General features: G+C 36.3%; 3 protein-coding genes across 3 annotated transcripts; 2 read left to right on the top strand and 1 right to left on the bottom strand.

The window, feature by feature from the left end:
* Positions 1-21,644: 21,644 nt before the first annotated feature.
* LOC140779212 (protein-tyrosine-phosphatase MKP1-like) lies at positions 21,645-28,255 on the top strand. Its single transcript, XM_073124208.1, has 2 exons — positions 21,645-23,530; positions 27,902-28,255. The coding sequence occupies exons 1-2, from the start codon at positions 21,761-21,763 to the stop codon at positions 27,959-27,961; spliced, it is 1,830 nt and encodes a 609-aa protein (XP_072980309.1). The 5' UTR covers positions 21,645-21,760; the 3' UTR covers positions 27,962-28,255.
* Positions 28,256-41,395: 13,140 nt separating this feature from the next.
* On the top strand, positions 41,396-51,527 carry LOC140758183 (quinolinate synthase, chloroplastic-like). Its single transcript, XM_073094269.1, has 7 exons — positions 41,396-42,317; positions 45,449-45,733; positions 46,893-47,111; positions 47,319-47,498; positions 49,385-49,897; positions 50,460-50,621; positions 51,030-51,527. Exons 1-7 carry the CDS (start codon positions 41,550-41,552, stop codon positions 51,096-51,098), a joined length of 2,196 nt encoding a protein of 731 aa, XP_072950370.1. The 5' UTR covers positions 41,396-41,549; the 3' UTR covers positions 51,099-51,527.
* Positions 51,528-56,904: 5,377 nt separating this feature from the next.
* LOC140758491 (cytochrome b5-like) lies at positions 56,905-59,832 on the bottom strand. Its single transcript, XM_073094676.1, has 3 exons — positions 59,670-59,832; positions 57,494-57,560; positions 56,905-57,409 (listed from the first exon to the last, which is right to left on the bottom strand). The coding sequence occupies exons 1-3, from the start codon at positions 59,748-59,750 to the stop codon at positions 57,159-57,161; spliced, it is 399 nt and encodes a 132-aa protein (XP_072950777.1). The 5' UTR covers positions 59,751-59,832; the 3' UTR covers positions 56,905-57,158.
* Between the last annotated feature and the right edge of the window lie 12,257 nt (positions 59,833-72,089).

The following is a 72,089-nucleotide window of genomic DNA, read 5'->3' as shown; positions in this document are numbered from 1 at the left end:
TGGCTGCTTTTCTTTCGCGCTTGTTGCCTTTTTCATCAAAGGTCACCAGCACAAGACTCTACAACCACTATGTCCCCAATATAGCATCCACGTCATAGAGTGCAATCGGATACAAGTCCATGACAAAGATGTGGCCCTAAACTCGAACCTGAATTGCACTGCATATGTCATCAGTTCTGAGCATTGTACTATCTCCAATGGTGACGTCGACCCCACCGTCGACTCAAAAGTGAGTCCAGTTTTTCTAACTAGCCACTTATCAAGGAAATTGTGCGTGCTCTCCATGTCAATAAGGATACGCACTATATGCTTCCTTATCAAATCGTCCATGCGAAGGGTATTTGGAGGTGTTGCAAATCTAGAGTAGACGTGGAGAGAAATGACTGCTCTAATCTCCTCAACCTTAGTCTCCTCCACCTCGATCTGCTATTGCTCATCTATCATGTCCTTCACAACACTCTCATTATCAATCAGATCGTCCTCCTTAGCCTCCCCATCTATAAGTATCAATGAACCGGTCTGTCATGCACAGCGATGTCCTAGCATCTAAAACACAACCACTTGGCCCTTCTCTTCTCCACTTGCGTAAGTGTGAGAATCCATATCTTCACATCTGAAGAACTGCAAAAAGTAGGTCAGGTCCAGTTGTACCCAAGAGGGTCCTTGGTGGGTAAACTAAGCTACTGGGGCCGCCCGATTTTATCTGGTGCTTGTTAACCCATGAGTGCTTCATATGCTCTCTGAGTGCTTGATGTTTGTCTTCCATAAGCAAGGCATCCTCCACTGCTTGCCCTAGATTTAAAGATCGCAAGGCACGTACATCAGCCTAAATTTTTTTCCTTAATCTGACACTAAAAGTGGCTTTGAGTTGTCGGTCCATCCAAGGTGGTACACAACGACTAGACACCCATTTGAACTATTCTTCGTAAACCCTCACCATTGTTTTCTAAACCGTCTTTGTCAACAAAGCATCAAAATCCTCGTACCTTGACAATCCAAACCATTTTAGATCAAATGGTAGAACTCCGCCTAAGTTGCTATTCCTTTATGCATCATCGCGGAGCAATACCACCGCAATGCCGCATCATCCAAATGAAAAGATTCAAGGAGCACTTTTTGATCTTCTTTGATGCCATGGAAGTTAAAAAATTGCTTGACACAATAAACCTAATCTAGCAGATCACCTCCCTTAAATTTAGGAAATTCTAATTCCATCGTTCGCCCATGGATGCCGATATCATGGTTTGGATTAAAGTGGGCTCCAGCCCTAACCAAAGAAGGATCTCCTTAGGCCATGCCATCTCTCTATGGCATTCTCTTGTTGCAGCCATGATGTTATTTTTTTCTTCTTCTTTCTTAGTCTAGGGATCATCATCCTTTTCGTCGACAAATTGCGCTTTTCAGCGAGGCTCATCTTTCCTCAGTTTGGGTGTGGTCTCCCTTCATGGTCCTTAGTCGACCAATGGAACCATCATGGGGGTTTTGGTGGTGGAAGACTTGGGTACTTCTGGTCCTCGACTTGACCTTTCTCAGATCGCCTACAATAATCTGGCATTTTGTTGCGCCATCGTTTGACTCAAGGTTTCAATAGTTTGGGCAAGGATGGTGGAGAAAGTTTGTCCCAATGCTTCCATGGACCTTAATAGCATCTCTATGTTTAGGTTGATGATAGAAGATGGAGGAGGGAACATTGTATGCACGTGCTCCTCTTGCCCTTCGTTGCCCGATGATAGAGTTGTAGAATTCCGCTCTCCCGTGCGCGTGGATGTCTCCCCTTCTTTTTCTCTTCTTTGAGCCACTATGGATCTAGTGGTTGCCATCATTGCAGATGCATGCCAAGGAAGGCTGGCTCTGATACCACTTATTACGATTTCTATCCAATTTGATAATCTGGTTAGAATTTAGCATGAAACTTGTGAAGATAACTAGAATCGATCTAGTTGTTAGAACAATATGAAATTTGGATATGTTGTTCCTCTGTGAGTTAAAAATCTAATGAAATTGGAATCTCATTAATCGGGTTAGTAGATCCTTAGTTATGTATGAAACAATTACTAAAAGTCAAGAGGTAGCGGGATGGATGTGGAATATATGGTTAGGGTCATAGGAGATGATTATGGTATGATGGATGTATTAGTGCTTTGAACTAGATGAGGTGAAAAAAAGGAACTTTCAAGTATGGCTAGTCCCTAGAGGGAGGAGGGAGAAACAACGGAGGATTAACCTCGGCCGTAGACAAGAACTCAGGTTGGATTTCGAGGGGGGAAGGAAGAGGGAGAAGATGGCTCAAGCCTAGATGAAAATAAGTTTCAATAGTTAATAATCTAAAAGGCTACTTTTCCACATGTTTGGAGGCTAGCCAATCATCCAAAAACCCTAAATAAATCCTATTACAACTCAATTTACTCGTTGCACGACAACCTGATTTCGTTCGAATGGCCACAACTCGTTCTTTATATGTGTGAATGCAAAATTAGGCATTCGAACGGCCGAAACCCATTCTCTGCATGTATGAACGCAGAATTAGTCACCCACTCTAACTTCTCTTGAAATGGCCCAACGGTCATCTTTTGAATGGTCTTCGAGAGAAGAGCATCGAAGTCCTTGTATGTCGATGTACCGAAGAGTCTCATGAGTTCGGTGCAAAAATCTTCCCACCATTTGAGTTCGCCTTGGGCATTAGTCGATCAGAACCAACACAAGGCCAATCCCTTTGGAACATTCAAAAAAAAAGAAAAAAAAAATGGCGCGCACGTGCCTGGCATTTGCACTAAACTTAAGGGCGCACACGTGTAGGGCATGTGTGTTTCATTATGCTTGTTGTGCTGTATAATATCATGTCACTTGCACACATACACGACCATAAAAGGGTGACTATTACATCTTGATAGTACCCGACATATTCCCAACCAAGGTTAGAGACAAGGGATATTTTTATATTTATATATATTAGGATCCACATCTAAGGTCTTAGTCTATTAATCGCAAACAATCAAATAGTCGTTTCACCGAGTGATGGGTGATTTACTATCGTTTGAGAGAGTTATACCCTTTAGGGTATTTAAGATAGAGAGAGAGAAAAGTAGGATCACGTAGACCTAGTGGTACCCGATGACATAGGGTGAGGGCGTCCATGGTGCGATGATATGGAGCTGAGGGCTCAAATGGTAGCATCAATGTGTGATACTAACCTTTGTGATGGCTTACGATCGAGGTCCTTAGTCTACGGTGGTAGACAATCGGTCATGTTGTTTACCGGGTAATGGGCTAGTGATTCTACTGCCAAGGTTCATGCGTGAGGATTGATATGGCCTACGGACGTAGCTCTATAAGAGTCTATGTTACAAACTTGGTAATTTGAGATTGTGCATATTATGTGGTGTGGAATTGACATGGCCTCTATTTGGAGCTCAATATGAGCTTGAGTTTCACGATTTGATAGTCTAGACTGATGCATTGATTTGATCATGATGAGTATAATTTATATTTAGTTATTGTTGCATCATTCATTGCATTAATTTTAAACTATAGAAGTAGAAACTTGTTGGGCTCTATGCTCACCATCTTTTAGTGGAAATATTTTTAGATTAGTAGATGAGCTAGAGTTCATAGCAGATCTAGCGAAAACTGGCTTGAGTCTTCTTATTCTTATTATTTTTATTTATGTAAATTAAGCTAAATGGCTTGTAGCTCCTACGTGGGTTTTATCTTATTTTTGTTATGGGCTTCTTTGTCTATATTATTTATGAAAATGTGGGCTTTTTACTTATATATTATGTTAAAATATTGACCAGCAGGTCACGTGGTAATCACATGGATTCTATCTAAGTTGGGGGCACGTGTTTGGTGGCAATTGTTACAACAAGATATCAGAGCCCAGGTTTCACCAAATAATCCAACAAGCTTTTCAAAATACTATCCATACGGATGATGTGTGGGAAAAAAAACTTAGAGACTGCGTATGCGTTTGACATTAGCAACATCTAGGTTTTTATTTCAAATATATATATATATATACTAATTGATTGAATAAGAACTTGGAAAATTGTGGTTGGTAATTCCTTAAGGTGTAGCTACACATTCACATCGAGTATTTTGCATGCTAATTATTTTTAGTATTATGGAAGCAGATGTCTATACGGGCTAGAAAGTAAGAGGTTAGTAATTTGCCTTTCTTCCTTCACGTGTGCTGACTCATGTAGAAAATGACGTAAACAAATTCATACTGAGGTTTAATTGTTGTTAAAAGGAATTAACAATGTTGTAGTTACTAAACTTTATTTGTGTCATTATTAGGGATTTCTTGTTAGGGTGTAGACCCTATTCTGTTTTCATTCTATTCTTCTAGCTAAGCAGATCGAAATTACCTTGTGTTAATATAGTGTGCATTATGGTTAAATGAGTAGCTTTAGTGCTCAGATTCTTGAGTTTTGATGATAGAGATGTTAGTTGTCCTGGCCAGCTTTGGTAATTGACCCTTATTACACCTTAATGTGTTTAGCTCTTTATTTGGAAGTTTAGTGAGTATCTTATTTGTAGAGCTGTGCAAGTCATCCGTTGTAAGCCGAGTTGGTCGGAGCGAAAATTGGGGGATAGACTGATTGTCGGCATAAAAATATTTAACCTCATGGCTCTCAATCCTCATCTCCACCTCTGGTCTCTTCTTCACCACCACCGATAACCCCATTGTTCTCACAGCCTCACATCCACCTCTGATCTCCTCTCCGCATTCGAACAGCAAAACAATTTGGTCCCTTCTTCCCTCAATGCTGACAGCGATCTGGAGCAAATTGGAGATGAGCGATCTTGAGATGAGCTGGGGGTGAGCCATGAAAATATGGAATGAAGATTGTAGATGAGGAATCTCTAGAGACTGGAAGTGAGCAGTGGAGGAGGCCAAGGGTGATCTCTGGAATGAAGAAGAGGAGGCTAGCCATGGAAACCTTTTTCTTCTCTTCTATATTTTTTTCCTTTTATTTTTTTGTTGTCCTTGTACTAATATGGTTGTAAATGGAAAGATGGGTGAGCTAGCAGGTGGGCTTCCGAGCAAGCTAGGCGGGCTTTCGAGCTAGCCTGTGTCGCCTATTAACAACTCGGGCTCGGGTCATGGGCATGAGCGGGTTGCTCCATATGATCACCTCTATCCCTTAATCATAGGATTGGATCCTCTTTCATCTTACTCTTTCTATCCCAACATTATTTGGGCTTATCTGGACTTGAGCAGATCAAGTCGAGCTCGGCTCGTTTACATCCAGTGCCAGCTCAACCATTAGCTCATTTACACAGCCGCTTAGGCTCCTGACCCGACTAACTATAACCATAAATTTTGGGCTCCAAAGTCTAATTTTCTCAAGCCTCAAGCTAAATTTATAAGACCCAAGAAAGTTAATCCTAACATCAAACTAATGCATGCAGCAGAATTAGTCTTGATTTCTCTTCCATAACATGAATTAGTTACCTATTAAACTTATTAATTATCTTTTTGAGACTATAACAAATTAGCTGATTACCACCATAATATGATTTAATTGCGCATTAAAAATCTCACACGTAGGATGTTAAATATATTCTACCTTGAACTTTATTTCTTGGGCCTTTTTCCTTTAGATAGTGTCTATCGTTCATCAACTTCCCAAGTACAATACACCAATAAAGTCAGTCCAAGTTAACATTATTTGTGGGACCCAATTGCTAGACTAGCGAGCGAGCATATATATCATATAATGCATTATGATATTATGGGACAAATTGACCCACTTGTTAACTCCAATATTACGGGTTTCGCCTTCCACTCTGCTAGTTAAGTTGTCGCCCAAAACGACCTACAGGATCATTGTTGAATTAGTAGAGAATCAAAAACACTAGTTTTTTGCTACGTACCTTCTGAACAGCTCTACCATGTCATGCAGGACAACCTGCTCATCCCAGTTAAAAATTAGTGTTAAACTTGCTTATTATTTTATTCTACTATTTTATCTAACTAATTAGTATGTCACTGTTAAGATCATTTTGGTAGTCCTCACACTTATTAATTAGGGATAGTTTGGTAATAGCATTTATGGGTCTTCAAAATGACTCAAATATGTTAGAGCCTCTAGGTCATTTTCTTTATTTAGTATCATCTTAGAGAACAATCGAAGGAAGATGATTTATCTTAAAGGTTTGCTAGATAGAAAATAAGTGACCTTGTATTCTACCTCTACCTCTCTTGTGAGCTTTTTTAGATTATTCCTAACCCCAGTTCAAAATAGGATTAGGGATGACATACAAAAGCTCAAAAGAGATAATATTCTACCCCCACCTTTTACGCACGATACAAGCTTAAAACTTTTATTACCTCATAGTGCATAATTATTTTTTCGCATTGTATGGTTGGTTACTTAACATAGAGTGTGACGTTTCTCCGTAGTGCAGGCTTAAACCCCACAATGCATGGTTATTTGACATAGAGTGGGAGTAGAGGATTATTTTTCCATAGTGTGTGCTTATAACTCTGCATTATCCTACGATACATGATAAAAACTCACTATTTTCATCAATTAATACAAATTAAAAGGAGTCCAAGATACCACAAGCCGCAACAAGCCTCAAAATACATATATGTATACCTTATTAAAATATATGCTTACCTAAAGGCTACAGCCCATCTAACTTGTTTGCAATAAAATAAAAATAAAGAAATTATAAGATCTTCGCCAACTCCACAAACTTGTAGTCATCTACTAATCTAAAAAATATTTCCATCAAATAGTGGTAAGCATAAAGACCAACAAGTAAACACATCCATAGTTTAAAAATAGCGTAAAAAATGATGTTACATACTACATATTTATGCTAACATGATAATAATAATACGTTTAGACAACATGCTCATAATTATATCTCACATGTATTAATAAAAGAACACATAATTTATATCATTTAAACCATCAAATCATTTATATTAACTAGCTCACACAAAGCCATAGCCATAAATTATCATCACATTCTCCAAAAGCTATTCATCGCATAATAAACATTGACTCATGCATTATCTCAAACACTAAGAAGGAATAGACATCTAGCCATAATGTCACCCATACATGTCTGATGACAGTGTATATGATTGTCTGTAGCTATCAGACTTAGGATCTCAGTCCTAAGTCATATCTCAACTCTCACATCACTACTATAGTAAATCATCGCACATAACATAATTATTCTTTGCACTAGAACCATCAACAAGCAAAATCATCGCACATAGTTAATAGATGCCCTAACATTGCGCCATCAAGTATCACTAGGATTACGACCCCTACCTCCCAATCATAATTTCAGATCACCTAATGTCTAGTCTCCATACTATACAGTATTATGCCTGCTCAAATTGGCGCACACGGTGCTTGATAGTCCCCCTTCTGACCTTACGATCTGAGACATTAGTCGATATAAATATAAATTATATATAAACACTCTATCCCTTGACCCTAGGCTAAGTAGGTAAATGAGCATTGCGGAGATGAGACTTAACTATAGGGCAACTAACATAGTAGTCATCATCATATATCATAGGTCATGCACATCAAAGATATCATACTCAAAAATGCACTAATAATCTATGAATAATTATGAAATAATAAAATTAATATAATTATGCTAAATAGTAAATAAACATCTATGATAAATTAAAACTCAATTCAATATTATACTATTCATAAACTATGGAGGATTCACCTGCATGACTTTACTATTTCGTTAAATGATTTCTCTTATCTCTAAAGATCGTCATCTACTAATGAGATGAATGCAATCACCAAAATGAATAGCAACCTACTTTATAGCTTAGGAAATAAATTTAATTACATGCCAATACTAAAGTTTTTCAAGCCGGTTTATTTATCTATATTTTCATGCTTTGATAAGACAAAACGCTGGCCCAAACCTCTTGACAGGAAGACATTAATTTATAGTTTCATAAACAACTAAAATTTAAATGATCAACATTAAGAAAAAATAAATTTAGAAGAAAATGAAAATGAAAATAACAATAATAAATAAAACCTTTATCATATTCTAGCTTCACATATATATCTGAACTAAAATACTAATACTACTACCGAAACATTAGTAAGCAAATTCTAACAGTTCATTTATGGCCCCAAGTCAATATCTAAATTCTATTTCTCTATAATTATTTAAAATAAGAAAAATTAAGAATAATAATACCAATCGAGGAACTATCTGAAAAAGAAAAGTTTATTCATAACATTTACACTAGCTAGTGAGAACTCAAAATAACTAACAAAACTAATGATGCATGGTTTAACAAAAGTAAACTCCTTTACCTAAATGATTTACTTTTAAAAAAAATAAGATTACCACTAATGTAATATTCGTGATTAATAATAGTAGTACCAATGGTATTAATGAAACAACTAAGATAACCTAGACACTCCAAAAGAAAGGATAAATTGACTTAATGCTACTTAGTTCTTTTTATTAATTATAATAATCAACAATTAGATAAGAATTACAAAGTCAACTCTATACTATAATACTGACATAATAGTAATTGCATATTAAAACCTACTAACATAAGTAAATGGGCTGCAATAGAACCAAAACCCATATGGTTTGTTAGGCCACCAAATATGGCCAAACTCACTAGCATTACGGAACGAAGTGAATAAATAATCACAATGGGCGAAGAAGAATATAAAGGAAAAAGAAAAGAGGAACTCATCGGCTAAAGAAGGTGCTCATTGCAAGTCTCACATGGGGTATTGCTCTAGAGGGTAGACGAAGAGGTGACAAGGGAGAGAAGGTGGCGGCGTCACGGCATGGTCGATGATGACACTCAATGATGAAGCCAAGAATCGGTAAAGAAACTGAATCCAATTATGATCTCGATAAGGTCACTCGATGCTTCTGGCGAAGTATACTTGTCAACAAAATGTTTAGTAGCAGAAGGGGGTGGGAGCATATGGAGAAATGAAAAGTGGGGATTTCTTCTCTGTAGAAAGATAGAGAGACAAGAGCAAATGGAGAAATTAAAGGGAGAGAGAGAGAGAGAGAGAGAGAGAGAGAGAGAGAGAGAGAGAGAGAGAGAGAGAGAGAGAGAGAGAGAGAGAGAGAGAGAGAGAGAGAGAGAGAGAGAGAGAGAGAGAGGAGTAGAAAATGAGGGGTTGGGGGGCTGTGTCTAGAAATTCTCTTTTTTCTTTTAATGCAAGATGTTATCTCTTTTTTTTTCAATGCAAGATGTTACAATATTTCCACCAAAAAAAAAATTTGTCCTCAAAATTAGAAAAGCTAAGGATGGAAGACAATTCAAGAATAATATCTTACGTGCTAACATTCTAAACTATAGCTCATAAAAATTACACAAAGACAAGGGAAAGCCAACTTTTATGGCAAATATTATTTGCACCTCGAACTTAACTCTCTCCACTATAGATAACTACATAGCTATCACTAAAATTAAAACTCTTTAAAATTAGGACCTAAAATTGAATTGTTCTCATAATTGCTCATTTTAATAGGCGTCGTAGCTTGAAATACTACCCAACAAGTATTAAATAAAACTTTAGTTATAAGGTCCAGCTCGACACTAATGACAAGCATCATCACCCAAGGAAAGATAGCTAAGGACGAGATATCAAACGGACTAGTCGCGACAAAGAACTGCAGTCACTCATTATCATCCAAAACTAATAGTTAGACATCTCATCCTAATAGTTAGACATCTCATCCTAATAGATCCAACTATACATTTCTCTCCGAGTTTCAAGTGATCTAACAATTTGCAAACCTTGTTTTCCACTTTCCTAACTTACTTCTATCCGTCCATCTAACAACAATATTAATTTACTAATATTATGTACTCAATAATTTAAATCTTCTAATTAACGGTCTAAAATTTCCACAAAAGGAAAATTCATACTACTTACAAATAAATTAAAGAAAGAGGACACACACTAATTATAATATGATGACCTTACATTGTGACATAAATAGACAACAAACACTTAGCTCAAAGAGATTTCATTTCTCCCAAGATGAAGACTTTCACATAATATCACTTATATCTATCCTCGATATCTTATTTTTCACATGAATATACTCTAGTAATCTAAGCATCCTTAAAATTAGCTGTCTATTAGTATTAATTCTTTATTATGATCTCTGTGCCTACTTCTACAAGTCATTCTTATCAATGTAAGAAATCATAAGGTAATTTTATCGCCATAAACAAAAGAAAAAATTCACTAGCAACTACATATCTCCCAGGTAATTAAGTCTCTAAGTGAAATATCAAACTTATAATATCATGTTTCATTCATCTTCACGAGTACTCAATTAAATTACACAATTTTTTTCAGTGTTTAAATATTCAATCCAATCATGACTAGTTGCAATCATTCACCAATTGAATTTCAGAGGTTATTAATGGATGAGTTTCTTATTTATGATTTATCACATCTATAAGCATAAGAAAGATATAACAAACTTCACTTCAAACACCAATTCCCATTTAATTACCCAACAAAGGAGGTTATGATATGGTCTACGATACCAAATTGATAGGCTCTGATACCAATGATAAGACTACGGAGCAATTCCTTCAAAATCTGGATTTATTACTGGAAGCAGTCCGCGCAGCCAAAAAAAACTATTCACAAAATATTATTCCATAGTCAGAAAATTACGAAACTAAGTGGACTCAATCTGTAACTCCTTGATCTACTTTTTTTTATATTTATGTCCTTCGTAGATTCGAACTACAACTAGGACGAAAATATGATATATTGTGGATGATAGTGGTGGTGATGAGTAGAGTGGATGTTAGGGTTATGGATAATAATGGAGATGAGATTGGCTGGGTGATGTTGTTTAGGTGATTAAGACGAAGGGAAAGAAGTGGTCGAGATCCCAAAGAAGAGGAAGGACTGATACGATCTCCCATTTTGGCTAAGGTTCGATCTCTTTCAATTCTCAGATATTGACAGCTTTTGGCACGGAACTTTGTAATAAGATCCCGAAAGATGCTGCCGTCGGATCGAGGTGAAATTTGGATATGTTGTAGCCTCAGAAAAGATATTTCCAAAAAAGCAAGTTTTAGGCGAATCGTATATGGAAATCTTGAGATATCGTCCGATTAGTGGACGAACATTAGGGTGGTCTGATCATGATCCATGGATGGAGGCACGAGATCCTAAATTATGGTGGTTGGTGGAGGACCGGCGTTAATGGGGTGGCACCGGTAAAAAGTGGTGGTGGAAGGATTATGGTTGATGAAAGGGTTAGGGCAAGTGTTGGATAGATTGGAAGAAAGGGGAGGAGAGGGCCACCCCTAAGGGTGCATGGTGATTGGCCGGTCGAGGGTGGTTAGAAGCGGCGTCGCTGGGGATTGAGAGAACGAGAGCGAAGAAGACGAAGGAGGCAAGGTAAAACTCAATTTTTCAATAATGACTCTCTGGGTGCCATCCACATCCTTTAAAGAGTAACCAAATAATTCAAAATTAGCCTTAAACAATACATTTTCATCGACTGCGTTCGAACCTACCTGACCGCGCGATCGAACGCGCCTGTTTTCCGCTTCTTTGGATTTGCGAACGCGATGCAAGCGTTCACAACACGTTCGAACGCATAATGCATACTCTCACAACCACGTTCGAACGCAATTCACCTGTGCTTGAACGCGACTTACAAAAAACTTATTTTCTTAGGAATTAAACAAGAAACAAAGACACTCCTAAAGTATATCCATGCTCGAGACAACATCAGTGAAGTCTGAATCGTATCAAGGACTCGATAGACGAGGGAGATTAGAAGTTAGGAGAGACCTTGCCAACAGTAGAGGTGGTAGGTTGGTGAAGAGGGAGGATGGAGATTAGGGTAGAGAGAATAGAGAGAAAATAGGAGGCAAGAAACTAATAATCTAATAGCATAATGATTTTAGCTACCATCCATACCTTTATTGAGGCTAGCCAACAAGCTAAAATATAATTATTAACCCTAATTCTAGAAGATTCTCTTCGATCGCGTTCGAATGCATAAAAGACGTTCTCTGTACGTGCAAACGCGATGCAGGCATTCAAATACGCCTGAACGCGTTCGAACGCACATTTTGTGTTCTTTGTTTTTGCGAACCTAATGTAGGCGTTCGCAAGGGCGTTCGAACGCGACCCCCTCCACGTTCGAACGCAACCTATAGAAATTTTATTTTAATAAAAATAAATAACTAATATAATAAGAATAAATTTTTTTTAAAAGAGAAAATAAAATAAAATAAAACTAAATGAACTCTATGATAAATGAAAGCAACACCAAAACAAATATGGTGCACCATCTAAACTACTAGACAAGTAACAATAGTGCCAGCAATCAGCCATCACCAAATTTTTCACTTGTACCAACTCATCTCACCAAAAGAATAATTTCAAATAACTCAATAATTGATATACTCACTACACCTCCAATCAAAACACCAAAGACACATAAATATAATAATAAACTGATCAATGCAATATTGGCTGTCATCAAAACTCAAGAATTTGATTGCTAATTAAGTCATCGAAGCGTAACCACTCATCACACTAACACGAGTAATTTAGAAACCTTACTAAAGAAATCTAAAATGCAACACATAGGAAGATTGGGGAAAGAAATCATCATCAATTCACTTTTCTTGACTAATAATACAATCTCAACATATAGCTTCACATCATTTTCTACATGAATCATCATATGAAGGACAAAAATGCACATTATTCAACTTTTATTCTCTAATTCAGTTAAATATTTGATATCCTGATGCTAAAGATAATTAACAAATAAATTATCTGATCTAAAGGAGTAGCGACACATTATTTATTGACCAACAATAATTTCCAAATTCATATTCAATCAATTTATAAATTTCAAGTAAACTTAGATGTCACTAATGTCAAACACATCTAGTTATATACGGTCCCTAAATTTTTGTGCATATTAATCGTATGTATAGTATTTTAGAAAGTCTACCGGATTTGGTTAAAACTGGTTTCTAATACCATGTTGAACAACATCTCCAAATAAATGTGCCCCACGTGAGTAGAACTTATGTAATTTTCTCATGACTTGTTGGTCAATATTTTTACACAATGTACAGAATAAAAACTCAATATTTTCAACAATTAATGCAAGCTAAAAAGAGTTTAAAATACCACAGGTTGCAACAAGCCTTAAAATACATATCCATACACCTTATCGATACAAATGCTCATGTAAGGGCTACAATCCATCTATTTATTTACAACAATAAATTATAAGCAGATCTTTTCCAGCTCCTCCATAGACTTAGGGTCATCTACTATTCTGAATAATATTTCTACCAAAAGGTGTTGAACATAGAGCCCAACAAGTATACAACTTAACAGTTTAAATATAGTATAAAAATAATGTCATATGACATATATGTATGCTAACATGATCATAATAATACGTCCATACAACATGCCCATAACTATATCTCACATATATTAATAAAAGAATGCAAGATTAAACTATTAAATCAATTATATCAAGTTCATACAAAACCATAGCTACAAATCATTACATGCTCCAAGAGATATCCATCACGTAATAAACATCTGCTCACATATTATCTCAAACATCGGGAAGGATAGACAACTAATAGTAATGCCACATATACATATCTAGCGACATTGTATATGATTGATTGTCTATGGTTATCAGACTTAGGACCTTAGTTGTATACTCCCTCATCACCGCTTTAATAAATCATTGTATACAGTAGAATCATTACTTATAGTAAAATCATCACACAAAATAAAATTATTACATACAGCACACACACAGTTCATGGACGACCTTATGTCATAATTTCGGATCACTCAGTGCTTAATTTTCGTATTCGATAGTGTTACGCCTGCTCTAACCAACACAAGCCGTGTCTAATAGTCCCCTTTTGACCTTACAACATTGGGCATTGGCCAATATAAATATGTAATACATATACACTCTGCTATCTAACCCTGGGCTGAGCGGATAAATGGGCAACTCGTGCACATCAAAGATATCATACTTAGGAATGTACTAATAATCCATGAATTACTATGAATTAATAAAATAAATAGAAGTATACTAAATAAATAAATAAAAATCTACACATGTATGATATAAATGTAATGAACTGAAAAATTATAACATCACTTTAATATTACACTATTCTTAGACTACGGAGGATTCACTTGGATGACATCGCTACTTAGTTAAATGGATCTACCAATGAGATGACTGCAATTGCAAAATGAGTAACAACCTACTTTATAGCTCAAGAAATAAATTTAATTACATGCCAATACTAAAGTTATTCAAGTCAGTTTTATCTATCTATATTTTCATGCTTCGATATATTATGAACCAAATCTAGAACGATTTGTCCGTAGGATGATCCCGAGATTTTGAGGGATAGTAATCTCAGAAATTAGGGTAAATGATGGGTTCTACGGTACCAAAAGATAGGCTACGGAACGATTCCTTCAAGATCTGGATTTATTACAGGAATCAGTCCGCGTAACTATAGAAAAATATTCAACAAATATTATTTTGTAGTCAGAAAATTACAAAACCAAGTGTATTAGATCCATACCTCCTTTTTATATTTACGCCCTTCATAGATTCGAACTACAACTGGGACGAAAACATGAAAGAACGCGAGTGATGGAGGTGGTGACGGGTGAAGTGGATGTTAGGGTTATGGATGATTATGGAGATGAAGGTGGAGGGTGGATGTGGTTAAGAGATATAGACGAAGGAAAAGAAGTGGTCAAGATCCCAAAGAATAGGAAGGACTCGATAGACGAGTGAGATTAGAAGTTAGGAGAGATCTTGCCAACGGTTAAGGTGAAAGGTTGGTGAAGAAAGAGGAGGGAGAGAGAATAGAGAGAAGATAGGAGGCAAGAAATCAATAATCCAATAGCATAATAAATTTGACTGCCATCCACACCTTTATAGAGACTAGCCTAAAGCCTTAATAATAATAAGTAACCCTAATCCTAGTGCAATCCCGCCGATCGCGTTTGAACGCGCCCGACGCACAAAAAACGTTATCTATATGTGCGAACGCAATGTAGGCATTCGAACGCACCCGACCACATTCGAACACACATTTTGCATTCTTTATTTTTGTGAACCTAATGAAGGCGTTTGCAAGAGCGTTTGAATACGACCTATAGGAATTTTATTTTAATAAAAATAAACAATTAATGCAATAAGAAAAGATCCTAACTAAATGTATCAGCCCACCACGCTTCCCCCACCATGCCCTCAAGATGTAAAGTCGAGGAAACGCTCCAAGATATCAATCTCCAACTCTCATGTTGCCTAATCGAATGGCTTGCCAAGCCATTCAATTAGAATCTCCATATCTAATTTGGTACTATGTCGTCGTCGACGCCTAGCAAGTACACGAACTGGCTCTACGATCTCTATCTCCTCCAATGGCTCTGGTAAAAATAATCCAACGACCTTATGATCTCCAATTTACTCCCTCAGCAATGAAACATGGAAGACAGGATGTACTCTCGATCCCTATGGTAGTTCCAAACGTATGCAACTGGACTAATATACTCTAACACCCGAAACGGATCGAAGTAGTGATGTGCTAACTTCTGGTTTCGCATCGGATGCAAGGTCACCTATCGATATGGTTGCACCCTCACAAATACCCAACTGTCGATGTCGAAATCCTGCTCCCTATGGCTATAATCATAAACTTACTTCATGTGGTTTTGAGCAAGTTTAAGATGGCAACGCAACCTCCTTAATGTGACGTCTCTATCCATCAAAGCTAAGTCCACCTCTGTTCGATCTACAGATGCCACTGAATCATAAGCACATAATATCGGAGTTGTGCGCATACACCATCTCAAATAGAGTCATGTCAATACTGCTATGGTAGATGGTGTTGTAAGACCACTCCGCCCACGATAAGAACTCCAATCATTGTCTCGGCATCTCTCCAACAAAGCACCTCAAGTACTGCTCAATACCTCGATTGACCACCTCGGTTTGGTTGTTCGTTTGTGAATAGTAGGCCAAACTGAAGTTCAATCGAGTCCCCGTACAATCTGAAAAACTCCATCCAAAAGTCGCTCATAAATACACGATCACAATCTGAGACAAATCATGCGTGGCATGCCATGTAACTGAGCAATATCTCTCATAAAGACTTCAGCCACTAAATTGGCTGAAAATGGATGTGATAATGCCGAAAAGTGCGCATACTTGCTTAATCTGTCAACCACCAAAAAGATAACGGAATAACCATGTACCAATGGAAGACCCTCTATGAAATCTATAGAAATGTCTTCCCAAACACAGTCCAGTATAGATAAAGGCTGAGTAATCCGGGCGGTTTTAATGTGGTTGCTTTAGCCCTTTGACAGACTTCACAAATAGGGACAAAACTCCTCACATCTCGCCTCAATCCTAGCCACGTGCAACTCTAAGATATCCTCCTATAAGTCCTCAAGACACCCTCATGACCAGCCTCTAGAGTTTGGTGGAAGTGCTTCAATAATTTCTACCACAATCTATCATTTGCGGGCACTCGAATGCATCCTCGGTCCAGCAGCAAACCGCCTCAATTCTCTAACTCTAGATGGCGCTCCGGATCATCCATCACCTCTTGCAACAATCTCAAAATATCTGGGTCAGATGTACATGCATACCTCAGCTCGTAAAGGAAGGGAAAGGTAGGAGAAAAATAGGCTGCGAGCTCAGCGATATCGGGTTGGCGCGATAGTGCATCCGTCACTCTATTTTCCGTTCCCTTCTTGTATTGGAATCATACCCCAGTAATTTTGTGACCCATTTCTACTATGTCGGAGTGTGTATACGCTGTCCCATAAAGTCTAGAAGGCTCCTTTGATTGGTTCGGATAATGAATCGCCTACCGATCAAATAAGGCCTCCATTTTATCACCATATGCAAAATTATCAATATCTCTCTCTCGTAAGTCAATAATTGCTGAGATTTTTGTGATAAAGTTTTGCTAAGAAAGGCAATTGGACATCCTCCTTGCATTAGTACAGCTCCTATGCCAACTCCTAACGCATCACATTCCACAATGAATTCTTTGGTGAAGTCCGGTAGTGCTAAAACGGACGTCGTCGTCATTGCTATTTTCAGTTTTTCAAAGGCTATTGTAGCTTTATCCATCCATCTAAAAGAGTCCTTCAACAAAAAAGTGAGAGGAGCAGCAATCTTGCCATACCCGACGATGAAGCAGTGATAATATCCGGTCAGCCCCAAAAATCCTCGCAATCATATAGTGGTAGTTGGAATAGGCCAAGCGGTCATGCATGCAACCTTTTGAGGATCCGCCGCTTCACCTTCCCCTGAGATGATATGGCCTAAATACTCCACTTGTGGTACTCCCCCATAGGCACTTGGACTTCTTGATCTTCAATTGGTTTTGCTTTAAAAAATTCCTATTGGTCCTAACTAAAGAAGATAGGCCAAATCACTCGCACATGGCAGCCCCATCATCGACTGCATCACAGGAATCGACGGAGATCGAACACCATCAAGCCGCACATCTTTGTTTCCTTACTTATATTTCATCCACATGCTCCGAAAATCAGAAGTGACGGGTTCCAAGCCTTGTAACCACTGAGTGCCTAGGACAATGTTCGCTCCTCATAGCGCCAACGGATACAAGTCCATAATGATGTCGTGTCCTTGCACCCGTATATTGACCCGGTGACACAAGCTCTTCGCCTTAAGCTTCATGCTGTCTCTAATAGCAATGTCAAACCCCATGGTCGATTCAGCATCTAGGCCCAATCTCCTCACTAACCTCTTGTCTAGAAAGTTGTGTGTACTCCCGAAATCGATATGGATGTGCATACAATGCTTTCTAACGAATCCGTCTACTCGTAACGTCCTTGGCGTGGAAGTACCTAAATATGCATTCATCGCATCGAAAGCAAAGGCCATTCGCTCTTCGCTCCTCCACCTGGGCAGGTGTGAGAGTTCAAACGGAAGGTCTTGTGCCTCCTCTAATATCGGAAGAAGGACTCAAAGGTGGTCATGGTCTCTAGTACTCACAGCCGCTGTCTTTGAACCCGCAGAATTTCTAGCCGGCATTCTAGGCACAAACCGCCCATCTCGATTGCCCTAACTTGTTTTCGCTGCCATCTTAAGAGCCGAGCCTTATGCTTTTGCTCCATCCTCACGGCCTTCTCAAGAGTTGTAGGATAAAGAGTACGAACATCCGCATGTATCTCATCTCGCAGCCCTAAAATGAATATGCTTATCAATTTCGGTTCAAGCCAAGGTGGCTCCAAATTCAGCTTGGTACTCCAATACGATTGTCCTCTAAACCATCTTGCTTAATGTGGCAGCAAAATTTTCATATGCCACTATCCCAAATCTACGTGTAATTCTCCAACAAAAGCCAGCCCATCCGTTCCTTGGAGATGAAAGCTTGCCATCTAGACCTTTGCATCCTTCGCTATCCCTTAACAATCAAAATATTGTTCAACTTGAAACACCCAATCTGTTGGAACACCGCCTTGGAATTTTGAATAGTCCAAGCATGTGGTTCTCCCTCGAATAGCATTGTCGGGTTCGCTAAAGATCCTAGGTTCAGGTCTGAATCTTTGTGCATGTTGATCTCCTTTTCTAAATCCTTGAGCACGTCCATCACCATCTTCGAAGGATCAACCTTATCCTCAAAGTGTCAATCCTCCTCATCGACAAAGCGCACCAGTGCTGCACGCCTCTCGGGTTCAACAACTGCCGGTTTTGAGTTTTGTAATGGAGGTGGGGGATGATGTGTAGGTATGGGTAAGAGGGGATCATTGACACTCACATGTCGTACCTGGACCTGTGGGATATAGGTTCGATGAGGTCCCACAGCTGGTCCTTCTTGAGGCATCGATCGTCGTCGAGGAGATGACGAAGTCAATCGGTTCATAACATATTTCTTTAAATCATTATGATCCTTTTGCATTGCGTAAACTCTATGCATGAATATTTGGAACATGCCCCTAAGTTTATCCGCCAAGCTCATATTCACACCCATGGACGTTAGTTGATTCGGTCCTACCGTGGTCGCTCCAAAGGAATCGGCCTCACGATTAGGGTTATCGTGGGTTGAGTCTTCCCTTATCGGTGTGCTCTCTATTGGTCTCCTTGTTGATATCATCTTTCTTATTTTAACCATTAATGGATGTCTGAGGTTCATCTGGCTCTGATACCAAATTGATGGGTTCTACAGTACCAAAAGATAGGCTACAAGATCTGGATTTATTACAGGAATCAGTCCGCGCAACTGTAGAAAAATATTCACCAAATATTCTCTTTTAGTGAGAAAATTATAAAACTAAGTGGATTATATCCGTAACATCCTGATCTATAATTTTTGTATTTACGCCCTTCGCAGGTTCAAACTACAACTGGGACAAAAAACATGAAAGAATGAGGGTGATGGTGGTAGGGCACATGTCTAGAATATTTTTTTAATTATTTTTTCTCAAATACGGGATGTTACGCTTATAACTTTGCATTAGTCCATAGTGTTTTCTTATTTCCTCATAGTGTATGGTTATTTTTCCTATAGTACAAGCTTATAACCCTGTATTAACCCATAGTGCATAGTTATTTCTTATAGTGTAAGTATATATAAGTTTACAGTTGTAATAAAAAATATTATAATTTTATATAAATATATATTACTACTAATACTTTACATTCAATCAAGGGTGTTTTTTGCCATTTGGTATAAGTCACCGACAATTCGTAATACAAATTTATTATTCTTCAATACTTTAATATTAATTTTTAACATTGAGCTAAATATTAGAATAATTTATATTAGTATTAAGTCTCTTCTTCTGTATAAAAAAAATTAGAATAGTAATAATCATTCTAGTGTTGTCGCCCCACCCGTCAACCAAATAGAGTAGATAGAGTAGGCATTGGGCGATTGGTGAAATTTTATTAAAAACATTTGCCTTCGCTACCATGAATTGTGCTTTGCATGTATACCCTTCTAGTCCAAAGTTGACATTTGCACTTATATCACTCAAAATATTGAGTATTTTTTATTGATATCTCTTAAAATCCTTAAGCTTAGGGACTTGGATTCCTTTAATTATTATATATTTCTACATATCATTTGAATTTTTGTTTAGTACGTTTATACCCCCGAAAATATGAAACCTCTTATTCTCCTGATATCGTAGTAGAAAAGATAAAAAAAAAATAGAAATATCCCTCCACTTATAATAGTATATTGGTAGATTAATATTTCTTCTGTTTATTTTCCTTAAAAAAAAAGGGGTATAATGTGATAATTTATGGTCAAAAAGGCTACTCATATATGATCACGTGACAATTTAGAAGGTACATATGCAAATAACTTTAGAGGTATATATATATATATATGTATCAAAAAAATTATTATTATTTTTTAGACTAGAAAGTAAATAAATTGCCTCAAAAAAGAGCAAATAAAAGACCCTGTTAATTTTAAAAATTAAATACCTCTTATTTGATATTTATCTTATACGAAGGAAATATATATATATATATATATATATATATATAAAGGGGACGTGTGAAACTAACTAACTCCATAGTGGAAAGCAGCGAATTCCGTTGCTTGTCCTGATCCATTGAATCAATGGGTGTAGGGTTAAGACTCTCCAAAATTAATTAAGTTTAAAATTGCTTCTCAGATTGGACTTTATTACTTTCTGTATATAAAAAGGGTAAGGAAAGAGACTTATAAATCTGTGCGTGTGGTTTACGATGTTTCTAAAATTAGGTCGTATAATTTTAATTTGGTAAAGGAGAGATCCACGTAGAATTGGTCTCAGTGGTTTTAGTTTTTATAGAAGAGATGCATGTGGCTTAAAACATTTCAGTCAGAAAGATTACTTTATCTATAGCTTCCAAAAGTCATAGCAAATATATAATTTTCTATATCATAGTAAACCATACATACGGATATATTCTACTTATATAAAATAATAGGACTAAATACTATAAAGATTTCTTTTATCTAGAAGGCGTTATTACTCGTGCGTATGGGTGTAGTAGGCTCAAAATTAATTTTAAATCTGAATTAAGATTATTTTAATATAAACTAATTTTGAGCTGAACTCGAGCATAAATAAGCTGATTAATAAGTAATTTTAAACCTTAATCAATTCAAGCTAAATTTTAAACTTGATTTAGACTTTAATTAAATTTAAATAAGACATAATTTAAAAATATAAACAACTATAAATATTATCTCTTATATTATAATTATTTCGAGCTGCCTTTTTAACGGAGCCAGCTAATAATCAAATCTAACTTAAAATTATTTTTAAATTTATTTTAAAAATTAAGCTCAGCTAAACTCATTTTCAAGCAGAGGTTAAAGAGGCTTTACAGCCGTAGCTCCACCTCGTGACAATGAGCTAACTAATTTCAAGCTTCTTTTTTTTTTTTTTGAGTTTAGATAAAAATAAAATTAAAAAAATTAAAAAAAAAAAACTCTCTCGTGAACGCAAACGCGGAATGGCGGCTCACACATCGCTTTCGTCCAACAAACAATAAATGGACGCGTCACACTCCAATCAACGTTTGACCAAACTCTCCCCAGTCAAAGAGGTAGTCAACTATTCCAACTCCCACCTCTCACCCCCCTCTCCCTCTCTCTTATTCCACCCGACCACCCTCCTCGATGCTATCGGAATAAGCCCGGATAAAGTTAAGGATGGACTCGTCCGATTCCACCCCCACCGCCACTCCCCGGAAGTCACTTTGGCGCTCCGCCTCCTGGACCGGGCGCTCCTCACCGAGTTCCAACCCGAATCCGAATCCGAATCCAAACCCGGTCCGCTCCACGAGGAGACCGGCCCATCTTGCGCTCCCGACCCGGCCGCCCCTATCCGGGTGGCCCATACCCGCCTTGGACGACGGCACGTGTCCCACGCCCTCCGCCTCCCTCTCCCGCGTTGCCGACCACGTGTTCATCGGCAGCGAAGCGGCGGCGCGCGACCGCGCCGTCCTGCGCCGCCACGGCATCACCCACGTGCTCAACTGCGTCGGCGATTCCTGCCCCGATTACTTCCGGGGAGATGGGGATTTGGTGTACCAGACGCTGTGGCTCCACGATTCCCCCGGGGAGGACCTCGCCGCGGTGCTTTACGACGCGTTCGACTTCCTCGAGTCGGCGGCGGCGGCGCCCGGGGGCCGCGCCCTGGTGCACTGTGTCCGGGGCAAGTCGAGGTCCGCCGCCGTCGTCGTGGCGTACCTGATGTGGCACGACGGGGTGCCATTCGACGCGGCGCTCCGCCGCGTGCGCGCAGCCCGCGCGGCCGTGGATCCCAACCTCGGGTTCGCGGCGCAGCTTCTCCGCCGCCAGCCGCGGGGAAGCGGCGGGGCCATCCCGGCGTCCCCCGGTTCGGCGCGCAGGGTCCTGCGCCTCGCGCCACACTCGCCCTACGCACCGCTCTACCTCGTCCCCAAGGCTGTCGTCGGCGGCGGCGCCGAATTCCTCGATTCTCGCGGCGCCTTCATCGTCCACGCGGCGGACGCCCTGTACGTGTGGTTCGGCGTGTCGTGCGATCCGGCGATGGCCGCCGCTGCTGAGAGGGCAGCACGCCAGGTCGCGCGGTACGAGCGCGCCGTGGGACCCATCGTGACCTTCCAGGAAGGCTCGGAACCAGATAACTTCTGGGCCGCCGTTGCCGAGGATGGCACGATTCCCGATGCTTGCCCGGAAGCCGGAAAGAGGAGGGTGGAGCTGTACGACCTCGATTTCGACATCTTCCACCACGGGCTCAAGTCTCCTTCTCGCAGCGTGGAATCACCGGAGAGCACGACGCCTTCCTCCTCCTCCTCGTCATCGTTCGCCTTCTCCCCGGCGTCGTCGTCCTCATCGGATTGGTATAATTTGCCTTCCACACCTGGGTCTTCGCCTCAATCTGATACCAAAGTGCCACCTTTGAGTCCACGAAATGAGAAAGATGCGACCTTTACTCCTATTTCTACCACAAGTGAAAGAACGAAAACCTTGTCTCTTGCTCAACGCAGAGGCGGGATTGCTCCATCTTTGGATGTGTCGTCTACCACTGATGACGAGAAGGCTCAGCTTTCGGATTGGTGCGCATCTCCTCCATTCATTCCAGAGGTGGATATGTGTAGGCTTTCTTTGGACTCATCAGAGCATTTGGAAGTAGAGGAAGAAGAGAATGAGCTTAGAGATGAAGATAGTGGCTTGATTCATCCGATTCTTTTTCGGTGGCCTGAGATGGATAAATTGGAAGAGATTCATCCAGGTGTTCTTGATTCTAGAGTGATACTTTTGATGTTAGCACCGGAGGATTCGAGGAAGAGTGCGAGAAAGCAAAACGCAAAGATTTTATACTTGTGGCTAGGTAGTAGGAGTAAATTGAGTGAAGGGGATAGGGATGCATGTTTGAAGAAGATTGGCGTGGAATTTTTTGATCAAATGGACCTTCCGAGGGATACTCCATTAGAGGTATGGGATAACTTCTTAAAGTTGACTAGTTGCATTACTGAAATAATCTCTTGTTAATTGGATTGACTGCATGTTAACTAATTTGCTAGTTGTTAGATGTACTAATGGCGGGCCACTCACTGATTAAATATCTGATGCGAACCGGGTTAGATCGGATTGCGTCATGAGGATATTGAGCTCGATAGATCGAGTCTATTTATTTTTTAATTGATCCATATTTATCTCTTATATAAATTTTTAATGCAAGTCTAGTTATATCATATAAATCCTTAAAGTAAGTCTAGTTAAATTATATAAGCCACTCAAACAAGTTCAATTACGTCATGTAAGCCTCTAAGGTAAATTATAGTTCGAGTCGTAAAAACCTTTAGGGTTAAGTCTAAATATGACTTATTGTACTTAACCTCTATATATACAAGGGATATGCTTCTTTGTTTATTCATCCAAATATCCACTGAAAATTAAGAATTATGTTTTAACCTTAGACTATCTTGGGAGTAAGATAATTTAAGAGTAGAAATAAATTAATCAGAGTCGTTTATTTTCCTAAGAGTAGATCTAAGTTAAAAACTATATCTCCACTTTCAAATCTTAGCCACCATCTACCTCCACGAACCATCCACTCATACTGTCGACCACCACCATCCCACAACCATCTCAACATCGGTTTTTCCTATTTTTGTTTCGTTCTAACCTTTCTCCACTATTTTAGTTATAGTTTTTCATCCAGATCTTCGATTTACTTTATTCCAAAGCTATTAGATTTGAGACTTCTGAGGTTATGACCTATTAAATTCTCAGGATCATCCCGGGAACGAACCATTTCAAATTTGGTTTGTAACAATATCTGCAAGTTTGCATAAACTTATTGAACAATTTCATTTTTTGCCCACAGAAGTCTGTCTATGTTAAGTACTTAACTTTGTAGTCAATGTGGAGTTAATTTTATACCTTGCGGTGATAAAAAAAATGTTTTTATTTTTAACTGACTTTCACTTCAACGCTATCCTAACACCACATTCCATTAGGTTATATCTAGACAACCTATATATTTATAAGTCTTAGTTGCAATTATTCTACTGATATAAGATGACCAAATGTTTGACTCTGCTAATAAAATTTAAAGTAATTTTATTGACTATGATGAGGATCAAGAAGAAAATGGGATTGAGTTTTTGACCAAAATAGCCCTATTCCAATTTTTTTTATAAAAATGGTACCCCTCAAACTTATTACTAATAGGGTCTAATTCACTATAGCTCTAATAAAAATGCTGAACCGATCAGCATTTTTTCCCTAGACAAAAATGCTGAACTAATTAGCGTTTTATGTATATAGATCCTTTTAACTTAATCTTTTAAAAGTTAAAACAAAAAAGAAGTCTGATGATAAAAATACTAAATTGATCAGCGTTTTTAAAAATGATGATCAGTTCAGTATTTTTATTAGGACTATAGTAAATTAGATCCTATTTGGTAATAAGTTTGAGTGACAGCCTATTTCAATAAAAAAAATATAAAATGAGCCTAGTTTGGTCAAAAACTCAGAACCGTTCACATGTTTGCATGGTAGGACTTTTGTAAAATACAAATGACATTGTGATTCTAAGTACTTATATATCAGCAAAACTATATCTTCAGGTAAATTTAATTTTAAGTTCAACATCTATCATATATTATCCAAAATGGAGTTGAGTGGAAGGTTGGACAACTACTGATATTAAGTAGTTCGGATATAATGTAATTATTGTTTGTACAAAATAGGAAGTCCTTTTAAATGTTGAAGAATGACGCTCCATTAATTTGGTAAGCGCGACAATGTTCCACATTGCTGCAATGTTCTGCCCGTGTTATGTCCTTTTTGATACTGAGATTGATAATTCTATGCTAACATAAATGAATTTCTTGTTCAGATCATGCTGAATGTTAATGACTTATCATATAATTCATAGGGAATTTTAATCTAGTTTTTGTGAAGAAGTAAAGTGACACATCATATATTCTTAAGAATTCTGCTAACTGGATAATAGAAGGTGCTTTCCAAAACCTTTTCCCAACATTTGAGGTGATGTTTCAATCTCTCAGACTTATAACCACTTGGATGCAAGATGTACACATTCTGGCAGCAGCTTGACACAAAAAACGAGTGGCTGAAAAGTATTACATGGACTTTCATAATTATCTGGAATTCTGATGTGTCAACTAATTCTTAATCTAGCACACATGTGAATACCGTGTGAGTCTACAAGGCAAAGTCATTTGTATTTGTATAGACTCTGCATTTGTGAAATGAGTTGCTCTAGCAGCATGGAGATAGAATTTTGGTGTTAGACAATAGAGTGGCAAAAAGGTTTGTGATTTGTGGGCAGTAAGCTTGTTGCAAAAACAGTGATGATGCTGTTGTGAAGAATGTGTTTTACTTTCCTGTGAAATGTAATAGGAAGGGAAAATATGCTAGGAATATATTTTACTTGAGAGTGCTATAGTAGTTACTAACATAAAACTTGATGTGATATTCTGAATGAGTCATCAGCTAGGTTATGGTCAGGTCGTCATGATACTTCTTTCGGAAAGAAAATGCATGAGGCTGTTTTACTAGGACATGTAGTGGTGCATTGAATCAATTTCAGTTAAATGGTTGCACACCTACCTTTTTAAGAAGATTATATTTACACATGGAGATTTGTTCAGGATCAGCCAATTTTCACATCAATAATTTTTTGAGGTTATTAGGTTGACTAGTGATAAATTGATAATGGATCTCTCTTGAAGCTTTAAGCAACCAGTTTTCATCTTTTTGAAAGTTCCTTTACGCTAAATAACATTTTCACCTCCTGAATTCATGCCCTGACCTGAACTGAACTACTATTACACATATTTATACAATTGAACAATAAAAGTGTACAATCTGCTCCTGAATTATCTAAAACATGACAATCTACACTCATCTGTTAGTTTGCAATGAGGGCGATTTTGGCCAAATGTCCAGGTAATTAATAACTTACACTATTACATCACACCGTTGGTGCAAGTTATTACATTTGAGATAGTTTAAAGGGAAAATTGTACGCTTTTATTCTTCATAGGTGTAATGTAATATTGAGTGATATGAAGGGAATGAAAAATGTAAGTTAGCCTTTCTTGTGCAAGTCTGGAATGATTACCGTGCATTTCTCCTTCGTTCTACAAACAAATTTACATATCAAAAAATTTTTGTATACTTTTGGCAAGCTTGGATGATGATTTTGAATCTTTCAAATAGCCCTAGGAGAAAGATTGGCATTCAAGCGGTATACAAAAAAAAAAAAAAAAAAAACTGAGTCTTTTATTATTTTACTTTATGATTCTCTCATGTTGAATATACCTAATATCTAGGTTGAGGTACATCGTGAATGTGGATACTGAAATAAAATCATTCTACTATAAGGCATTGCCAAAAATAAGCAGGGAGCATTCTTCTGCTGGAATCTTATTATTATAGTCTTTTATATAAAATCTTATTTTTAACCATTTGTAAGGTAAAGGTATAGTTCGAATGGAGGAGACATAATTGTGGAATTCAGGATCATGTCAAGTTTTCAGATTAGGAAACTGAAGAAAACAAGATATGTGGTTCATACGGAGTAAAGTACAGATTTATTCAAGTTCAGAAATTCTGGTACTAAGAAGCAGAAGATACTTTTAATCATAGTGTTATATCAGTAGATGATATGGAGTGAGTGAACTAGTGAAGTACTGACATATGTAAGTTCACAAATTCTGGTACTAAGATATAGATAAGCAGAAGATATTTTTTTCATCATAGAGTTACATCAGTATATGTTTGACATACTGAATTCATCCGATGATCATTGTGATAACTTAGACCCCTGAAAGGCTAGAACTATAAGAAGGGATGTCATGATCATCGATATGCTTACAAATAAGCTCGTTACACATGATCTTATGTATATAGTAACATACAGAACATGTTATTTTTGTCACTACTTTTTTCTCTGTCTTTCAAAGATCATAACTGATGAAAAGTGTTAATGTTCTATGTTATTCCATGAAGATTTAAGTTTAGAGTGATTCCAGATTTTGTTGTTCTTTTGTTTGGCGAAACTGAATCTTAATTATCCTTGAAATTTCAAGAATACAATATATGCTTGACATCGTTACCTAATTAGGTGAGAGGATTAAAATTATTTATATGTCCTTCCATTCGATTACATTTGTAACTTTTGTCAGTTTTTCAACTCACCGAGAAAAGCTGCATGGTGTTCTACTAATGTTCTATTATCCTGTATATCTGATCTATACCTTCTAAGTCTGTTAATTTTGATTTGACAATAACTTGAATCATTGCATTGTTTTGTTGTATGATTTCCAGATCATTAAAGAAGGCCAGGAACCACAGCAGTTCTTGAACCACCTTTTCTCATTCCGCTGAGTTGATGAATGTAGGTATCATTGTGAAGCATGCTCACCTTCAACAACGAAATCTTCAACTTAGTCATGTTGGAGATCGAACTAACCTTGGAAGCACGACGAGTCGATGCTCTGGATTAAGTAGAGAACTCTGAATGGAAGACATGGATAGTGTTCCCTACCTGCTTTAACTTAATTTCAAAACAGTGCAACAGCGACTATTGTAGCTTAGCGCTGTTGATTGGTACAAAAGGTGTAGATCTATGTTCTTAAAAGTTAGCCAGAAATAAAAGATTATCTTAATTCTTAGCTTGCATTTCTAATTGGTTATTTACATGAATAATGACTCCTACATTGGTGGACAGGCTTTGAGCTCTCCTTGCAATATCTCATTTTCTTGTGCTGTTGAAGAATGGAGATTTAATTGATAATAGATTCTTTTATTCTCTGTCAGTGAGGGTATTGTAGAAATATTACAAGGATTTGTAGATTGTAAATTGTAATGAGAGCTGAATCTGGCATGATAGGAAGTCAGTGAGTATTATCTTCATAGGGTAGGTCATTACTACTTTTCTTCTCCTTCTTCTTCTTCTTCTTCTTCTTCTTCTTTGCTTTCTAAGAACAGCTAACGGAACACCAGTTGATGTTATGCATCTAGTATTGTATAAATACTTAAACAAATCACCCCTCAAACTTAATACTTACAGAATAAAGCCCTATCCACAATAAACTAGAGGGAATATTATGTTGCAACTGGATAAATTATATATATATGTATGGATATTTCTCAAGTTTGTGGAGATATCCTTTTATTTATTAAGAAAGCACGGGTTAAGTCAGCATTTTATATTTATTATAACAGCAATAATAGACTGTTAGGTTGACAGCGGAGACCTATTTAAGTATTAAGTTTAAGGACGGTATATTTAAGTTTCGAAGGAGAGCTAATAAGACAAAAAAAATATCATAAACTAATTGATATTGCGCATCTAAGATTCCTCTAACTCAAATATTTTTTTAAAAAAAATGGAGCTGAAATCTTAGCATACTTATTAACAACTAATCAATTTTTTACTATAAAATTTAAATGGAAAGAATAAATAAATATATATATATATACATTTGAACAGAACAGCGAGTTAAGCTTTGGTCGTGTTTAATATATTTAAATTTTGAGATCAAAAATCAATTTCAAATAAAACTTCTAGAACATGAGTTGATCGAAACACTGATAAATTGTCCAAGTGGTAATGGGACAGCAGCAAAATTTAATTAAGTCTATGTCTTTCTATGTTCAAGTTGTAAAAAGATTATAACGAGAAAATTGTGTGTTTCATTGAGATGAATCGAGTACATAAATAGGAGGAAATTACAACAATCTTTCCTACAATTAAGTTTGTCTACCCAACATATTAGGATAGAGCTGCTATATACAAGGTAAATAACAAACAGATTAACCAAATCAATAGATTAGGTGTAACGCTCCCGCCCGGCCCGGCCACGTGCACGCCCACGCACCCACACGGCATGTGCGGTGCACACGACAGGACGGGCGGGGCCCGTCACGCATAGATACACTTCTGTGCACATACAATTATGACATCATCAAATAATACCTGCTAACACATTCATACTCACATAATCCAATACCAAATATATCATATTATCAACCAAACAAATCTGTTAAAATATGAATATCCAAGTCCACAATGATATACACTAGACCACTACCTAATCTGGCAGGACCCACACAGGCCACAACAAACCATCAAGATACAATTAAACAACTGTTACACGAGTGCACTATAATCTGACATGGATTATACAAATCATCATTTGATATAATAAAATACAAATATCAAATAATGGTACAACTCAATATCTGGTTAAACTATCTTCTATACTATCTCACATCTATAGCTCATCTCATCCTCGCTCTATAATATCTCCTCAAGATATCACGTACCACATATCTGAGAGGTTAGAAAAGAAATAAAGAGAGTCATGAGCAAAAGGCTCAATGAATAGACCTTACCCCGAATCAGTGATGCCAAACAGAGAGTAAATCATGTACTGAATAATATAAATCAGAAAGAGCATCATGTCATGAATAAGTATATAAATGTGTCCTCAATAATACATAAATGAAAGGTAAATAATATGTCATAACTAATAAAAATATATAATCCTCGACAATGAATAAACCAATCTCCATGTCATAATCATCATAACTATCTCTCTCAAATATGACACATGATGCATACCGACCATGACCATGCTATGATATTAAATGCAACCATATATGATGTATATTAACCACTCGATAATCAGGCAATTAGATGATAATAAAATCATATGCATTTCTCAACATCTCAGTCATCAATGTCAGCTCTATATGTCATCATCATACTATACCACTGTGCACAGTCAACACCGGTACCCGGTCTCAACATCATGTCCGAAGGCTCATAGCATACTCCACCACCCGCAAGAGTATCTCAAATATAACCATATCCCGCCAGCATACTCCACCACCCGCAAGAGTATCTCAAATATAACCATATCCCGCCACCCGCTAGGGTATCAACATCCATCCAGACTGGACACCCTTCTAGCTGATAGAAATCTCGTGAGGATAACTCGCCACATATGCCCTGGTGAATGGCATGTGTCCGAATGTCTGCTGCGCACACAAACTAACGACTTCGGACGTAAGGCCAACAGGATCGCAACTATGTCGAGCAATCAATCATCCACTAAGCGCGTCTTAACCCTCGCGCCCACTCGGGTATCCTCACGCTTTCTATCAACTATCCTATCAATCATATTTCATACTTTCCTTCTAAATGACAGATCATATGCATATATCCTGAAAAAACTCCTAGACACACGTATGTATCTAAATACTAAGCAATGATATCGCTCGTTCGCTTAAAGTAAAAGTCCGAAGAAATATTAAGAATGAAAGCAGAGATGAACGCCAAGATTTTAACGTGGAAAAACCCAAAACGGGAAAAAAACCACGGATCCAAACTCGGATCAAAACCAATCACTATGATAGTAGCAGTTACAAGATTGACTCACAAAACAACTCGTCGATCCAAACAACTTTGTTCCTCTCAGTCTTGATCGCTAGAACCCACGATTCACTGCTTCTTGTGATTGAAGTCTAATCTCAGTAGCCCTCGAGATTGATCTTTCGTCTAGATAGCCCTTAAGACGAAAGATTAAATTCTTGTAGATGAGAAGAACCTTATTCGTTGAAGAACCGATGTAGCCTCAAGAAGTCTCCTTCAATAATCTTCTTCAACCCCCCTAGAGATAGGGTTTCATAATCCTTATATATGATATTCAAGATAGAGCCAAATCCGAGTCTTATCCGTACTCATGATCTTCAAGATAGAGCAAAATTCGAGTCTTATCCGTACTCATGAAAGTCCAAGATTTTCAAACTTCGTTGGTATGACTTGATCTCATCAACCTTGCTTCAATAATTTTGCAATTCTTCAAACCAGAGATTTTCTAGACTTGTATAAAGCTCATATACATGTAAAAAGTACACTTAGAATATTTTGTACACAATTGCCAACAATTAAAAACCTAACATATCCAGTACGATAACAAGTCAATGCATAACAGGAATTTAGGTAGAAAAGGAATCAAGAGAAAAATGATGCAATGTAGACTCCAACCATATATCTAATACATGCATACTCCTACTAGTCTATCACATGTGCACTCATGTTAGAGATCATCCCGACATAAAATCATAACAGTATAATCATCTCCAATCATCTTTATTTATCATCATCATACTCATATCCAAGATCAGTCTAATTATATGCATGATAAAAATATGCTCGACTGTAATCATTTCTAGATAAAGTCATATAATCATGCTAGAGGCCAAAACATACATTTATATAATATATAATATAACCTAATTTGATAAGGGGATCTAGGGGATAAGACTACTCACCCTTGATCAGAAGACAAACCACGTAACTCTCACGTCCACCCAGTCAGACATCAACTCAACTTCAGGGTCCACGGGGTCTCACATAAGGGAGTTCGGGGTCCCGGTGATGGCAGGCTGGCGGCAGCACGAGGAAAAAGAGAGGGAGAGAGAGAGAGAGAGAGAGTTTGAGAGGAGGAGGAGAGAGAGAAAGACCAAAAGAGAGAGAGAGTGGGGAGAAGAAAAATATAGAGAGAGAGGCGGTGGGGAGGGAGGCTCCGGCGGTAGTGGTGGGGCCCACCGCGCCAGCTGGCCGTAGCTGATTGGCTGCGACAGCGACAGTGGGCGCGTGGCGCCTCACCACGCAAGCTGCATAAGCAGCTTGCTTGGGCACGAGGCCGGCCATAGTGGCCGGCCACGTCGTGCCCAAAAACTTTTATTTATCTTTTTTTTTAAAAAAAACTTGATATTTTTTTTTCTTTCTTTTTGTCTCTTATTTATTTATTTATTTATTTTATACATTATTATTATTATTATTATTATTATTATTATTTATTTTTTGAGGTTATTACATTATTTATTATTATTATTATTTATTTATTTTCTGGGTTGTTACATAAGGATTTTGATATTTCTTTCCAATGCTCCCCATCAAGTTGGAACCAAATCTGATTTCAATATTTCTTTCCAATAAACACCCATCTCAGATTGGAACCAAATCTGATTTCAATATTTCTTTCCAATACTCCCCCTTAAGTTGGAGAGTGGATATCTTGCACGCCCAACTTGCGTACCATAGGTATAAATATTTCCTTTCCCAAAGGTTTAGTTAACAAATCTATTTATTGATTTGCTGAGCCAATATGCTTGGTAATTATTGAACCATTTTGAATCTTGTCTCGAATATAGTGACAGTCCATTTCTATATGCCTTGTGCATTCATGAAAGACTAGGTTTGCTGCTATATGCAGAGCGGCCTTGTTGTCACAATATAAGGAAGCAGGTCCATGGATAGGCACCGAAGCCATGTTAACTCGCAGCAAGCTCCTATCATTGCACGGTATTCCGCTTCGGCTGAAGACAATGATATAGTTTTCTGCCATTTTGATCTCCATGAAATTAGTGAGGACCCAAGAAACACATAATATCCTATAGTGGACCGTCTAGTGAGATGACAACCTCCCCAATCTGAATCACAGTAGGCCCACAATTTCAAATCATTTTTTGAAGAAAAGAATAAATCTTGACCTAGGGCACCCTTTAGATATCGAACAACGCGTAAGGCTGCCTCCATATGATGTCTTCTGGGTTGATGCATGAATCTACTCTCAAGACATGAACAGAATAAGTAATATCAGGTCTTGTAACTGTCAAATATATCAGGCGGCCCACCAATTTTCAGTATCTGCCTGGATCTTTAAGCAATTCATCTTTATCTAACAGTTTTAAGCCTCTTTCCATAGGAGTGTCCACTAGAGCAGCATTTAATAGATATGCATCTTTGATTATTTCTAATGCATATTTTCTCTATGACATAAAAATCCCATTCCTAGATACAGAGATTTCTTTTCCTAGAAAATATTTTAACTCGCCAAGGTCTTTAAGATTAAAATTTTTATGCAAATGCTTCTTGATGGTAGGAATATTGTTTGGATCATTTCCAGTGATCAAAATATCGTCGACATAAATTAGGAGAATGGTAAAAGACTTGCCTTTCTTTTCGGTGAAGAGGGAGTAGTCGGCTCGTGATTGTACAAAGCCAGCGGAAGTGATGACAGAAGAAAACTTTGAAAACCACTAGTGAGAGGCTTGCTTCAATCCATAGAGCGATTTGTGTAGGCGACAAACGAGATGTTCCTCCCCCTGTCTATGAAGCTCTAGTGGTGGAGACATGTAAATTTCTTCAGTCAGGTCACCATGGAGGAATGCATTGTGGACATCAAGCTGATGAAGTGGCCAGCCTCTAGCAGCAGCTAAGGCAAGAAGACAGCGAACAGAAATAATTTTTGCTATGGGAGAGAAAGTCTCGTGGTAGTCGATGCCCTCCATTTGGGTGAATCCTTGAGCAACCAGGCGCGCCTTATGTCATTCTATTGTGCCATCAGAGCAACGTTTGATCTTGTAAACCCACCAACATCCTATGGGTTTCTTGCCAGCCGGAAGAGAGGTCAGACTCCATGTGCCGTTGGCAGCAAGGGCATCTAACTCAAGCTTCATTGCATCACGCCATTGAGGGTTGGTGATAGCTTCATTGTAAGAGGTCGGCTCTCGCTCTTGACTAATAGAAGCAATAAACAATTTGTGTGCAGGTGTATAGCGATGATAAGAAAGGTAATTGTTTAGTGGGTACCTTGTCCCTTTGTGCGAATCTGGAGAGGAGGAGGTGACTGGATTAGAGGGAGGATGCGTGACGGCGAAGTAGAGATAATCGTTGAACCTCACAGGTGGATTAGATTGTCGAGTGGAGCGGTGGAGAGGAATATTGGTTGGTGGTGGTGGATCGAGTGTTCTAGTAGAGGGAATGGTGGTAGTATGGCAAGGTGGTGGTGGCGGGGAGGAAGTAAAGGGGAGAAGGTTCATGGGTGAACAAATTTCAGGCGGTTGTATGTGTGGTGGTGGTGGAGTTGCGGTGGAGGGTGGTGATGTGGGTGGGTTAGGTTCAAATGATGGTGATGTGGTTGAGTTGGGTTCAAAAGAATTGTCATATGGGCTTATGGGACTTGTATCATCTCCCCTTGATGGGTTTGTTGTTTGGATCAAAGGAAAGGGTAGAGAATAGGTATTATTTGGAGAATAAGGAAAAATATCTTCTTTAAAATGGACATCTCTACTTGTGAATTTTTTTTTTGTTATCAAGTATCCAATGAAAATGGAAGGTGTAGCTCGGTAGTCAAATTTATGAGAGGTATGGATGTTTGTGGCATAAGCCAAGCAACCAAAAACTCATAGATAAGAAAAAGTAGGAGGTTTTGAGTAAAGAAGCTCAAATGGTGTCTTGTCGGCTAAAATTGGGGAAAGTAGCTGATTAATGATGTGAACAGTAGTAAGAGCACATTCTCTCCAAAATTGGGAAGGAAGATTAGCTTGAAATTTTAATGCTCTTGCTACTTGAAGAATGTGACGGTGTTTGCGTTCCACAACCCCATTTTGTTGAGGTGTGTATACGCAAGAATGTTAAAAAATAACACCGTTATCTTGAAAAAAAGAACGAAAAGAGATAAATTCGCCACCATTATCACTTCGAACAGTTTTGTTGCGAGTTTCAAATTGAGTAGAAACATAACTGAAAAAACATTTTAAAAGCAGTTGTGTTTCATCTTTATGTCGCATTAAAAATATCCAAGTAAAACGTAAAAAAATCGTCGACAATGGTGAGAAAATAATGAGAACCAGAAAGGGAAGGATGTCGATAGCGACCCCAAATATCACAATGAATAACATCAAATGGTTTAATAGAGAAAGTATTACTGATATTAAAAGGTAAACGACTTTGTTTGGTAAGTGGACAAATAGAGCAAGATTTATTGGAATTAGCAGAAAAATTTAAGAAATTTTGGGCAATAAAATTCAAACGGGAAGATGATACATGCCCTAAGCGGTTGTGCCAAAGGTCGGTAGGTGAGATGGTGAGATTGCATGTTGGTTGGTTTGAGGACGTGGCTTGTTTAGTAGTAAACTTTCCTACTCCTAATGCCACCAGATAATAGAGTCTGTCATGCATTTCACCCAAACGAATCATCTTCCTCATATCCAGATCCTACAAAATACACCATTTAGGGAAAAATGTCACTAAACAATTTAAGCCTTTTGTCAATCGCCCTACTGACAACAAATCAACTTTGAATGTAGGAACAGATAACACATCATGCAATTTATAGACGAAATTCAAAGGCATGGATCCTTTAGCAATAGTTTTGGCCTTCTCTCCACTAGGTAATAATACGGGTGACAACGAGTAATCTTTGTCTTTATGCAGTATTTTTTATGATGAGGTGATATGATTTGTTGCACCACTATCGATAATCCAATTTCGACGAGCTAATTGAGACAAATCTGATTTTGTGACCGCATTTGCCTTAGGATTAGGGGTACCTTTTGCCTGATTATTGAGAAGTTTCATAATCTGTTTTAATTGGGCCTCTGTGAATGTGGTGTTAGGTCCACCTTCTTCACAGCTCGCCTGGTTGACTGTAGAGTAATTGGGCCGAGTAGAGCTTGAGCCCGGATTGGACTTGGCCTTTGGATGGCCAGGGGGGTAGCCATGTAATTTGTAACACTTTTGGACCCAATGTCCATTGGCATCACAATAGGTGTAGTGGGGTCGCACCTTTCTAGAACCGGGTCCATTACGTCTGTGATTAGAATCAGGACGATCGCTCCTCTCGTTCTTCCTTGGTGATGGCGGATAAAGCTTGTGGACAGCCATAGCAGCAACCGGGGTCGGCTCGGTGGAGGCGGAAGCAACTTCTAGATGGCGTTGTTTCTCCTCTTGAGTAATGAAGGAGTATGCTTCGTGAACCGAGGGGGAAGGTTTCATCAAGAGGATCTGGCCACGGATTGCACTATAAGATTCATTCAAACCCATTAGAAATTGCATTACCTTTTGTTACTCCGATTGTGGTGTTTCACAATGCATCCCTAACTCGTCCCATAGGGTTTTCAATCGAGTATAATAGATGGAGACAGAGGTGGTTTTTTTGCTTGTGGAGGGCGATGTCCCGTTGGATCTCAAATATGCGGGCTAGATTGCCCTAAGAGAATCGGGTATCGAGGTCCTCCCAAACTTCTCTAGCAGTGGAATAAAAATTCACACTGTCGGCAATTTCTGGATCACAGGTGTTGACTATCCAAGAATGGATAATGTCATTACATCTTGACCAAATGGCATGACCTTCAGGATCATCTGCTTTTGAAGGAGCTAAGATAAACCCATTGATGAATTCGAGCTTATTTCTTGTATTCAAGGCTCGAATCATGGATCTTTTCCAACTGGAGTAGTTATCTCCATTGAGGGGCTTGGAAACGAGAACCAATCCAGAATGATCGGAAGGATGGATAAAGGATTGGAGAGGTCAGCAGGGGATTTTTCTTTCCTTACCTTTGATGGATTTGGTAGAACAACACCTTAGAAAGAAGAATGATTATCTTCAGCTATTGAGGGTAATGAAGGTTTCAATGGATTAGAATATGACTGCAATAAAACTTAGTTACTAAGGTTCTAGCTCTGATACCATGTAAAAAGATTAGAATGAGGAAATTGTGTATTTCATTGAGATGAATCAAGTACATAAATAGGAGGAGATTACAACAATCTCTCCTACAATTAAGCTTGTCTATCCAACAGATTAGGATAGAGCTGCTATATACAAGGAAGGTAAATAACAAACAGATTAACCAAATCAACAGATTAGGATTTTGATATTTCTTTCCAATGCTCCCCCTCAAGTTGGAACCAAATTTGATTTTAATATTTCTTTCCAACAAACACCCCTCTCAAGTTGGAACCAAATCTGATTATAATATTTCTTTCCAACACAAGTGAACCTAATCATACACTCTTACTACCGAAGATGATCCTAATAGGATGGAATATATTTGATTTTTATGTTAATTACATTTTGAAAACCCCTCCTCAATTATTTCTAAGTATCACATTTACCCTCTTAAAAAAAATAGCAATTATCTAATTATATTACTAAGCCCCTTTGTTAGAAATTTTGTTAGAAAAAATATTAAAAAATTTGCTAAATAATTAGATGGATAAAAATATTCTTATTTCCTAATTTTCTGCTTCTATTTTTTATTTCCTTTTGTAGAGAAGTAGAAATACTCATCATTTGAGCATTATCCAACTAACATTTATTCCTCTTTTGTTATAAACCATATAGTTATTAGAGGAGATCGTTTTAGAGCTTAATATTTGGAGGAGTGATTTATTAAATTAGTTAAATTCTTAATAAAATATGGATGGAGAGATTTTAGTGATAAAATTAGATAATTCAATGGATGTATGTATCCATTTTTTTTTAACAAGGGTGAAGATGATACAAACGATAGTTGAGGGGTCAAAATATAAATAACTCTATAATTTTTTAGGAAAATTATAATTTACTCTAATTTTGAGCTACTTATTTAGTTTTTGACCTAGTCCCTTTTTTAATTTTTTCTCGAAATGGCTTCCACTTCAAATTTAATATCAAAAGTGGTCTATTTCATTGTGTCCCTAAATAAAACATTAAATTGTTAAACATTTTACCTAACCAAAACCTAGCCCAAAGTAAAATGCTGATATTTTTATTGAAATAAAAAATACCGAACATTATTTTCAAAAAAAAATACACACAAAACACTAAAAAGTTACGCGTTTTATTGTTAAAAATACTAAATAAGAAAGAAAAGATAAAAAAAATATAAAGAAAAAGTTTATAACATCGTAACTTTGTGATCCGCTATCCATTTTAGTCATAAAATATATCATTGTGAAGATATGGAAGAGTTCTTTAAGGTAAGACTGTAGCCCCTCTAAATTTTTTTTTTTCGATTCTTCCAAATAAATGTTTACCTATTCAGCGTTTTCTAAACATAAAACATTGAAGAGTTGATCGTTAAAGACCTGTTTTGATGTTAAGTTTAAGGGATAGTCTATTTTAAATGAGGGCTAGTTTGGTCAAAAACTCCTACTTATTAGAGGAATTATTGAAGTAACCTAAGACTAGGGAGGCACTTATGGTAGTTTGTTAGGTTTAAGGTACCCCTATGATTACATTAGTAGTCATTATTTAAGTAACCTAAGACTAGATGACATTTATTTACAGTGACAGCAGTTGGGACAAAGTTAACAACTACCACCTACTCCCACAACCTAACACACGCATCAAGGGATAGCCATACAAAAATGAGCCAAGTTGATATAAAGTTTCCCCTTTCTTGCTCTCTTTTTCCTATTGATAGGAACAAGTGGGACCACCGCATCACGGAAAGGGGGTGGAATTTTATACGTCTCATGATCACGGCCGAGAAGAGAAAAGAGAAGAAGAGAAGCTTCCTTTTGGATTCTTCCCTTCCAATTTCTGGGGTCTAAGAAAGAGATTATTATTATTATGTGAATATTCAAATCTTGCCTTCTCTTCTCAGGCTAATTATATTCTTAAAATCAAAATTTTGATGTGATATAAAGTAAAGAAAAGATGAAAAAAATATATTTTAAATTCTAATAAAATTAATATGAATTCTTTTTTATTTGATATAAAATAGATTGATAGGATATATACCAAGGATAAATTAGTAATTAGGTTAACGTGTCGTATAAGCTGCAATTTTTAATGAATAGTATTTATATTCTAGAATGGAGTACGCATCTATTTTTTTAATTTTTTTTTTCTGTTGGTTTTTATATAATTGCCACTAAATTTTAGAATATTAAAATTATCACTGAAATTATTGTGCTCTTTTAAGAATGTTATAATATTAGTTAAACCTAAAAAAAAATTAATTTTACCACTGGCATAAATTATAATAAAAGGTTTAAAATTTATCTAATATTATACCTAAAATCAGAGTACAATGAAATATAACTTATCTTATGTGAAGTAGAAATTATTGATAAATATTTTAGGAATGGATATATTAATTACTTATATGGATTTATTTTAACTTTAAGAATAATCTTTTAGGAATATTCTTTTTAAAAATTAACCATAATAGTAATTCTGAAAAAGAATAAAGATTTTAGTGGAAATTATGTTATTTTAAAGAATATAGTGGCAATTATAATGTTTTAAAATTATGATATAATTTGCTATTAGGATAATATATGAATTCAAAATTTCCAAGTTCTTAATAATTTCTTTGTTATTATCTATTCGGATGCAATGTCAAAGAGCTATTTTCATTGAGGGAAATTTGCAGAAAAAGCCCCTACATTATGGGATTTTTATAGTACAAGCCCTACCATATTGTTTTTCTTTTTCCTAAAAAAGCCATTTTCTTGTATCAAAAGTATTCAGAAAAGCCCCTGAATTTATTTAATCCCTATATTAGCATAACAGAACAGAATTCTTCCCTTTTATTATAATTAATTTTTTAAAATTTTCAAAATTACTCATAACATTTTATTTAACACTTTTTACATAATTAGATAGTAGGGGTAACTTTACAATTTTAAAAGTATTAAGCTAAATAAAATAAATATTAAGCTAATATGAGTTTAAATTAACTCAGGAGTTTTTCTGAATACTTTTAAGAATTTTCTTTTGGAAAAATCAATAAGGTAGGTTAAACTTTTTAATATATTGGTGATCTAAATGGAGGCTTCTGACAATTGCTCAACAGTAGCAAATGTACATGGAGGTGAGATAAAATATCTATATTTTAAAAGAGAATAGCATAGTCATAGTTCATTAGTTTGTCAACAATTTATACCAGTTTATCTAGGCTATTCCCTTTAAAACCCAATTTAATTTAACAACTTCTAAAATTAAATAAGAAAAAAAGTTATTATAGGATTTAGGGACAATTATATTTTATCTCTCTTCTTGTTTCGTTTACTATTGTTTACCACGTGTTTTTAATATGTCCAAAAGCACCAGACATACAAAAATAAAACATGGTCTTAGAAGATTCACAAGCAGAAGAAGTCTCAAATCATTTTGCCGCTTCGTCGCCATTTAGCATTATAAGACATAGCCTTGTGAATCTCCTAAGACTGAGATTCGGCGATCACCAATCTATTATCATATAAAATGAGGATAAACCCACCACAGTCGCCACCAACAAATCACTGACGAAAAAGGGAGCGAATTCACCCTCCCTTCTAGGAACCAAAACCAACGAAGGGAAGAACCACAAAAAACCCCTCCATTCTCACTAAGCAACTCATGACTCGTGCTTGGCCAAGGAAATAGTGAGGGAGAGCTCGGCCCTTCCCGGCTCCGACCTTCTACTCCCACCTCCAAGGAGAGGTAAACAAAAGGAGGATGGGAGGAGGTGGAGCCCTAACTCCACACCTCCCTTCCTCTAGCACAATGGTACTGCTCTAAAGGCTATGTAGTCTTAAAGGAAGAAAGGGTAAAAGGAACTTTAGTGTTTCCTAATGATGTTGTTTGTCTAATCATCTCTCATTTTGTGGAGTATTTTCACATCTATTAGTCATGTATAAACTAAATACCGAACTAAAATTAGAAAACTAGTCATCCCTTAAACCTAAAGAAGATAATTACTCTCCTTATCTCCTCCTGCGACACAACTAAACACACACTTATCGCAGCACTATTTCAGGTCAACAGAAGCAAAAGGAAAGAAAATAAAAGAAGAAAAGAAAGAAAGAAGCAAGAAAAAAGCAACCAAAATCTTGTCTAATCCGACCTTGTTCATTCATTATTACAGTCGTCACTAATGAGGCAAAACGCCTTACTCCCCTCCTTCCACTTATTCCAACTTTTATTCCTACCCATTTATATTGTTTATTCGGTTGGCCAAAAGGATAGCCGCCCATTTATCCGACCCCACTCGGATCACCACATTCCTCGAGACATCCCTCCCTTCCTTTTCCACTCCTTCCCCTCCCTATAAATACACCGCGCTCCTCATCACCCCGCCATTTCCTCTCCACAAACCGAACCAGCGCAAAGGAGGAGAGCTGCCAGATCTCGCTGCGATGGATTCCTCTGCCGCTCTCTTGTCTAGGATTAGGGTTCTCCCAAACCCTAACCCGAACAGTAACCATTATAGTATCCCGATCCACTCCACGGCGTGGCGGCCGAGGCAGTTGATGCCGCGGCTCTCCTCCATCGCCGTCAAGTGCTTGCAAGCGGGAAACAGTAACCCTAACCCTAACCCTACCGTTGGATCGGCTCCCGGGTCTCTCCTCTCTTGCTCCGCTGTTGCATCCCAGGAGGCGCCGCCGGCCGCTGATGTTGCGCGGGCCAGACTCCGCCGCCTCGTCGATGAGTTCAGATCCCTCCCTGAGCCGATTGACCGCGTGAAGCGGTTGATCGCTTATGCTGCCGCCCTCCCACCGTTCCCGGAGGAGGACCGCGTCTCCCGGAACCGCGTCATGGGGTGCACCGCGCAGGTGTGGTTGACGGCTTCCGTGGATGAGGTCGGGCGGATGCGGTTTACTGCGGACTCTGATTCGGAGATCACAAAGGGGTATTGCTCTTGTCTGTTGTCGGTCGTTGACGGAGCTTCGCCGGAGGAGGTGCTCGAGATGAGGCCGGAGGATTTTGGGGATCTGAACGTGGTGGGGTTGACTGGGAGGACACATTCGAGGATAAACACGTGGCACAATGTGCTGATGAGCATGCAGAAGAGGACCAAGGCGTTGATCGCTGCACGGGAGGGGAGGCCACCGGTTGAGCCGTTTCCTTCGCTGGTTATCGGGGTCGACGGGATTCATGCGAAGGGAAGCTATGCAGAAGCTCAGGTGAGCTGCCTTGGGACTTTTAACGATCGCTTTCCTCCGTAATTTTGGAAAATGAGTCGCCTTTGATGTTTGCTTGGTTGCAAATTATCTACGGCTCATGAAAAATATTGTTGGCTCTCAATTATGAACTGGTGCCTGATAAATCATTGAATGCTTTCAGAAATATCATATCATGAGTTAGTATGTCGTAATATGCCTATAGAAAATCATAACTCTATCCTAAATTCTCCCTTCCTACTTAAGATAGTTGGAAGTAAGAATTGCTGTTCTTGTAGTTGCTGAATCTATCTTTGATTTACTCGATCTGTGCACAGTAAACTAAGAAGAATTCTCTAAATTTTCTTGCCCTAAGGTTCCCTTATAACTGAATCAAAGAATTCTCTATGGTTTCGAGAGTGAAAGAACATTGGATCTTGCTATGTCACTACTAATGGAGCTTATAAAATCCTTGACCAAATAAAGAAAGAAAAGCCCCATCGGTTAGAAGTACACAGACCCTTCACAGGAAAAATTGGAATATGTCAACTATTCTTTTCCACAGCTGCTGAGGAAGAGAGATGTTGTTGAAAGCAAGGGTCAGAACTCCAATAATGATATAACTAATGAATTTCTTGAAATTTGAGAAGATATGGAATATAGAAAAGTGGAAAACTACTAGGTATACCCAGGTCTTGTTATACCAACAACAGAACACTAGTGTCACAGTTGCTTTCCTAGCAAGCATGCAGCTTCCTTTGGGGTAAACCACGTCTATATTACTAGGGGTAAACCATGTTTATATTACTAGCAATTACTTGGTCTTTTTGACAATTTTTTTTTCCTAATGCAGACAATGACCAAGTGTCCTGTTATTCCATTATTATTTTTAAATTATATATGTCTCTTAATCACTTTTTCTGTTGTGTACACCATTTTTTATTCTTATATGCTTTGGTTGGTTGTTACAATTTTGTGATTTTGTCAAACTTCTGTTTTAAGAGAAAATGGTTTAATGATGCAGAATATAACTAATGAATATGTTATCTTGTTTCTCATTGTTTTTGAAGTATAACACTTATGCTGACCAATATCTTATTAGCTGTTATCATTTTGAGAATGCTTATGCAATCATTATCTAGGTTTAATTGTTGGTTTTATGGATTCTCATGCCCATCGACATGATCAGCATGGGTAGATACATATGTGCTAGTGAATTATCCGCACCAATATGGAGGAGTATCTCGATACTTTCTCATGGCCACTATCGTTGACACGTGCCACTAGGAATTGAGCATATCTTATATTAAACAAACTTAATTTGGGGTCTATTTCATCATTTTTGATGCCTCTTTCTATTGTGTTGCTTAATCTATATATAGATTATATTTTAAATTTTAGAAATCAAAGAGAAAATTTTGATTTTCTTGAAGTTATTTGCCCCAACTTTGAAATTATGTGAAAAAATAGGAAAAATGATTTTTTCTTTTAAAATAGGAAGTTATTTGCCCCAACTGGCCAACTGTGAAAAATGATGAGATTAGTATCTAACTCCATATGTTACACTAATATCCAGTATTGGAGGACTTTATATTAGACCTTACAACCTATTATAAGGCCTTAGAAAGGTTTAAAATTATTTTTTGACTTGTGAAGAATTTTTAGTGTGCCAAAGCACTGCTCGGCACGACACGTGCTAGCTATATACATACCATGCTGAGCCAAGATCGGCATACTCCTTGCCTTTGTCACAACAAACCTTGGTTAGTTTCAGCTAGGTCATTTGACAAGTGCATTATACTAAGCTTCAACTGTTCTTAATGTAGCACCGGATGGAAGTTTGCTTGAATAATATTTTGCTTAGTTTAGAAGGACTTAGGGTTGACATAGAATATCATTTCCTTATTCAGTTTAGTGTGATTTGAATTTTTATAACTATTCTGTGTTCTTTTTAATTTTTGAGGATATTAAGTTTGTGTGCATTTATTTATTTTGAAATTTGAAATTAAGTAAGTTCTTGTGAAGTTGCTCATATTTTTGTTGGTTTTGAAAATTTATTAAAACACCCTGTGCAAAGGTTCTTAAATTTCTCTGAATTGGGGATCTGTCTCAAAATGGTTCTTTCAAAGTCTATATGCATTCTCTAAAGTCCACTAGATTCTTTATAATATTGGGAACTCTTCTTTTGGCGCTTGTTATTTGGTGGTGGGTGCACTGAAGGGCTGGAGGGGCAGGTGTGGGCTAGTTTAAGACTTTAAGTAAATATTTATCATTTGTAGTGGTGATTTAAGATGTTTTACTTTGTGGATTGACTTTATTACTTTATAAGCTATAGATGTCAATATTGCTTTTCCTAAATCCATCGAATCCTTTGTAAATGACAGTTTTCTTTTGATACTTCTTAACTGGTTGTGGATGTACTGGGTGTTTAAGGTGATTGCTTGTTATTTGCATTGGTGTTTAAGGAATTAATGTCACTTATGATAGTTTAAATAAGGAGACCTCCAATTTAACCATTAAAAGAACTACCATTCATAATAAAAGTCTGGTATATTACATAGTATATTACTCAAATGTAAGATAAACAAGCAAATTTAATTTGCAAATCATAAGAGCTTGGCCATAGTAACATGATTTCCTAATATAGATAATAAAATAAACATGCAAACTCAAATATTTTTCACAAAGAGAAAACCTTTTAGATTTGATAAGAAATGAAAGGTAGTAGTCTCCTTCAATTTGTCTTATATTGATAGAATCTCGGAGTATCTAAGAACTGAAATTCATTAATTGTTGGAAATTGCTGAAAATTGATTGAGATGTTGAAATTCTGGAAGTTTGAAAATCTGAAAACTTTCTGGGAATTCTGAAAATCTAATTGTACCCGAGAAGGATTTAGAACAGTAATTTTAGTTTTAAATAATTTGACACTTTACGGGAGTATCTGATACGTATCTGGAAGTATTCATCAAGTACCGTTTCCAATAAGGACATGGCGAGAGTACAAAATTATTTGTGTTTCCTAGGTTTTAAGGTTTATATCAACATACAAAATATTGTTTATTTTCTTCTAAAAGGAAAAGGCATACTTTTAACTATTATTTCAAGAATTGAAATTTTGGGAATATGCTCATACCATTGTAGTTGAATTGCAGGCAAAATTTTTATCCCCTGATTCTTTGAAGATCAAGGAACTTGTCAATGTGCTTAGGGAGAAGAAGATTGGTGTTGTTGCACACTTCTACATGGACCCTGAGGTCCAGGGCATCTTAACTGCTGCAAAGAAGCAATGGCCACACATCTACATATCCGATTCATTGGTAATGGCAGATACTGCTGTCAAAATGGCGGAAGCCGGATGTCAGTATATTACAGTACTAGGTGTAGACTTCATGTCAGAAAATGTTCGTGCAATACTTGATCAAGCCGGCTTTGAAAAGGTATTTGCGGCTCTAGGTTCTTTATACACTACTGAATTATCAGAGGAGATAATTTTTAATTTTATACATTACTGAATTATCAGAGGAGATAACTTTTAATTTTATATTGTTTTATGTACACTACCTGTTGCTTGATATATGCATGCATACTTCATATTTCCCTTTGTATGTAGATTTATACTATCAAAAGTATAAATATACATGTATTAGGCGATTTCCATGTGCATCATGTTTTTGAATCCTATGATTGTTTACATGTTCAAGAAATGGTTTTGCACATTGAGAATATAAAAATAATTTAGTTATTCCAAGAGCCATCTCAACATTCAGTTGTGCTTTGTTAGACGTCCTGTGCTGGTTGAAATTTTGACATCTTAATAACTCTTTAATTAGATACTCTTGTTCAGCAAGGCTAGATTTGGTGGGATGGAAGGGTTGTCTTGTAAGGCAGCTGCGCAGTTTATAGACTCAATATGAGTGTGTGGTTTCCTCATGGTTCTGACTTCTGAATATTTGTTACCATATACTTATAATGTTCATCATCATGATCATCTAAGTGTTTTCCCAGAAACATGGTGTCTGGTGGAGCTAATTCCAAGATGCGAAGGTTCCATTAAGTTTTGTAGATAAAAGCTTAATAATTAGTTGGTGGCTTGTGTATAGCTTCTTCTTGTTGCAATTTAGGCTTGTATCCCATGACTGAACCCTCTAGAAATTTCTCTAGACATGGGAATAGGCTATACCAGGGAGAGGTGATAACTTTGATGTAGGGAGCTAAACAAACCTTCATTCAAATACTGTAACAAGAACATAATGTCAAAATTATGAGAACATGTGCACTCAGTACTATGTGAGAATAGCCATAATATCAAAATTATGTGAAGATGTGCACTTACTGCTATGTTGCAAAAGCCATAATATCAAAATTATGAGAACATGTGCACTCAGTGCTATGTGGCAAAAGCTGTTGGGAATCCATACCATTTCTGTATTAGCTGTTCTTGGTAGATCACCTTTGGTTTAGATTGCTGGCCAAATACATAATTTAGTATCTTGCAATATTAAGCAGTGAATGGATGTATAAACTGTTAACATAAGTTATCCTATCTTCCGTTTTTGACTTTCTTTCAGTAACCTAAGCATGTTTGGCTTTATGCAGGTTGGTGTTTACAGGATGTCAGATGAACAAATTGGCTGCTCTTTGGCAGATGCTGCAGCAAGCCCTAGATACATGCATTTTCTTGAGACAGCTTCAAGATCTCCTCCTTCTTTACATGTGATATACATAAATACTTCCTTAGAGACAAAAGCTCATGGACATGAACTAGTTCCCACGATTACCTGTACTTCCTCTAATGTTGTGCAAACTATATTGCAGGTATGTAAATACTTGTAGCATACTTCAGACACTGTTATTGTACTTTGTCTAATTCTTTATACACTTCATTTCATTCTTGAAATTATAATATTTTCCTAAACAGTTCTACATTTCTGAGGCTGCTATTATACTCATGAACCTTTTTATGGATCAGCTATCGAACTTATTTTTCTCAGTTATTCTTACATCCAATCCAATATTTCTCAGGCATTTGCACAGATACCAGACATAAATGTCTGGTATGGTCCTGATTCTTATATGGGGGCAAATATAGCTGAGTTGTTTCACCAAATGGCTTGCATGTCAGATGAAGAGATTGCAGAGATACATCCGAAGCATGAGAGGAACTCTATCAAATCACTATTACCACGCCTACACTATTATCAGGTTTGTTCAGTAATTATATACCTTCTGTATTTCTGCACTTAAAAGTTTTTTTAATCATTCCTGATTTTGCTTGCTATCTTATAAATTCCTCATCTCTAATTGTTCATATTTGCAACTATTAATGAGAAATGCTACTGCAAAAGAATCTAATTCCTTATTATGTCAATGTGAAGTCAACTTATCATCAGTCATGGTAATAAAGGTTGAAATTGAGGTTACACAGCAAGTGTGCTTTATATAATTTCAGAGACAATAAATTGATAATCAGAAACTTAAACAAATATATGAGTGAGCCTCGGAGAAACCTGAAGTGAAACCTAAAATAGATTAGTAGTTATTACATCAAGAAAGCTTATTGAATCTCAATCTATATTGACCTGATAGGTTTTTCTAGTCATTGCCTAGTTAGTTAGAGTGGAGAAGAAGCTGCAACATTTGATAATGAAAAGAGTAGTAATATAACGAAACTGCCACCAATTCCTATGATACATTTATGATGCTTCTTTTTCCTTCTTTTTTATCTTTTTGTTTTCAAAATGTAATAGCAGAAACTCATCAAGAAGAATCGATGCCACCAAATTCATTGCAAGACTGCAAGTTGTTAAGATTGAAAACATTTGTATCTTGGAGTTCAAAACCAAAGTGAAATTGAAATAGGGTCAACTTCGAAATGAGAAGTGAAAACAAAACCATATTTGGATCTTTGAAGACTCAAAATTTTATAAAATGTTTTGGTAAGAAAGATCTTTATTATGCATGAAGTGTGCTCCAAAGCCGCATTTTCACTTGCACACTCCAAATCTCTCTTTATGTATATAAAGAATATAAGTTTGTTTTGCCATTATAGATAGTATATTTGGTTTCATTCCTACTAGTTTGTGAGAAGTAATTCACTGTGTCATGGTAAAACTTCTTGCCTTGATGTTGCCTTCTACTCAATAGAACTACCCCTCTAGCAAAGGCAGTAGAGCTTCATCCATCGTGCTCTCTAGAGACCTGCATTGGTGAGAACCTGGGAGAACAGTATTCAAATTAGTGGTTGTATTTTTATCATACTAGTATAAAGAGGCTTATACTAGAATAAACTTTTGCGTCTTCTATAATGTCGATCATTTATTAATATTCACATGATATGATTGTATTTTGATAAAATAGAAACTAATGTGAATGGATGTTACTGATGGATAATGGTAGGCACGAATAGTTCTTTTTCATGTTGTGTTATTAAATTGATCAATACATAGAATGGAAGGAGATGAACAAAAAATTGTGATTGAAGTTGAACGAAGTATACTTTGTCGAGCAGAACTGGTTGTGTAGTTTGATACCTCAAAGAGGTGGTAAGAGAACAACAAAGATACTGGATACTATCTAGAGATTGCCCTATGCCAACTTGTGCCACCTGCCAACTCTATCATCCCTTGTGTCAATCCCGTGTTGCATCGTATGGATCCCAATAAGACTTTGAGCTGCACCATGATGAATCAGTAGAGACTATTTGGCATAGCTATGTAGTCATGTGCAAATTGCGTTGATCAACATCTATTAGATAGAAGGCCAACTGATATCCCCGTACCACCAACATGACAATTATTAGGTCAAATTGTTATATGTTTTGTAAAGGGAGATGTTAATTTTCAATTTTCTTCTAATTTCCAGTTGGTGGCAATAATTCTCCTCATGGTGTTAAATTATTGAGTTAGTGTGTGTTCTATAACTAGAAATATTGTGGACCTATTTATCTGACGTTCGATGCACTAGGTGAGGTAATGCCATCTTGTAATAATGAAAGGCTTTCTTTTTCTGCATTGTGTTCGAACTACCACTATCTTAAATATGCAATGCATATATTCTTAAAAGGATTGTTTAATTCTGTTGATTTTCAGGAAGGCAACTGCATTGTTCATGACATGTTTGGTCATGAAGTAGTGGAAAAATTGAAGGAGCTGTACTGTGATGCATTCCTTACAGCTCACTTTGAAGTCCCTGGAGAAATGTTCTCTTTGGCAATGGAAGCAAAGAGGAGAGGAATGGGAGTCGTGGGCTCCACGCAGAATATATTAGATTTCATCAGAAGCAGGTTGAAGGAAGCTTTGGATAGGAATGTTGATGATCACCTTCAGTTTGTGTTAGGAACAGAATCTGGAATGATCACTTCCATTGTTGCTGCAGTTAGAGAATTGCTGGGTTCAGATGTTTCCTCTGGAAGAGCAAGAATTGAAGTTGAGATAGTATTCCCAGTCTCATCTGACTCAGTGACCAGGACATCTGTAAATGGGCCTCATGGGCTAGGTTCTGTTATAGCAAGTGATCTAGCTAAACTTGCTATTGTTCCTGGGGTGGCAACTGGTGAAGGATGCTCTATTCATGGAGGGTGTGCTTCCTGTCCATACATGAAGGTCAGATTCCTGCTATGCTTGGATTTTATTCTGAAGTTTCCTTTTATAGAAAAACTATTCTTAAAAAAGGTTTTGGTAAAATTTTCCCACCTAAGTAGGAATAACAGGGTTCCTTTCAAGATAAGCTAGCATCTTGGCAATTATAGGTTTATATAATTGTTAGATTTTAATTTTACAGGTTCTCCCTGTGAATTATGATGGCCAAGAGATGGAAACTAGACAACCTTTAACACTGTCATTCACTGAGATAGTTGCACAAAGTTTACATCCTGCTAACCTGTGTTTTAGTCAATGTTTACTTGGATACGCTATATGTACTGGAGTCAGAATTGCCAAATACACCCATACTTTTTAAATCTAATTTAGGCTCAAAAGACCATTTTATTGTCATCAAATTCTTCTGGCATTCATGCTTGGTTTGTTTTTTGCATTTACTGGGTAGTAATATTGGGTTTCAGAGTATTTGTGTTTTCTATTTATTTTGTTTTGTGAAAGACCATAGAAAAATATGTGATTGCTTCAGTTCTGTATTAAGACTCGCTTTTACTATCTGTGTTTGCAGATGAATTCTCTTAATTCACTACTGCGAGTATGCCACCAACTTCCTGATGAAGGCCATACTCTATCAGCCTATGAAGCTGGCAGATTTGATGCAACAACTCCTCTTGGAAAATCAGTTGCAGAGGTTGGATGTGAGCCAATTTTGCACATGAGACAGTTCCAGGTTAGCTTTCTTATTTATTTATTTATTTTTTCTTCTGTTCTCTCCACAAATGCAGTAACCCTGCATTACTCTAATAATCCATAGTATAGTCTTTAAGATTCAAAACCTCATTATATCAGATAACTTCTTAACCCACTGTAAGGAATAGATGTTTCTTGTCTACCCAAATTTTAATTCTCGATCCTGTCATTGGTTTTCCTATTATATGACAGCTGTCCTTTTGCTTACACTAGAATCGCCATATCTAAGTTATAACTTATTAATACTATGAGTCCATGACAAACTAATGGCCATTCTGCCATTGATATTTCTTATATACTTGATCAGTTGACCCTTTTACTTTTCTAATTGACCAGTCTAATTTAAGACTTCTGTTTGATTCTGTATTTCATTCTTCTGGAATTTCAGGCAACAGGGAAGTTGTCCGAAATGCTTGTTCATCAGATTCTTAGTCAGACTGGAGAAGCAGTATCATGACAACTGAATCTGAAGTTTTGTGTTTAACTTTCTTTCTGAATCTGACTTGGATACGTGCCTAATGCAAGCTGCCACAATTGAAGGTATCCACCAGAAATCCGTCGGAGAGTAGGACGTTCATATGTTGAAAGCAGTATGTGGTTTAATATTTCTTGCCAGTTAAAACTTCCTTTCCTAGAAAATCACCGAAGTTATTTTGCTTTGCATCACATAGTTTTTATGTGTAACATTCTATATAGTAAGTACATACTGCGATTGCAAGTCTCAAAAATACAAAACAGTCTGTCTGCCGCCTACTGTATGTATTATAATTGTTTTGGAAGGCCAGGCACCAATTCCTACATGACAAATTTACACAGGTTGTCTTTCACTCTTGTATTTAACAGGGTATTTCCTGCTACTAAAATGAAACAATTCATTAGTGTCGTACTTTAGTCTATGACTAGAATTTTTTCTTTGTTTAGGTAGGGGGGAAATGTAGTTTGATTGCCATCAAAGTTCGTTTTGGCGTATTGCCCGATGACTTTATATGTTGCCCCCCTTCTTGTTTATTAATTTTATTTTCTTTTTGAATGTTTCTGCACCAGTACGTGTCGTTGTTTCTTTTTTCATATTGTCTGAATTACTTAATGTTGATTTTGGTTTACATATTCTATTATACTTCTTACTTTTTGTTTACCCTACTGGTAAGATGCCTGACATGTATGTTACAAAATTATGAGAACTAATGGCAATTATTAATTCAGTGAGAATTACTTGGCATAAAAGGTCGTCTTAACTTATGGCTCCTACGGCATCCATTCATTGGAAATGCTGCCTTCCCAATCAATACCCAAGAAAATCACACAGAGATTTGAGGTCCAATAAATTACTTTTTAAGAAATGGAAACTTAATGATGTTCTAAGATAAACTGGTATTAAGATTCAGTAAGACTCTCATACAACACGAGTTCGGTTCTAAAACTCTCGGTACAACATGAGTTTTTTTTTTCTGTACCATCTAAACACTCACCTGGAATTGCAAACTACCTCCAATCTGATTCTCGCATAAAAGGGAGAAAGCGATCTTTGACGTGCTGACCCATGATCTGCTGAGAGGGGTACCATTTCTTTTCTCTGTCCTTTCATACTCGATAACATAGTTTGTGGTAGGAAGAGCCATTTCTTTAACGGATGAGCACAGGCATATACACTTTCCCGAAGCGGTAACTGAAGGCCTTTGTATCTCAGGGGCCTTGAAGAGAGAAAGGGTGGAACAGTGCATACCAAGACTAACCGGGTTGGGAAAGAAAAGCAGAAAGAGATGATTCGGGAGGCTGCCGAAAGAGATGTTTCTCCTAAGCTTCTTCAGACTTTTTCCGATGACGAGGAAGAGGGTGCAGGCGAGGCCGAGGCTGCCGAGGCTGTCGTTCCCCTTCTTCAATTGAAATCCAATAAATTAGTTTTCTCTCTTTACCAATTATCTCTCCATATACTTTTCTGTGCTAATGCATGCACCAACTTAATACTCTCATCTTGCTTGGTATTTCACTTCTATGGCAGGTACATATATATGTGTACCATTTTATTAGGAAGATAGGATAAGGACTTTTTTTTTATAACGCAATTACCTATCCCGTCCCAAATATTTTTAAAAATGCTACATTTTTATAAGTTATTTCAAAAATACTACACTTTTAGAAAGCCATTTCATTGTTTTTTTTTTGAGATATATATAAAATGCTTCTTCGAAAGCATTTAACGAATTGCTTGTCCTTTTATTTTGCTCCATTAATCAAGGTTTGAAAAATCAGGATTGGCTTTTCGTAAAAATAACGCGTATTGGTCGGATTAGTTATATCGATTGCTTAGATTGGATCAAACTTTTTAAATACATAAAATTCTAAATATTATTTAAAAGTATAGAAAAACTCTAAAAAAATTTGGAAATTTTTTTACCAAAAATAAGAAAATAAAAAAGAAAAAGTATGGTGTAATAAAAATTGAAAAAAAAAAGAAATTAGAAAGAGAGTGAGTGAAAGAAAATTAAACAAAAGAAAAAAAAAATCATAGTTCAATAAAAAAGAAGAAATGAAAAAAAAAAGAAAGTAAAAAAAATAAAAAAACTGAGAAAAAAAAATAAATTAAAAAATTATATACCGAAGTTTGTAAAAGTTTGTCCGAGCTAGATGAAAAAAAAATAATAAACGAGAGAATGTAAGATAGAGAGTTTGAATAGGGCCTAGATTGTGTTTGGATTTGGCCGGTTCAGCAAACCATGCAATGAATTATGAAGGTGACAATTTAAATCATTATGTCCAACCACCGGATAGATATGCATGACTTTTTTGTTTTGCTTTTTACGTTTTTCTAGTATAATAACTGATAATATATATATATATAGAGATAATCTCCCGTAAGAGTCTAACTATTTTATAGCTAGATTCCTTCTCACCGAGTGGTCCGTATTTAGTAAAGGGTTGTGACTTTTACATTATTTATTTCTACATTACACATAAATCTAACATCTGGGGGTGGTACAAGATATTTAAAATTTTAAAGTTAATTGAGTTATATATAGGTTTTGGGTCAGAGTTTTTTTGGGTTATATACAGGGTATTTCATGTTATAAATAGGGGTGTCGAAATGAATCTAGCGGCTTGGGCTCGAACTTAATTCTGCTCAACTTAAGTATGTTATAGACTAGATTTGAATCAATTCGGACGTAAAAAAATTATAAAATTTAAATGGTGGTAGTCTCATGGGATATGGTTCTAATGGCTTTAGTTTTATATCAATTGACTATTTTGATGAAAAGATATAATTAAAATAGTAGAGTAAAGTTAGAACAGGAAAATGGTAAATATCCGATATTACGATAGTCGTCGGAGGGTGGTGGAAGGCCAAGGGCGGTGGTGGACGTCCGTATAGTAGGGTGGCTGCTGAAAGTGATGGTGGCTATGAGTTGGAGGTAGAATTCAGGTTTCTAACTTAGATCTACTCCTAGAAAAATAAAGACGATCTAATAATTATGATAAAAATAATAAATATAAGAATAAGAAAAACTAAACTCAATTAATTCTCAATGCTTGTATGAATAAAACCAAGCCTCTCTATATATAAAGATCAAATACAATAAGCCCTACTCATACTTAGTCTTAAAGGTTTATAGGACTCGAATTAAAATTTGTCTTAGAGATTTATATGACTTAATTAAACTTATCTTAGATATTTATATGAATTGCCTTAGTAGCTTACATAACTTAACTAGGCTTACCTTAAGGATCTACATTAAAGATAAACATGAATTAACTAAATTAGCCTCCCTTGTCCTTCTCAAAATGTTTCTTTATTGTTCCATCGATAGAGTCATAATATGGAGAAACCTTGAATGCGAAAGTCGTAGATTAGGACGTCTTTGATCTTCTCCGAGTGGTCTCATAATATTCGGTTAACTAATAAATATCTGTAGAATATTTTTTTAAAACTACGTAGAAGTTAACGAAGTTAGCTAATTAAATAAATTCTAACTTACTTAAATTCTAATTAAACTACATAAGCAGAATAAATAAGATAACTAGACTCGAATCCAATGTCCCCATAATATAATTCAATCCAACATAAATTGCATCAAATAAACTAAACCTGAGCTTATTTATAAAACTTGATTTGAATTTTGAGCCAGCCTAAGCACACAGTTGTTAAAAATATTAGTAGCTAACAATGTGGTCTAATTTGGGATGAGTTGTGTGTGTGTGTGTGTGTGTGAGAGAGAGAGAGAGAGAGAGAGAGAGAGAGAGAGAGAGGGGAGGGGAGAGATTTGTGGGGTCTTCTTCTAGCTTAAATTTGTCAAATTTATATCACATCAATCCTCTCAATCTCAAATCTCAAATCTCTCTCTCTCTCATATCACGACAAATTAAGTTTTTAACGAGTTTTGGGAGAGAGAGCTAAGAAGGAGCGTTCAACCTCTTTCTCCGTCCCCCCGCATTCAGCCTCCTCTTGCATCGACCTCCTCCTTCTCCTTCGATAAGCAGTTGTCGTCGACACTGCCATCTCCATCTTCTTCTTCAGCAAGGTGTCGCTGCGTCGTCGTCCTCCTCCTCCAACCTACCCTCCATTGACCTCCTAGTCCTCCTCCTTCAGCAAGTCGCTATCGTCGCCTCCTCTATCGAAAAAGCGAGCGTCTCATCATTAGTAGATAAGAAAGTAGGTATCTTATCACTAGATATAGGAGAGTGGTGGAGAGAGCAATTGGAGAGATTATTTTAAATTTTTATACACTATATTAGTATATATTAATATTATAATTAGTAATTTTATATACTATATAATATATTCGTGTGGTGTACAATTAAAACTTTTTATATATACTATATTAGTATGTATGATACATCATATAAAATACTATTAGTATACTATGTTAGTGTACTATACTGTTAAAACATTTATATATATACATATAATTATTTTCAAATTTTATCTATTAAAAATATTACACTACTTGGCTGCTCGGCACCTGCTTTTCACCTAGGCGCTGATGTGATAAGAACTGCAACTTGCGACCGCTTTTAAAACATTGGCTCTTAGCATTATATTGTTATTCACAAATATACATAGTGTGATACACACATCATTAAAAACTTGATTTACTTGCGTTTGTATTATATTATTCTTCATTATTATTTAGATTTACTAGTAGTTAAGATATCATTAGTTCATCAAATTGTGTCAGCAAGCGAGTAAACATACTACTAGCTACTTGAGAATATTTGTAACAACCTATCAAAAATAAAAAAATAAAAAAATTCATAGCACATGGTGGCTAGCCTCGTGCCAAGAAAGTTTGGGCGCTAGCGTGCGCTGAGGGCGTCACACACCCTAGTCGCTGGCTCGGTTTTGCCCAGCTAGCTAACGCAGCGGGCCTCACAATCGCTGTCGCCAACACCCCTCTCAGTGCCTTTTTCTTTCTCTCTCCCTCTAAATCTCTCTCTTCTCCCTTGAAACTCTCAAACTCTCTTTTTCCTCCTCCCCGCCGACACCGGTTGCGGTTACTGTTGCTACTGCTGCCACCAACACCGGTAAGCCTCCTCCCTCCTCCTCCACTATTTATCTCTCTTTTTTTTCTCTTGGGTTCGTCGGAATCAAGCCAATGGGGAGGGGCTCGGCAGTAGCAATAGCGATGATGGTGACGGTGATGATGGAGAAAGTAGGTAAGAAAAATGGTGAAAGGATATAAAAAAGAATAAAAGGAAATGGTAGAGGTATTTTAGTAATTTGATCAACGTTAGTCAAAAGTGAGGATGTTAAATAAAAATTACAAGAGAAAAAGATAATTCCGATTACAAAACAATATCTACTCTTTATCTACTTACTCTCTCTTCCGTCTTTGTCATATAACTACATAATTACCGCTTCTTCAAAAGAAATTAATATATATATATATATATATATATATATATATATATATATATATATATATATATATATATATATATATATATATACACCACTAGGAGGATGTCAATTACGAGCTACATCTAATCACAATTTGACAGGCTAGCCAAGCAGCATCGGCACAAATCCAACACTGGAGGCTATTAAATTCCCTGCTTCACATAACAGTTGGCATTCAAACAAAACCAACCCTACTTGCAAAGTCACCAACCAAGTTGTGCTAAAAAAATTAGGACTTTGCTTTTGAAGTAAAGCACTTCAAGAACATTGTCTCAAGCTCAAACGCATTTGCAACCTAACTAGTTCATAATTGTGATGGATGACATGAAACTCAATTAATCTCCGGTTGTAAATCATGTAACAAAATCCGTAAGCAATGAGAAACTCAGATTGAGATGAGAAATCTTTAGTTTCAATGAGGCACTGATGTTGGAGAGAAGAATTACATGCAAAATGTGAAAGAACAGTATCATGAAACAGTCACAGAGGATGAGCAGAATTACTTCTGGAACAAGCCACAAGTGAACACAACCAAGAGACACTACAGTTCGCAGGAAGATGCCACTACATGAGATTACTAATAGTCTTATAACTTATTTCTGAGTTGAATTGCATCGAGGTATATTACTCTGCTTTGGTGTAGATTCTAACAGCAACCGCCAATCCCAAGATCGCCAATGGAACCAAAAACTGGAGAAGCTTGATAATGAAGTCTGGGGTCTTGTCCTGGTTATAGTAAGGCTGCTTGGGAGGAATGTATTTGACTTTGGTGGGTATAGTTGATGCATCGATCTCGCCAACACAGTATTGATCCATCATTGCTCGAGCAGTGTTGCTATGACCAACATCCTCGAAATCATCTGTTGCATCCTTCCCTGCAAGATGATCATTTAATGGATGAGAATTTGGATGCTAGATTTAATGTTTTTGGATTTTGCACGCAAGAAAGACAGATATACCAGTTGAGGACAACAGGACGTCGTCTCCCCCGGGGTGGTCTTCCAAGAATTTGGTCACATCAAAGACCTGTCCAAAAAGAAAATAGAAAATATCAAGATGGAGTATTCTTCAGACACAATTAAAAATTAGATGAAGATGAAATGTACTCATCCATATGATATTCAGAACACCGAACTGGTTCATCAGCTACTGTATCAGCAATTAGTTTACAAACTTAATCCATTTTAATTAGCAGCAAAACCTGATAAATTATGTGCTTTTGCGTAATATCTTTTTGTGAGGACCAGAAAGATGCAGGTAAAATATCCTCTGCACCTAAGAGATAATCATACAGTAGACAATTGGAACAAGACATTATTGTTGACCACTGGAGCTTAGGTAAAGAAGGCAGGGATACTAGTATATGCAATACAATGCATTAAGGTTTCTAATGTGGGACACAAAAGGGGTCAAAGCATGGATACCATAACACTGATAGGATGCTCCTTCAAAGATCAAATATCAGGATGAGGAGAAAGAAGATCTGCGTAATAGATGCGCAAAAAGCAAAGAGTAACAAAGAATTTTCTATAATTGTGGTAAGGATCTGAGAGGCCTTCAATGAGGTTGGTAATAAGAAAGCATAAACAATATATATGTGTGTAGATCTGAGAGTAAATTTGCAGTGGTCCTCAGATAAAGTACATGTGTGTAGTAATAAGAAAGCATAAACAATATATATATATATGCTTAATAAATTACACCAGATACTCCATATTAAATGATTTCTTCGTCACCTTTTTAGGTTCTTCCACATCAACAAGAAGAATAAGAGAATAAGTTTCAGTTTCCAAATACAGCTGTTGGTTAGATTACATGAAAAACTCACCAGTTTATAAAAACTTGGTGGAGTTTATGCCAGCAGATGACGATTGCATATGTGCATTAGGCTATTCTACTGCCCAACATACTGACTAGGAGCATTCCATACTAATTAGGTCCAGAAGGCATGCAATTAATCGATTCTACTATCACAAGCATATTAAAATTTAAAAGTATATGTAGGTGAACAATCCACATGAAAATTGCTGCTCTAGCCTAGCTCTATGCTGGACAAGTAACACTAATTGGATCACCTACTGATCTGGGTTGCCACCTATTATTGCAATCAAGTCACTGTAAAGTCAAATTCTCGAATAGGTGATCAAGACGCAGTGGAGAATCTTGGAGAGGGTGGTGAGGAACATCATATAAAGAGGCAAAATCTTCTTCTTATCGCATATCAGAGAAGTAGGCAACTGACCCTCCAGATCAGTAAGTGTGCCAAACGGTTACCGGAGGAGCTAACATTGACTACAAAAGCCATGTTCAATATGTGGACAGGTTCAAATATTAACCATGATGGATCTCTCAACATCAGTTGGGAAATCCTTGCGATCTATCGGTTTATTGTTGGGCACCTTTTGTTCATGTGAAAAATGCAGTGATCAAGGATCTTTTTCATTCTCAATAACCCAGTGATCAAGGATCTTTTTCATTCTCAATAACCGTGTGTCTAATCACTATGTTTTTATTTGAGACAGATATGCATATCCTAAGACAAGATTTCCTCCCTTCTATCCCCCTGTTCTTTCCTCGCCGCTGTGCTCATGAGGTGCACAATATCAATACCACTTTCTCCTCCCTTTCTATCCAGAGATGTTCCTTCCTCTCTCCCTATCATCCTAGACCATCTCCAATCTTACTAACATGTGATACTTCGTACACAAGAAAATAGAAATACTGGGGAGATAAGCATTTGAGAATTATCAGCGTGTAAAATCCGTTCCTATCTTATTGGATCAAACGATCCTCAGATTGAGCCACTGGAGAATAAAGATTAACATCATAAAATCATTGGAATTCCCATCACTCTCAAAGTTAAGCAGTTTCTTTGAGATCATTTGAAACATAAATTCTGTAACCAAAAGAAATAAATTGGGCACCTTTCAGAAACCAAAAATCTTCCATCCTTTCATCAACTTTATACCAGAATCTGAAGGAAAACAAAAACAATTCCTACCATCTAGGTAATACGAATCCACCAAATCGATTTGGCTACAAGACCCAATAACGATTGAATCACATGCAAGCTAATCAACAGATCTACAACTTAACCAATATGCACACAAAGGTTACAGATCCGGTGGATGATACCTTGCCGTTTATGATGAGCCAACAGTCCTTGGGAGTGTTGTGCTTTGAAACCTCTCCTAGAGTGTAAACCTTTCCACCCATTTCCTCCTCTCTCTCTCTCTCTCTCTCTCTCTCTCTCTCTCTCTCTCCCTCCCTCCTTAAGATCCCAACCAAAGCCAAGAATTGTACGAAAGATGCGTTAGGTGGGGGTAAGCCCACCTCTATATAACTAACAATTTTTGAGCCAAAAAATAAATAGGATTACTGAAAAAGACGGTTCTTTTCCTCGATGTTTTACTGATTGATGTTGAGTAGTAGGTGAGCAGCAAATTTATTTACCAACTTCAATTTAGGTCCCTGAATACCACGTAGAATAATACGGGCAAAGCTGTGAGCAATTTTGACTACTCAACCAAGTGGAAAACTTATTTTAAAATTACCATCTATCTTCTATTCTTCATTTGTATATTATACTGTAACTATTTATTATTTGAAGCTTAATAAATTTTTTATCTTTAAAAATAATTTATCCATGTGGATTAAAAGTCACCTAGTGGCTTGTCAAACATTAAACATTTCCCACCAATAACAACTGGGCCCAAGATTCCTTTCTTATTCTTGATTCTCGAGTGGGTTTTTCTTCACTGCTTGAAATTCTGGTGCTTACTTTAGAATCCAAAGGGATGTAAATTAAAAATGATGGTGCGGTGGGGTGGTGGGTAGTTGGCTGACTTCTTGTTGGTCTGCTGCATCTTTCAATCCGACCTCCCAAGGGTGGGGGGGTTGGTGGCCGATCTTTATTGCTTTGTCTTACTAGTTGCAACTTCTCTACTTAGATTTTATTTTTAATTGTTTATTTTATTTTATTTTAGGTCTCTGGTGGGCTGCAAAACGGTGTTCTATTTCAACGGACGCCCACGGAATTGTTAGCTTTTTTTACTCTCGAAGACCCGTCTTTAATAAAATTATAATTTATATTTTATATTTTTACTATTTATAAATCGAGCTCTATAATTTAACAAATATGTACTGTGAATAACTAATTGTTAGATCAATTAGTTAAACTCAATTAAATATCTACGTTAAATTAACTATACTAAGAAAATTATAAAAATATGCTCAAATAAAGAGATTTTAGTGATTTTATAAGTAAAATATTTTTACTTAACGGAATATTTTTATGGTACTATTTAAATCTAATCCAAACTGTTTTCTATATATATATATATTCATTAAATTATAAAACTCTATTTATAAATAATAAAAATGTAAAAATTATTTTAGTCTCCTTATAACAATAGGAGAAAGAAGAAGTATATGATTCTGATTCAACCGGGATGTCAGACTGATTGTGTTCTTGCTGCTCTCATTTTTTTAGGCGTGAAATTGAACGTTTAATTGGATCTAGTTAGTGTTGGTATTTGGTTGTAGACTATCATCATTCATATTCAAATATGAAGGGTTCACAAAAATATAATAAAGTAGCATCAATTATGGTTTTATTATGAGTCGTTTTCATACTCCTTCAAAAATTTCTTATTTTCGTGTATACCTTTTCGAGTTTCATATTTATACATATACCATTCAAAATCAATAGTTTTTAAATGAGTACCTTTTAAGTTACATTTTGACATCTATAAGATAACATCTTAATACTTTTAAGAGACGAAAATAACATAAGAAACTTATTCAAATTAAATATCATAAAATTAAAGATAAAAAATAATTTCTTTTATGACTAAGATACAAGATTTGATGAGCTTAGAAATAGTCTTATTTATAACTTAAACTTAGTTCAAATTGAGCCGAGCTGAACTTATCGAGAAATTTCGGCTTGCTATTAGTTTCTAAGCGTTACACACCTAACTACTATACTAGATGTTGATTTGATTTGAAGTCTAACAACAAAGTGTGTGGGAAGATTAAAAAAATCATTAAACAAAATTCCATAGTAGGTAAATGACTATGCTGGCCATGATCTTTGATTAATTTTTTTTTTAGTTTGGTGTACTTGAGAAGATACGCAGCATCAACAACATTAGTCATAGTCTAAAATCTATTCTTTTGTTTGTGAATTTCGTTCTGTACTTTCTAGATGCCAAGAACAAACTAAAGATTAACACATCTTTTTAAATGGTTCCAAATGTGTTTCAAGTGTTGTTTAGATTCTATGGATGACTTTCCAAGTGTTTGGTTGCTAAAGCTAGTTTGGATGTGTATACATACTCCTTTCAATATTTGAACTCCTTGACTTTGAGAAGTCTAACTTTTCTAGCAACTCATCTCGTAACTTTTAGCCGGTCTAGTTATTTGAGATTGTATAATTATGCGACGAATTAATCCACCTATGGATTTAAATTGTAAGAACCTACTTAAATGAATTGTCCATATTTTTATCAGAAAAGAGGAAAATCATCAAAATTTATCCTATGTTTTGTTTTTAATATCGTAAATGATATTTATAATTTTAACTTCTACATTTTATTTTTTTAGTTTTTCTAAGGGATTGTTAATAAAAATGAAAGAAAACCAACCACAATTATTATAAACTAATATGTCATTCGACCAAATAAAAACCAATAAATGGTGGCATGGTTGAAAGCTACTTTAGTTTAGTGGATGTTGTTTTATTTATCATCTATACTCTATAGACTAGATAGGTGTGAAGTAACAACTAATTGTCATTTTTAGGCCAATCTTTAGATCCTCCAATGAAGTAGATTTTTTTATTAAAAGCTTACGTTTAGATGTATACTTTAGTAAAATTAAAAATATAAGCCAAGCTTGAATGAGCTGGGCGCAGCTCGGCTCGGCTCAAGAGATGGAAAAGCTTAGCTTGGCTCGAGCTCAAGCTCAATTTGAGCTAAAAAAGCTTAGCTCGGCTCGGCTCGGCTCAACGGCTAGTGCGATTGCATTATTAATGAGGACAAAGAACTTTTTGATACATAGTTGAACAGTAAAAAAATGGCAGTGGACATGATAAAACTCACTTGCTTTAAGAAGTTATCTAGGTAATTAAGAAAACGGTACAAATATTTACTAATATGATCAAAAGATGCTACATTATAGTCTTATAGACACTGGTTTAATTGAAAGTGCATAGTCTTCACGTATAGTTTTAGAACACAATTTAATCTTTTTTAACATTGTTAGGGCGTAATTCAAAAATTGAGTTGAAAACTGTTAATGTCATAACTGAAGGGGTTTTTTTTTCATGTAAATTGCCCAAAACATTGATCCAATAAAAACTCTGATTTTATGCATGATTAATTGAGATAAGGCCACTAGGCATCTGCTCGTATTGAAAACAAGAAGCAGCCTTAGCAATTGATGCACCTTAATAAGAGTGTAAGTGAGCCGAGTTTGAGCGAGTTGAGTTAGCTTGTCTCGGCTCAAAATGAAAAATATTTAAGCTAAAGCTTTAGTTCGAACTCGAGACAATCCGACTAATGGAGGCTCGAGCTCGATTAGACTTGATCAAACGGCCCAGCCTACTCGTGCTCGCCCGACCCAGCCCGATTTGGATCGAGCTAAGCCTAGTCTGGACCTGGTTTTGGCTCGGCTCGGCCCGAGCTCAAACTACCCATGGGCGGTACGGGCGCTGCTTTGCCCGCCCGATCCGGCCTAGAAGCCCGCCCGTTTGGCCCACAACTAGGCTCGTCCGTTCTGCTACAGTACTTTGCCCATTACAGTAATTTACCATTGCTATAGTAAAATATTTTGGTATTGTACCGTTTTGCATTATTTTAAGCACACCTTTAAAAAATTTTAATTATTTTTAAATGGAGGAATATAAATATTTTTTTAAAAATAAGCTAATAGTAAAAATATTCTAAAAATAGCTAAAATGTGGGTTGGGCCGAGTGATTGGTGGGTCCGGTCGGCTAGCCCGATCTCTCATGGGCCGACGGGCGGTAACGGGGGCTAGACTATTCTAGCTCGGCCCAAACTCGGCCCGACCCGAGTAATTAGTGGGTCGGGCCGTGAACAAATACTTAAGCCCGGTTGGCCCGAAAAGCCCAGCTCGCCTGATGATCATGTCTAAGCTCGATTCACCCAAATATCAAACTTGCTCAGCTCGGTCTGATTATGGCTCACTTCTTTGCACCTTATTAGTAGGTATTGTTCTTTGTTCCATTATTCTTGTCTCACACCTAAGCATCAACTTCAAAAACTCAATCAATGTTTGATAATCATCTCCTAGATGATGATTTGGCCTCATTTATCAATTTTGGACTTCACCACAATTACCTCCAATAATTTTGCTACCAAAAACTCCTCTTTTAAGCTTCTTAGAGTAATTAAAAGATTTACATGGTATTAGAATAAGAGGTTTTGTGTTCCCGTTCCAAGAGAACTACCTCGTCAACTAAATAGAAAAACTTTCACCTATTTAAGTCATGTCCATATTATTTAGGTCTCTAAAAATATTTTAAGCTCAGAAGTATATAAGAGTAATAGAATATTAGAGATACAAGATAATCGTTCACTAATTGCTTACATTTTCGGAGCAATCGGTGAATTAACACTAGTAGTCATACTAATATTATGTTTTTCTTTTTGGTACAAATGATTTATGTGACCTCAAAAATGGTGCAAAAATATCTTAGATGACTAAAGAGAGTCAGCATCAATTTTGATTAGCCGTAGTTTTCCTCCTTGAAAAACTCTACTATAAAATAATTGCATACTCCAATACTCTCCACTCGTTTTTAATAGCTTTTAATACTTTTTCAACTAATCCATCATGAAAATTTCTATTAATTTTAACAAATTTTTTGACCCACCCTCATAGTTAACTGTACAGTATTGCCACCCAATATGCATGTAATTGATATAAACCCCTAAGCTTATTCTCAAAAAAAATTTTTGCCTTCAAACAATATTCATAGTTATTAGAGCAATCAAAATAGTTTACTAAGATTTTTAATTTACTTTTCCATCATGACTATGATACGATATGATATAGCACTATATGACACTATACAACATGATGCAACATGGTAAATTGAGAATTTTAAACTGACCAACTAATGCACAGGTTAGTTAGCCTCCCTAAAGTAGTGGGATATATAGTGAACAAAGAACAAATAAAATAAATACAAAATATTAGAAAATATATGTAGATGCCTGCTTGAGAGAGAGAGAAAGAGAGAGAGAGAAAGAGAGAGAGAGAGAGAATTTGAGAGCTTTGGCTTTAGCATGGAGTTTACTAGGTCCATGGCTCGACTGTCATAGGCACTTGAGACTACTAGGTAGTCTTTTGTAATGAAGCCGAACCCTATTGGATTAGATGAGTCCTAGAAGGCTCCATTAGAATTTAGTTTGAATTGCTCAATTAGAGGTTTCATCCAAGAAGATCAAGCTCGAGTACCTTTAGGTAGGCTCATTAAGGCCTACGTAGAGTCAGACTCATAGGATTCGAGCTCAAGGGCAAGACAATAATGAACCTTATACTATACCTGAGGGACAGGATATCTTGTATGATGTATGTATACACCTTTTAGTGAGAAATAATACAGATCCTTAAATGACTACGCTGGGAAGAATAAAAAAATTATTAAACAAAATTCCATAGTAGGTAAATGACTATGCTGGCCATGATCTTTGATTAATTTTTTTTATTTCTCTTTTAATTTTAGTTTGGTGTACTTGAGAAGAGACGCAGCATCAACAACATTAGTCATAGGTCTAAAATTTATTCTTTTGTTTGTGAATCTCGTTCTGTACTTTCTAGATGCCAAGAACAAACTAAAGATTAACACATCTTTTTGAATGGTTCCAAATGTGTTTCAAGTGTTGTTTAGATTCTATGAATGACTTTCCAAGTGTTTGGTTGCTAAAGCTTGTTTGGATGTGTATACATACTCCTTTCAATATTTGAACTCCTTGACTTTGAGAAGTCTAATTTTTCTAGCAACTCATCTCTTAACTTTTAGCCAGTCTAGTTATTTAAGATTGTATAATTATAGGACGAATTAATCCACCTATGGATTTAAATTGTAAGAACCTACTTAAATGAATTGTTCATATTTTTATCAAAAAAAAGGAAAATCATCAAAATTTATCCTATGTTTTGTTTTTAATATCGTAAATGATATTTTTCATTTTAACTTCTGCATTCTATTTTTTTTAGTTTTTCTAAGGGATAATTACCATATAGATGAGTAAATTAATCATAGATGCAAAAATAACTTTAATACATTTGAATAAGTTTTGTAATATTAAAGTAAACATATTTAGAGGAAGTCAAATAAGGAGTATTTTAGGTGTTTTATTTTTTTTTTATTTTAAAGAGTAATGTGATATTTTTCTATGCCCTTAGTTGTTGTTCATTAAGATGTTTTGAGATATTAAAAATAAATGTAAAAGTCCAACAAAAAATGCATAGGGCAGAATATAAATAATAATAAAATAAAAAAGTATGATTTTTAAATAATTTTTTAAAAATCCTTTTTAAATTTATTTTTTGATATTTTATTAGAGCTTTTGATAAGCAATGGTTAAAACCTTAAACTGTAACCAAACAAAGTTTTTTTTAAGATTAATTTCACTTAGTCAATATTTTTCACATATACTTTGTAAATTATTTTATATCCCATGTATACTATCTAAACTAAAAAAAATATTCACGATTACTTTTTAAACTAAGAAAAAAGTAATTATTTGGACTTCTGAAACAAAATAAAAATGATTTTGGAGGATATATGTGGTAAAAAATAAAGTTTAGAAAATATACTTAAGAAATAATAATAGTTTAGAGGGTTTAAATAAAATTATCTCTGATATCTATGGCCAAATTAGTTTCTCCAATGACTAATATATTCACCATTCTCAACAACTCAAGTGGTCAAATGAGTTTATCACATTATATTCTAGAGTTCAAATCACATCGATATCAATTTAAGTGGGACACTATTAAGTTCTCACTTTTTTTAACAATAACAACAACAATATTAAGTTCTCACTTTTTTTAACAACAACAACAACAATAAATCACCAATATTCCAAATACTCATTTCTTTTGTCAAACTTGATGATTTCAAATATCTTAATTGGCATCATTGAGGCTTAGAAGCTTGTCCATTACATCTAGTTGTTAATAAAAATGAGGAAAACCAACCACTATTATTATAAACTAATATGTCATTCGACCAAATAAAAACCAATAAATGGTGGCATGGTTGAAAGCTACTTTGGTGGATGTCGTTTTATTTATCATCTATACTCTATGGACTAGATACATCAATGTATAGATTATAATATATCTCCATCTATAAGGATAGGTGTGAAGTAACAACTAAATTGTCATTTTTAGGCCAATCTTTAGAACCTTTTTAAATTTATAGGCCATACTCAGACCGATCCGAGTAATTAGTGGGTCGGGCCGTGAACAAATATTTAAGCCCGGTTGGCCCAAAAAGACCGGCCCGCCCGATGATCATGTCTAAGCTCGATCCACCCAAATATCAAACTTGCTTAGCTCGGTCTGAGTATGGCTCACTTCTTTGCACCTTATTAGTAGGTATCGTTCTTTGTTCCATTATTCTTGTCTCACATCTAAGCATCAACTTCAAAAACTCAATCAATGTTTGATAATCATCTCCTAGATGATGATTTGGCCTCATTTATCATTTTTGGACTTCACCACATTTACCTCCAATAATTTTGCTACCAAAAACTCCTCTTTTAAGCTTTTTAGAGTAATTAAAAGATTTACATGGTATTAGAATAAGAGGTTTTGTGTTCCAGTTCTATGGGATCTACCTTGTCAATTAAATAGAAAAACTTTTACCTATTTAAGTCATGTCTATATTTTTAGGCCTCGAAAAATATTTTAAGCTCAGAAGTAAATGGGAGTACTAAAATATTAGAGATACAAAATAATCGTTCACTAATGGCTTACATTTTTAGGGCAATCGGTAAATTAACACTAGTAGTCATACTAATATTATGTTTTCTTTTTGGTACAATTGATTTATGTGACCTCAAAAATGGTGCAAAAATATCTTAGATGTCTAGAGAGAGTCATCATCAATTTTGATTAGCAGTAGTTTTCCAAAAACTCTACTAGAAAGTAATTGCATACTCCAATACTCTCCACTCGTTTTTAATAGTTTCTAATACTTTTTCAGCTAATCCATCAGAAGAATTTCTATTAATTTTAATAAATTTTTTGACCCACCCTCATAGTTAACCGTACAATATTGCCACCCAATATGCATGTAATTGATATAAACCCCTAAGCTTATTCTCAGAAAACTTTTTTTGCCTTCAAACAATATTCATAGCTATTAGAGCAATCAAAATAGTTTACTAAGATTTTTAATTTACTTTTCCATGATGGTGATGATAGAGAACAATATAGCACGATATGATACGATACAACATGATGCAGCATAATAAATTGAGAATTTTAAACTAACTAACTAATGCACATGTTAGTTAGCCTCCTTAAAGTAGTGGGGTAAACAGTGAACAAGGAACAAATAAAACAAATACAAAATATTAGAAAATATATGTAGATGCCTTGCTTGAGAGAGAGAGAGAGAGAGAGAGAGAGAGGGCTTGACTGTCATAGGCACTTGATACTACTAGGTAGTCCCTAGTAATGAAGCCAAATCCTATCTGATTAGATGAGTCCTAGAAGGCTCCATCAGACTTTAGTTTGAATTGCCCAATTGGAGGCTTCATTGAAGAAGATCAAGCTCGAGTACGTTTAGGCAGGCTCATTAAGGCTTACAAAGAGTCAGTCTCATAGGATTCGAGCTCAAGGGCAAGAGAATGATGAACCTTATACTATACTTGAGGGATAACATATCTTGTATGATGTATATATACACCTTTTAGTGAGAGATAATACAGATCATTATTCCTACATTGCTCGCCCTTGTTGTCTGCTGGCATAAAGTGACAATGTTGCTGTTGTGCCTGATACTCTTCATCTCGTTGAGGAATTTATGATGATGGCATTTGTAAAGTAATGACTTAGCTTTCGCTTTCTCGCTCTTTTCAGCCTTGAGTGTTTCATCATTTTTTTTCTCTTCTTGTCAACAACATCGGCGTCTGCCTTGCCCTATGGCAACATAGAGTAGAGATGTTGAATTTGTTCGTCCTTTTTCCGCTTATGTTCTGAACGAGATTAATTACTATCTCGAGAAAGGACAAGGGCTTCTTCTTTTTCGACAGAATAGTGTAGAGCACTTACTCATCATCATTAGAGGAGTCAGTGAGAGAAGTCCAAGAAGAAGGTAGAAGGAAGAAGCTTTGTCTTTTTGGCTCGGTGGGAGAAGCTCAGAAAGAAGCTTTATTTTATTAGCTTGGGAAGTCCACAAAGAACCTTAATTTTTTTGTCCAAGAAGTTTTGCTTTTTAGTCTCACTTAATAATGAACTCTAAGTAATAAATTAATGATTCAATTTATTGCAATATTATACAGATAGTGAGAGCCAGGCATAGTATTAATTGATTCAATCAATTTATTGTTTTCTTCTCCTTTATTGCTATCAACATCTTACAAAGTAATTGTTGCTCCAAGTAAGTTCATAGCAGAAATTTGTAGGCCAAATCTTGAGTCTATGGCTAGTTATGATCTAGTTTGTGATTATCTACTTATTTTCGTTGATTTTATGCTTGTAATTATGATGATTGGTCATATTGATTTGCCACTGTGGAGAGTATTCTTGATGGTGAGGATCTTTCCCACCTTCTAGACAAATCTAGTCTTGTCTCTAAACAATATGTTATTTTGGAAGCTTATGATCGTCGAGTTTGAGCATACTTAATTGCCTCCATTGATAAGGCTCTTCATCCAGATGTCATTCATTTTATCATTGCAGCTGATCTTTGGTGCCACCTTCATTTCTTATTTTATCGAGTCTAGTGGTGTTTGGGAGTATCACATTATATTTAGTGCTCAAATTGCATAGTAAAATGAATTATCCATCCATTAGTTCTATAATCACATTCATGATAAATCTAAAATTTCTTAGATTTATTAGACTTTATTTCTATAATTTATACTTAGTATCAAAAACGTATTAAAATTTTCTGGTCTGATTATGCTTGAGAGTAAACCTCTCTGCTATACGTTCTATATTTCAATCTCATGGAGCTCTCTTTTAGTAGTCATGTCTGTATACTTATGAGCAAAATGGTGAAGCAAAACAAAAGCATCGACATGTATTATAGACTACTCGTTCTTTTTTTCTCAGTTCTTTTGTTCCTTGTTCTTTTTTGACAGAGACTATTTTGACTTCGATTAATCTTATCAACCTCATGCATTCTCCTCTTTTATGTGATCATTCTCCACATTATGTTCTTTTTCTGTTAAACCAAATTATAGTCATCTTCGTACTTTTGGATGTATCTACTTTGTCCTTCTTCCTGCCCATGAGTATAACAAGCTATTTGTCAAGTCTATACGATATATTTTTCTTGGGTATAGTTCTATGCATAAAGAATATCGTTATTACAATTCTTTGACTTGATGGATCCATATTGTTTGTCATGTTTTCTTTATAGAAGATACTACTTATTATTATATCATGAGCCTCAAGATCTTACCTTTCTTGAACCGACATCTTCTTCTTAGCTTCCACTTGAATCCTTGCCTACTCCTGAGGAGTCTATTGGTCATGATGCCCTTTCTTTACATCGTCCTCATATTACTCAGGTGTACTTTCAACAAGTCAGTCCCATCTCTTCTACATCTAGATCTCTAGTTGTTACTCTTGCCTCACCTCTACCTACATCATCTGCCCTTGTTTGTACTATAGGTCTTCATTGTTCACAACGTGATCATCACTTTTCTAAGAGATATGGTTAAGTAGATGTTGCGTGCTCTTCTATAGAGTTTCATGCTTTTTTAATATATCTTCATGTAGAACATGAACCTAATTCTTATCAGGAGACTATTGTTCATCCTATTTAGCAACGTGTTATGATTAAAGAGTTTCGGGCCTTTGAGCATACTTAGACATGGGATATTGTTCCATTGTTGAGTGGACTTAAACCCATTAGTTGTAAATGGGTTTAATTGATCAAACAATGACCTGATGGTTCTATTGAGCGGTACAAAGCTCATCTTGTTACTAGAGGTTTCACTCAAGAGTATGGCATTGACTAGGGAAGAATTTTGCTCATGTTGTTTAGATGAGTACCGTTCATATCTTCTTACAATTGTAGTAGTTCTTTGTAGGCCTTTATTTCAGATGGATGTAAAGAATGTTTTTCTTTGTGGTAATATGTTTGAGACAATTTATATGCAGCATCCACTTGGTTTATCCGTTCCTTCATCTCATATGTGCCACCTTCATCGTGTTATATATGGACTTAAGCAAACACCTCATGCTTGGTTTGAATGTTTCCGTCGTGAAGTCATCACCACATAGGAGGGTTATTCTGTTCTCTATGCAGACAACATGATTATTACTAGTGATGATTTGGCTTCCTTCAAATCTTTACAAAAGCACTTGTCTCAACACTTTTAGATGAAAGACTTACGATTTTTATGTTATTTACCATGTCATGAGATTGCTCAAGGTAAGAGAGGTGTATTTTTTATCTCAACAAAAATATGCCTTTAATTTGATTAGTCGGGCTGCTATATCTGATGATAGAACAATCAATTCACCTCTTTAGCTTGATGTAAAGCGTCTTCCCACAGATGGTGTACTGTTATCGAATCCAACTAGATATCGATAAATTGTCGTTCAACTTGTATACTTATGTATTACTTGACTAGATATCTCTCATACCGTCAGCATAGTTAGTTAATGTGTGGCATCTCCTCAAAATATTCATTATGCAGCACTTCTTTGTATTCTCAAATATGTGTGGGGGACTATTTCTCGCTCTGTTTTGATGTCTGTAGATTCATCACTTGTGCTTCAAGCCTACTCTAATGTTGAGTGGGCTTGAGATCTTACCACTAGTTGCTCTACCACTGGATTCTATTTATTTTTCAGAGATTATCTTATGCTTAATAAAAAGCAGAATATTATCTCACTCTCTAATACTGAAGCAGAATATAGGGCAATATCCACCACTAATAAGGAGATCATTCATCTTAGACATCTATTGGATGACATGGGTATATCGACTCTTGCCAATCACTCTTTATTGTGATAATAAGAGTGTTATACAGATTGCAACTAATCCTATAATTCATGAACTGAGCATATCAAGGTGGATGCTCATTTTATTCGAGATCAGTTTCTTGCTGGCACTATCAATTTTCCTCATATATCTTTTATTAAGCATATTGCTGATATTTTCATCAAGTCTCCTCCATCTCCTTAGCTTAAATGTCTTCTTCGCAACTCTCTATGTTTAATCCACCTTGAGTTTGAGAATGGGTGTTAATGTACATGTATCCCTATACTATACCTGAGAGATAATACAGACCATTATTCCTAACACCTTCGTTGTGCTTGGTCCA

This window comes from Typha angustifolia, chromosome 3 (assembly GCF_048772165.1).
Source record: "Typha angustifolia cultivar Huaian chromosome 3, ASM4877216v1, whole genome shotgun sequence".
In the NCBI taxonomy this organism is placed as follows: Eukaryota; Viridiplantae; Streptophyta; class Magnoliopsida; order Poales; family Typhaceae; genus Typha; species Typha angustifolia.
Note: the sequence above shows the minus strand (reverse complement) of the source record. Positions and strands in the feature narration are given on the sequence as shown.

Bases quoted from the DNA above. Each gene is read 5' to 3' on its own strand.
- LOC140779212 (XM_073124208.1), top strand. From the start codon at position 21,761: ATGGACTCGTCCGATTCCACCCCCACCGCCACTCCCCGGAAGTCACTT. The intron at 23,531-27,901 runs GTATGGGATAAC...TATGATTTCCAG, and splicing joins CGAGGGATACTCCATTAGAG to ATCATTAAAGAAGGCCAGGA.
- LOC140758183 (XM_073094269.1), top strand. From the start codon at position 41,550: ATGGATTCCTCTGCCGCTCTCTTGTCTAGGATTAGGGTTCTCCCAAAC. The intron at 47,112-47,318 runs GTATGTAAATAC...AATATTTCTCAG, and splicing joins TTGTGCAAACTATATTGCAG to GCATTTGCACAGATACCAGA. The intron at 50,622-51,029 runs GTTAGCTTTCTT...CTGGAATTTCAG, and splicing joins TGCACATGAGACAGTTCCAG to GCAACAGGGAAGTTGTCCGA.
- LOC140758491 (XM_073094676.1), bottom strand. From the start codon at position 59,750: ATGGGTGGAAAGGTTTACACTCTAGGAGAGGTTTCAAAGCACAACACT. The intron at 57,561-59,669 runs GTATCATCCACC...CTTTTTGGACAG, and splicing joins GGCTCATCATAAACGGCAAG to GTCTTTGATGTGACCAAATT. The intron at 57,410-57,493 runs GTATATCTGTCT...ATCATCTTGCAG, and splicing joins CGTCCTGTTGTCCTCAACTG to GGAAGGATGCAACAGATGAT.